At 33.2% G+C, this 54,157-nt stretch overlaps 4 protein-coding genes across 10 annotated transcripts; 3 read left to right on the top strand and 1 right to left on the bottom strand.

Moving 5' to 3' along the window:
* Positions 1–12,494: 12,494 nt before the first annotated feature.
* Positions 12,495–14,263, bottom strand: LOC132610021 (cell wall / vacuolar inhibitor of fructosidase 2-like). Its single transcript, XM_060324275.1, has 2 exons — positions 13,896–14,263; positions 12,495–12,816 (listed from the first exon to the last, which is right to left on the bottom strand). Exons 1-2 carry the CDS (start codon positions 14,225–14,227, stop codon positions 12,570–12,572), a joined length of 579 nt encoding a protein of 192 aa, XP_060180258.1. The 5' UTR covers positions 14,228–14,263; the 3' UTR covers positions 12,495–12,569.
* An 11,638-nt stretch (positions 14,264–25,901) lies between these two features.
* Positions 25,902–34,028, top strand: LOC132610182 (subtilisin-like protease SBT3.9). 2 transcript variants are annotated; one of them, XM_060324467.1, is made up of 11 exons: positions 25,902–26,074; positions 26,634–26,725; positions 27,272–27,369; positions 27,705–27,860; positions 28,659–29,002; positions 29,200–29,532; positions 29,623–29,693; positions 29,806–30,060; positions 31,582–31,702; positions 32,317–32,503; positions 33,155–34,028. In XM_060324467.1, exons 1-11 carry the CDS (start codon positions 25,919–25,921, stop codon positions 33,724–33,726), a joined length of 2,385 nt encoding a protein of 794 aa, XP_060180450.1. In that variant the 5' UTR covers positions 25,902–25,918; the 3' UTR covers positions 33,727–34,028. The 2 variants fall into 2 exon arrangements, with proteins under 2 accessions (XP_060180450.1, XP_060180451.1); XM_060324468.1 differs by lacking the exon at positions 26,634–26,725.
* A 3,752-nt stretch (positions 34,029–37,780) lies between these two features.
* On the top strand, positions 37,781–49,100 carry LOC132610228 (subtilisin-like protease SBT3.14). Of its 6 annotated transcripts, none has more exons than XM_060324529.1 (11): positions 37,781–37,951; positions 38,487–38,577; positions 38,869–38,933; positions 39,267–39,422; positions 40,627–40,972; positions 41,276–41,608; positions 45,770–45,841; positions 45,961–46,218; positions 46,686–46,806; positions 47,367–47,553; positions 48,467–49,100. In XM_060324529.1, the coding sequence occupies exons 8-11, from the start codon at positions 46,010–46,012 to the stop codon at positions 48,781–48,783; spliced, it is 834 nt and encodes a 277-aa protein (XP_060180512.1). In that variant the 5' UTR covers positions 37,781–37,951; positions 38,487–38,577; positions 38,869–38,933; positions 39,267–39,422; positions 40,627–40,972; positions 41,276–41,608; positions 45,770–45,841; positions 45,961–46,009; the 3' UTR covers positions 48,784–49,100. The 6 variants fall into 6 exon arrangements, with proteins under 6 accessions (XP_060180512.1, XP_060180508.1, XP_060180507.1 ...); XM_060324525.1 differs by having other exon boundaries at positions 38,836–38,933; positions 40,627–40,693; XM_060324524.1 differs by having other exon boundaries at positions 38,836–38,933.
* On the top strand, positions 38,858–41,650 carry LOC132611537 (subtilisin-like protease SBT3.6). Its single transcript, XM_060325960.1, has 5 exons — positions 38,858–38,933; positions 39,267–39,422; positions 40,627–40,693; positions 40,744–40,956; positions 41,311–41,650. Exons 1-5 carry the CDS (start codon positions 38,858–38,860, stop codon positions 41,648–41,650), a joined length of 852 nt encoding a protein of 283 aa, XP_060181943.1.
* Positions 49,101–54,157: the final 5,057 nt, after the last annotated feature.

Genomic DNA, 54,157 nt, shown 5'->3' with positions numbered 1-54,157 from the left:
TCCGCTCATATGCATGCGCGCACATGTACGACACACATTCTTTTCTAATATGAAGAAGCCGCTTTTAAAAATATTGTACCTAATTGCTCTGTGAACATACGTTTTTACTATTGAGCAAGAAACCTAGTACACTTTGGTAAATGAGGACCCGTTTGGCTATGAGAATTTCTTCATTTTATTTGAAAATCAGCGTTTTGGCCATAAAAATTTCAAATACAACATCTAAAATCTTATTTTCACTTTTTTTCACTTTCAATATATTCAAACAACCAAATATTCTTTACAAAAACAATAACCAAACACAACTCCATCTTCAACTTGAAGTTCAAAATTCCAAATAAAGTGAAAATTATTTGGTTTTCATGGCCAAACGCCTACTTATATTTCCGCAAAATTCTATTGATTGCGTTCAGCTAAAGGGAAGTTGTTCTTCTATCACGAGTTTTATACCTCCTTAGGGATCATCTAGGTCAATCTGCATGAGTTTTGTTGTTCATACATGAGTCATAAAAGCCAAAAAAACTTGATTTCAGTTTTTCTATATATGTGGGCCCGCTTTTGTCTTTCTGTTTTCAAACCTCTTTGATTTTCTGCATTGTCTTGTTTTTCTTTTAAAACTTGTGGATCTCATTTTCAACTTTTTGAAATACATTTTCATGTTGAGTCACGATATATATATCTACTGCATTCTTGTGTATGTTTCTCCAAAAAAGTATTTAATCAATGTCCTTATTAAGTCCCAAAGATTGAATTATGAAGTCAAAATGCGTGCTCTATTATTCTGAATTATGAAGTCAAAATGCGTGCTCTATTATTCTTAATGTTACATCTTAAACACTAAATTATATGGTACATTTTTAATCTTAAACCATAAACACCTAAACCACAAACCATAATATATGGCAACGCAACAACAACATAACAATGGTTAATTCCACAAGTGGAGTTCGGAGAACCTTATTCCTGCCTAGTAGAGGTAGAGAGGTGATACGCTCAAATTACACATTTAATATTAGGAGTAAGCGGTCGTTGTCAAATATAGAACTCAACAAGATTGGGGTCGAATCCCATAAAGAATACAATGAATAAATATACTTGCTAAGTGTAACGCTCGACTATTACATATTTCAAGTGAATGAAGAATATAATAGTAATTGGTTAGAAGTTTTTTCATTAATAGCTAGGTGTTGTTATAAAATGTGAACTATTGGTAAAGGGACTAAGGATGCGGTTCCAATGGAAAGTAATGCAAATAGGTATCAATTCAACCTCTTTAAATGTCTAGATGCGATTAACCATGGGTTACGTAATTTTATCAAAAGTCTCTAAATCAAATTGATAAATATCATTACTAAGCTTTCTCAAGCCTTAGAATGTGGAAAATGTAAACACCTATTAGGCTGCAAATAGCTTTCCTATCTCTACCTCAAGATATTAAATAAATTTAATGACCCAAATCTTTGTTATCTAACTCTTTTTTTAACTTTCACTTTCTTTCTCAAGCAAAGTAAAAGTATTTGGGCACAAATGATGTTTTGATAGTTTTTGTCTCTAATGAGAATAGATAAGCAAAGCAATTTTTTTTTTTCTATTTATATATACTTGTAGGATCAGTGGAGTGATTGCCAAAGTTACACATTTGGCCGCTGCTCCCTCCTTTTAACATGAAAGTTTGACTTTAGGCCATTAATTTTATTGGAGTGACAACTTAAATGACCCACATTTGGGTCTTTGTAACATAAGTAACCGGCAAAAAAGAAAAAGAAACATTAGTACCTTTTGTTAGCAAATTTTGTGCGCAATAGGACTTAACTGTAACGGCCACCATAAAGTCCTATTGCACACTAATTTTGTGCACAATAGGGGTTTGTTTTATTTTCCCATACTTTATATAATTTTAAAGTTTTGAAATTCACGTTTTTTTCATACTTTGAGTCAAGATTAATCATGTCTCAAAACTCCAAAATATCAATATTTTTTATATAGAACCTGATATCTTTTTAGAAAAAGGCTCAAATATGTCATCGAACTATTGAAAATGGCTCATTTATGCCACTCGTCAATAGCGTGGCTCATTAATGCCATCGAACTATCGAAAATGGCTCATTTATGCCACTTGTCAATAGTTTGGCTCATTAATACCATCGACTTATCGGAAATAGCTCATTTATGCCATCATCTGTTACCAAAATGACTCTTTCACGCCATTTTTTATTAATGTCGATTTTATAATATCATATATGACACGTGGCCTCCAATTAGAGGTCTACGTCGTTTAATTAAACCAACCTAATTTTAAATCCTAAATTAATTAAAAAATTCGACTCATACACCCGCCTCACCCAAAACCATAATCTAGTTGGATGTCACGTATCATATCTGATATTGTAAAACTGACGTTAATGAAAAATGGCATGAATGAGTCATTTTAGTAACGGGCGATGGCGCAAATGAGCCAAACTATTGATGACAGGGGCGGAACCACATAGTGCTGAGGGGGGTTCGAATCCCCTTCGGCGGAAAAAAAACACTGTTTATACATGGTTAAAATTATTTTTATGTATATATAGTAGATGATGAAACCCCTTTGGCTTCTTCATATATTTACTTTTTCATATTTTTCCTTAGCGAAAATCCTGGCTCCGCCACTGATTGATGAGTGGCATAAATGAGTCATTTTCGATAGTTCAATGACATAAATGAGTCAAACTATTGAGTAGTGGTATAAATGAGTCATTTCCGATAGTTCGATGGCATATTTGAGCCTTTTCTGTATCTTTTTCTGCGAACAATGATATGGGTTCACTACATCAAGTGTACCTAAACGTTTGGATCATCGTTTTAAGGGTTGTAAAGTTCCCCGAAGTAAGTTTTCTTTGGAAACTTGTTATCGTTAGGTTTAAGTATTTTATTTTATAAGGTTTTGATTTAAGCGTTTTATTATTTAATCAAGGCATTACTTTATTTCGAATATGTCAAAAAAAAATCATAATTAATTTAGGATGTCGCACAAGTTATTAGTAAACGATAATCAAGACTAACATAACTAATTATCATTAAGAAAATAATACCCAAAAAATATAATAGTCATAAAATGTACCCCGCACTGCCCTACTAGCATAATATTCGTCACATAATAATTCTGTCACTGTTCATTCATTAACTTATTTTATATAAAAAATTTAAAATCTTTAAACATTTTCTGAAGTCGAACCTTCATGTCATATAATACAGAAGTTGCGCAAAATGCTTGGCGAAAATTTAGTAATATAATCCATCATCCACAAGTGAGAGGTAAAAGGTGAAAAACGATTGGAATTAAAATAATAATTTAAAACTATATAGATAATAATCTACCATGGAATTTAGAAAATTCCTATATTATAGGGAGCTCTTTGATTTACTAAATGTATACATCCCATTTAGTGTTTATGCAATAATGCTTCCTAAAATCTGTTAACTTCCCTACACTCATTCTCAAGTCCACGCAACAAGTACCACTAAGGCCGTCGAAGGATAGATGGATCTCTCCATTTTTAATTAGAGATTTCGGATTTGGGTTGATTTTTTTTTTTTTTTTTGGAGAGAGTGATTTCTGCATTAATGCCTTATACAGGCGAATTCGAATTAGTTGAAGTCCTAACGCAGACACCAAACGCCGTATGAGTACATTCGATGTTAATATTATATTTTTTTGTTATTATTTTTTTAATGATAATTAGTTATGTTAGTCTTTATTATCGTTTATTAATAACTAGCTCAACATCCTAAATTAATTATGAAAAAAATCTCGATATATTGGAAATAAAGTACTGCCTTGACTAAATAATAAAACGCTTGAATCAAAACCTTATAAAATATAATACTTAAACCTAACGATAACAAGTTTCCAAACAAAACTTATTTCGGGGCACTTTACAACCCCTAAAACGATAGTCCAAACGTTTAGGCATACTTGATGTATTGAGCCTACATTATTAATCGTAGAAAAAGATATCAGATTCTATTTAAAATATTGATATTATGAAGTTTTGGGACATGACTAATCTTTGATCAAAGTATGAAAAAAAGGTGAATTTCAAAACTTTAAAATTATACAAAGTGTGAGGAAAATAAAACTAATCCCTATTGCGCACAAAATTAGTGCGCAATGGAACTTAACGGTGGCCGTCATATTAAAATTCTATTGCTCACAAAATTTATGCGCAAAAGTTATCAATTTTATTGAGCTATCGTGCTAGGTATAACTTATGCGGCAAAAATATTTTATTTTCTTGTCGTATCCAATCAAATAGAAGTAAATTAAAAGGCAAAAAAACTTCAAAAAAAATCAGTCATTAAGAAATGAAAACAACATAATTTTACGAACATGATTTGCAATTAGTAAAAGTGAAAGCGGGGGCGGACCCACCCTATTAGGAGGGGGTCACATGTCCGCCCTAACCTCGGGAATACCTATACATATATAGTGTATATACATATATGCATTCAAAAGGACCCCTAAGCGATATTCATTACTTTGCTGCATTTAGTTGTTATGTCTCTTTGATCCTTATATGATACCTAGGTTCGAGTCTCGCTTGCATCATCTTTATTTTTTTGTTTAGTTTGTTTTGTTTCCGTTCTAAACCTATTTTCTTTCTTCCAAATTTGACGTTTGTACTTTATATTACTACTTTACCAATAACTTAACATAATTATTAAGTTTTCAAAGAGTTGCACACCAAACTTTGACACAATAGGTGACATATTTATATTAATGCAGTGGTCAATGGTGCCCCCTCTGCGTCAAAATTCTGGGTCCGCCTCTAAGTGAAAGGTCCATTATAACCTTGGGAGTAGCGAGTGGATAGTGAATGCCGGCAGACAGGGGCCGAGCCACATATGCCCCTTCGGCCGAAAAAAATATTATTTATATATAATTAAAAGTATTTTTTATGTGAATATAATAGATGTTGAACCTCTTTTGGCTTCTTCGTATGTTTAATTTTTTATATTTTGAAATCTCCTTAATGAATATCCCGGCTCCCACAGCCCGCAAAGATACATATATTCGGTGTTTACCTCCGATTATGTGAGCACGGTGATCGTAGGTGACATTGAACGGCTTGAAATATGCACTGGCGACGATAACGAAGTGTATAGTTAACGCCGTAAGTATTGATGTGTATACTTGAGAAAGGGGCTAAACATATCTTCCATTACAAATTTGGATAAAAAATACCCCTCTTATCATTAAAGTTTTCAAATATACCCATATCTTAACAGAAATTCCCAAATCCCTCACAATAACCCGATTTCATTTTTAAACCTGCTCCATTTAAACCCGAGTCAATTACATAAAAAACCCATATGCGACTAAGTTGTTCCCAAGTCCTACATCTGAAGCAAATAGGTACAAGAGCGAGTAACCCATATAAGTTGTTAACTTAGTTGGGTCGGATTTAAATGGAGTGGGTTTAAAAATAAAATCGGATTATTTTGGGGATTTCCATTAAGACAAGGATATATTTGAAAACTTTAATGACGGGCGGGATATTTTTGACCCAAATTTGTAATGGAGGATATTTTTAGCCCTTTTACCAAAGTAGAGGGATATTTTTTACCCTTTTCCCTACTTTAATTGGACCAAATTATTATGTTAGTATCTTCAAAGGATACAAAAACATGTAGTATAAACATATCAAACTTGCATGTAGCACAACTTAATCATCTAAACTGCTTCATCAGATATTTTTATTCATTTTGGGATCTTAATTATCAGCCACGTAAATAAGCTTTGGATACAAGCAAATTTACGATTTCTTATCCAAAAACAAATAATTAAGACTTATCCATATTTCAAGAGTGTTGGGAATAAAATAGACCCGCAAAAATAATATTCACGGTATTAGTGATAAATGCGGAACACTAACTTATGGTTAAATCAGCAAGAATAAAATGCAGCAATAATGACACCAAGATTTTACGTGGAAATCCTTCTGAATAAGGGAAAAATCACGGCCAAGAGGAGCAGCTGATATCACTATAGAGGAATTTTACACTGTGTAGTAACGAGTACAAATACTCCTAAGATCACTACACCCTCAAAAGAAATAACACTCTTTTGATTTTCCCACCTCACTACAATATCACTCACACTCTATTTTTCTTCACAGACTATTTTCTTACAGTCTATGGAATACCTCACTTTGCTCTCACTCAGATGTATTGTCTGAGATTTTGGTGTGTATAGCAAATGATTTTGGTGTGTCTTCCAAATGAAGCTTAGAACTCTATTTATAAGCTTCAGAAAAACGCGTGAACAGTAACACCGCGTGAACAGTAAACCGCGTGAACAGTAGCAAACAGTAAACCGTGTTTTATACGCGTGAACAGTACCACGCGTATTTACTATTTAACTCTGGTGGGCCTCACATGTCGGAGGGACCTACTCAACAATTCTCCCCCCCCCCCCCCCCCCCCCCGACGACATGGGGAAGAATGTTCTTGTGAATCACCAAGAGCTCATACCAGCTAGCTTGGAACAAACTTCAAGCTTTTGCCTTGAGACCGCCTTTGTCATCATATCAGCTGCATTTCCATCTGTGTGGATCTTCTTCAACTGGAATCTTTTTGTCTCCGTAGCATCACGAATTCAGTGATATCCGACATCAATATGCTTGGTTCTTGCATGGTACATGGAGTTCTTGCTTAAGTCTATTGCACTCTGACTGTCACAATAGATAACATACTCTATTTGCTGCAATCCAAGTTCTTGAAGGAATCTCTTGATCCATATCATCTCTTTGCCAGCTTCAGTAGCCGCAATATACTCCGCTTCAGTTGTAAACAATGCAACACACTTCTGCAACTTCGACTGCCATGATATAGTTCCCCCTGAAAAAGCAAACAAATATCCAGTAGTGGATTTTGTGTTATCAAGGTCACCTGCCATATCAGAATCTGTATAGCCCTTCAAAATTGGATTTGATCCTCCAAAACACAAACATTCATCTGAGCTTCCTCTTACATACCTGAGTATCCACTTCACAGCTTCCCAATGCTCTTTCCCTGGATTTTCGAGAAATCTGCTAACAACACCGACTGCATGAGCAATATCTGGTCGAGTGCATACCATTGCATACATCAAACTTCCGACGGTAGAGGAATAAGGAATCTTGGCCATTCTCTCTTTTTCCTCCTTTGTTGTAGGACACATTTTTTTGCTCAATTTCAGATGACCAGGAAGAGGTGTGCTAACCCACTTAGCACTCTTCATATTGAAGCGTTCTAGTACACGTTCTATGTACTTTTTCTGTGACAAATAAAGCTTCCTTTCATCTCTTGAACGAATAATTCTCATGCCCAAAATCTGCTTAGCATGACCCAAGTCTTTCATTGCAAAAGACTTACTCAACTGTTTCTTCAACTCGTCAATCCTGGAAGCATTCTTGCCTACAATCAACATATCATCCACATATAGCAGAAGGATGATAAAGTCATCATCAGAAAATATTTGTACAAACACACAATGATCTGAAGAAGTCTTCTTGTAGCCTTGCTCCTCCATAACAGACTCAAACTTCTTGTACCACTGTCTGGGAGCTTGCTTCAATCTATATAGACTCTTCTTGAGTTTGCATACAAGATTTTCTTTACCTTTTGACTTGAAGCCCTCAGGTTGTTCCATATAAATCTCCTCTTCTAAGTCACCGTGAAGAAAAGCAGTCTTCACATCCATCTGCTCAATCTCCAAATCAATACTAGCAGTCAAACCAAGAGCTGTCCGAATGGAGGACATTTTCACGACAGGAGAAAATATTTCGTCAAAGTCAATACCTTTCCTTTGACCAAATCCCTTAACAACCAATCTAGCTTTGTATCTGGGTTTTAAGCTGTGTTCTTCGGTTTTAACTTTGAACACCCACTTGTTTTTCAAAGCTTTCATGCCCTTAGGCAATTTCACCAACTCAAAAGTATAGTTCTCATGCAGAGATTTCATCTCATCTTGCATGGCTTCAATCCATTGATCCTTGTGCTCATCTTTCATGGCCTCCTCATAACATTCAGGTTCTCCCCCATCGGTGAGTAATACATACTCATTAGGTGAATAACGGGAAGAAGGAACATGCTGTCTAGTAGACCTTCTAAGTGGAATATCTGACTCATCCACGACTTCATGAGCAGGAGCATCTACCTCAACAATAGCAGCATCGTTATCATCATCAACATGCTGAGCTGGAACATGATTCTGGGCATCACCATCGACATCGAGCCTACCAACTTCATCAGCATTTGTATGAGGAACTTGATCAAGATTAACTAAACCTTCAGAACTTGAATATTTTATCTTCTCCGCTTTGTTAATATCTTCAATGGTTTGATCCTCCACGAAGATAACATCACGGCTTCTCACGACCTTCTTCTCAATTGGATCATATAGCCTGTAACCAAACTCATCAAGGCCATAACCAATGAAGATGCACTGCCTTGTCTTGGCAGTTAATTTTGACCTCTCATCTTTAGGCACATGTACAAAAGCTTTGCAACCAAACACTTTCAAGTGGTCATAGGAAACATCTTTGCCATACCACACTCTGTTTGGAACATCACTTTGCAAAGCAACCGCAGGGGATAGATTAATAACATGTGCGACGGTCAACAATGCCTCACCCTAAAAGGAATTCGGCAACTTTGCTTCAGAAAGCAAACATCTAACTCTTTCCATCAAAGTCCTGTTCATCCTCTCTGCTAAACCATTAAGCTGAGGAGTCTTAGGAGGAGTCTTCTGGTGTCTGATACCCTGTTGCTTGCAGTATTCGTCAAACGGTCCACAATATTCACCACCGTTATCAGTACGAATACACTTCAGCTTCTTTCCAGTTTCTCTCTCAACTGAAGCCTGAAACTGCTTAAAGACACCCAATACTTGGTCTTTAGTCTTCAAGACGTTAACCCAATGTTTCCTTGAGAAATCATCAATAAAGGTAGCAAAATAAAGTGCACCACCCAAGGTCCTTGTCTTCATTGGACCACATAAATCTGAATGCACCAACTCAAGCAATTCTGTCTTTCTTGAAGGAGGATGAGACTTGAAAGAAACTCTATTTTTTTTTCCAGCCAAGCAGTGCTCACACTTTTCTAATTTAGCATTTTCGAAATTTGACAATAATTTCTTTTTGGCCAGAACATTTAGTCATTTCTCGCTAATGTGGCTAAGCCTCTTATGCTATAACGTTGAAGAGCTATTGCTCTCAATTGCATTCACCATATCAACACAGGTAGAGGCCGTAGTCCAGTATAGACCACGACGCTTTTCGCCACGAGCCACAATCATGGAACCTTTAGTAAGCTTCCACTTTCCAGCACCATTGGTACTGACATATCCCTCATCATCCAAAACACCAACAGAGATCAAGTGCAAACGAACATCAGGTGCATGCTTCACATTGTTTAAAACTAGTTTAGTTCCAATACTAGTTTTCAAACAAATCGTTCCAACACCAGCCACCCTAGATACAGTCTCATTACCCATACTCAAAGTTTCAAAGTCACCTGGAGTATAGGATGAGAAAAATTCCTTCCTTGATGTCACATGAGATGCGGCACCACTGTCCACAACCCAGCTTGACTCATCACAAGCAATATTTATCAGATCCGCATCAAGGACAGTAACAAGATATTCTGTAGTGACAGCAGCAACACGATTGCCATCTTCTTTCTTTTCCTCCTTATCTCTATTCTCCTTTTTCAAAATCCAGCAAAATTTCTTTGTGTGCCCTTTTTTCCAGCAATGATAGCACTCAATATCTTTAAGTCTGCTTCTGGATTTGCTTCTACGATGTTCTCTATTTTGAGAACCACGATTCTTGCCTCTCCCCCTAGTGTCAATCACCAAGACATCTGATAAGGAGGAACCTTGAGATTTTCTTCTCATCTCTTCATTTAAAAGACTGCTCTTGGCAAGATCCATAGAGATCACACCATTCGGAGCAGAATTTGATAATGAAGTTCTAATAATTTCCCAAGAATCTGGTAGGGAACCAAGTAGAAACAGGCCTTGAATTTCTTCATCAAAATTAATGCCCAGAGCAGATAACTGGTTCATGATCCCCTGAAAAGTATTCAGATGATCTGTCATTGCGGAACCATCATGGTATTTTAAACCCAGCATTTGCTTTATCAGAAACATCTTGTTATTACCAGTTTTTCGAGCATTGTCTAATAGAGCCGCAAACCACTGTCTAATAGAGCCGCAATCCTGCCGATGCAATAAATTCCACTCTTCATCTGATTTATTATCAGGCTTTTTATTTGCAAAGTCAGGTTGATGAAAATTCTTGACATAGAGCAAATCTTCCATTTTGCCCTTCCAAATGGCATAATTTACGCCACTCGAAGTAACCATTCTACTAGTGTTGGCTTCCATCGTTTATCACAAATACAAATACTATTTTATTCGAAGACCAAAGTAATTCTTTTCTGATGTGGAAGTTCAGACTGTGTTGCAACCACAGAGCATACTCAGACAGAACCTTGGCTCTGATACCACTTGTTGGGAATAAAATAGACCCGCAAAAATAATATTCACGGTATTAGTGATAAACGCGGAACACTAACTTATGGTTAAATCAACAAGAATAAAATGCAGCAATAATGACACCAAGATTTACGTGGAAACCCTTCTGAATAAGGGAAAAACCACGGCCAAGAGGAGCAGCTGATATCACTATAGAGGAATTTTACACTGTGTAGTAACGAGTACAAATACTCCTAAGACCACTACACCCTCAAAAGAAATAACACTCTTTTGATTTTCCCACCTCACTACAATATCACTCACACTCTATTTTTCTTCACAGACTATTTTCTTACAGTCTATGGAATACCTCACTTTGCTCTCACTCAGATGTATTGTCTGAGATTTTGGTGTGTATAGCAAATGATTTTGGTGTGTCTTCCAAATGAAGCTTAGAACTCTATTTATAAGCTTCAGAAAAACGCGTGAACAGTAACACCACGTGAACAGTAAACCGCGTGCACAGTAGCAAACAGTAAACCGTGTTTTATACGCGTGAACAGTACCACTCGTATTTACTATTTAACTCTGGTGGGCCTCACATGTCGGAGGGACCTACTCAACAAAGAGTACTCATACTTTGACTTAAGGGATAATTAATATCATGCACAAACTCTTTCTAATCTACATCTAATTAGTACTAGAACCGAGCCGGCAAGTTGCAGCAAAATCAATCACCGCCATAACAATTAATTCTTTCCACTTTTAAAGACATCGTTTGAAGACCACTTCATCCCAGTGACACTTGCGGAAATAACAGACAAAATTTTCATACAAAAATCTTGATCTCTATTCACACTTCATCTTTACTTATTTTCTCCCATCACCATTTTACCTCTATCATAAGATCAGCTCAACCACTATATCCCAAGCTTGACCGCCACAATATCGCTGCAAATGCTTTAGAAGCTAAAATTGTGTCGATAGAGCTGTAGGAGAGGTGGAAATTTAACTTGGTGGTGCACTTGTTCATTGTTTGAGTTCATTTGGTATGATTTGAGGTGTGACGGTGATTAATTTGAGCTTTAGGGATTAGACATTACTGCTGAAGATTCTGAGTGTTAATTTCGTGTCGTAAATCTCCAATCTTGCAATTGATTTTGCAGAAGTTAAGTGATACTAATAGCTGGCGCTGAACATGTTAGAAATCTGAGGGTGATGCATCTGTATGATACTAGTCACTACATGTTTTCCCTCAAACCGAAATTTCAAAAAACAGTTTCTGCAAGGAACATTTTGATAATTAAATCGTTAGCCTTAAAATTTCGTGTCGTAAATCACCAAGCATATTTTTGATGGCCTCGTTTACTAACATTCAAGTCAAAAGGCACCCTTAAAGAATGCTGAATGCAGTAAGCTCCTCATCTCTCATCTCTGAGCGTCATTTGAATTTGATTATACTAGACAGACACAGATTCAGAATTTGAAGTTAATGAATTTCTACAACGACTTTAAGTTAATATACAATAACAACTGAGTTCATAGTCATATATATATATATATATTAGATTTCTTAATATATATAGGGTGTAAACAAAAGTTACTGATTCCCGTCCACATGCCATACTGTGTATCTACCCCTATAACCAGGCAATACATATATCCATTAAAACATCGCTTCTATCCGGTGATGACATCCATCATGGATCAGAAGCGGAAACTCATCCTTGGAGCAATCGTTATTAAGATTTCGAAGTTAACACGAACTCGAATTTGACCATTTACTTTTCCTTATTCAGACAATGCTTGAAATCCATGGGGGACTTATAACTATAAAAATGAAATCACGTTCAATGAGTTTGTTAACTTCTGTTTTAATGATGGAGACAATTATGAGCTTTGAGTGTTTTTGGGCCTGCTTAATAAATAAACAGCATGATCAATACGATATAAATTTAACAAATCAAATCAAACTAGTTTTGAAACCTATAGATTTTGATTGTTCACTCAAGTAAGCTTGGATATATTATTTATTGCCCCACAAGTACAAAGGAGAATAACCAAAAGATCAAAATGAGGTATGATAAGTTGTTTCTCCAAGAATATTGATAACAACTCCAGCAGATAAACTGAAATACATAACAAAATTATCACCCTTTGAAATTGCATCATCTTGAACATTTCTTGAAGCAAAAGCCTCTTCACAATTCATGGCATAATTATTAGCGGATTCAACATGATCACTAGCTGATTGAAACTTCTTCTCTTGAACATCATCTAAAGCAGTCACAAATGCTCCAAGAATACCACCATACCTGTTGTTGAGACATAATATAATTAGACATGCAAAGTATGTTTTCTCTAATAAATCAAATTTTTAGATGAGATGGTCAAACAATTCAACACTAATATATTAGAGCAAGCAAGAGATTTTTGAGTTCAAATCTCATAGCCATTATAAAAAGCAAAAAAAAAAAAAGTTCACATGATTGAAAATCTCATCTAAAAGTTTAAGCTTATATATTCAAGTTTCATCTAGAAGCTTACGCTATTAAAAAGGGATAATAGCACTTTTCGTTCTTAAATTATTGATAAATTCTTCTTTTTGGTCCTTCTGATATATGCCTCACCATGTTTCACTTTCTTTTAATTTAAAATGTGCTATTTGGTTCTTTCACGTAGAAAATATGTTATAGTTAATTGTTGACTATTTTTATAATTATATTTTCGTCAAATGTGGAGTAACAATACAAACTTAACATAACATGTTATAAGTTAAACAATTAATATTTATGGTAAATATATGAATATATTATCAACAAAAGGATCAAAAGTTGCATCAATCAAAGGTTTAATGTACCTAGCTCGATATCATGCATATAGACTAAAATCAGAATTTTTCAATAAGTGAGGTACCAAAAGTGATATTAGCTCTAGAGAAAAATGAGTGGTCATACAATTCAAGATGAGACTAGTGCAAGCAAGAGGTTCCCCGTTCAAAACTGCTACCAAAATAATAAGCACTAATATTTCCACGTGCTTGGTGTTTGGCTTATGAAAAACAAATGTGTGAGGGGATGTTTGAGATGGTCGAACGATTCAACATGTTTATGCAAGAAATCATGGGTTCAGATGTCCCTAGCGGCATGCCTAAGAGCTTTATCAACGGGTTCGGTAGAATTCAGTAGCGGTAGTTCAAACCACATACTTGTGTCTAAAAAATCACTTTATATGTATAAGTAAGTGATTAAAAATCCAGTAAATTGCGTTTTTTAGAATTCAAAATTCATGATTTCAAAATCCTAGCTCCGTCACTAAAATTCGCTGTCACCCAAAAAAAAAAAAAGGAAAATAGTTAAACGTGCTTGGCATATGAAAAAGAATCTAACAATACCATTTGCTACACACACTCAATGCTGAAGAAACAACAGGATTTGTGCCTCCTTCACTAAGCTTTTTATTTATGTAGTCTTGAGTTTCTGATGCATGTGAATTTCCAGCTTGAATAATGGCTATGGCTAAATCAAATGGTGTTGTTGCTGATGAGATTTTTGGATCAGAATTTAGGAGTGTTATGCAGAAACCAAAGTCCCAATTTGGTCTATTAATCGTGCATGCTTTTTCAATAAGATTTGAGTTGAAGTTTGCTTTGGTTTGGAGAGCCAATAGCAAGAAGAAAGGCAAGAAAATAGTCAAAAACACAGAAATGTTTCGTAGAGAAGACATATTTTGTTTAGTTTTTGGCTATGAGCAAGTGATTCTAAAGAATACATATATAGAGAGACTTGCTAGAATGTAAGAGGTTATTTCAATAAATGTTCAATCGTTGTAGTTGGTGAGCTTAACTTTGGATTTTATCTTAGAATTGGGTTATAATTCCCCCGTTTTTTTTAAACAATAAAAACATGTTATGCTTTTATTCACAGGAATTACATTATGATTTTAACTGATCATTTTAGCATATGTTAAACACGTAAATAAGTCAAAGTCAAACCAACGTAACTTAAATATAAATTTAACCAAACATCCTCTATATCTTGTACTTTAAAACAATGACTAAGAGAAACAGAAATATAGTAGTAAATTAGTCTAAGGGGATTCAGAATATAAAGAAGTAAATACATGAAGAAGCCAAAGTGAATTTCACTTCTATGATATATTCATAAATAATTCTAAAATCAGATATACAATGTAAGTAATTCACATTCCAATTCCCCTTTGTGCCCCTAGCTCCGCTCACACACGTCTTGTCTAATACATAGAAGCTGCTTTTAAAAGTATTGTACCTGATTACTTTGTGAACTTATGTTTTTACTATTGAATAAGAAAAGCAATACACTTTGGTTGAATGGCTTATACAACAACATATTCAGAATAATTTCAAGAGTGGAGTTTGAAGAGGGTTGAATGATTTATATGTCCGCAAAATTCTATTGATTCCGTTCAGCAAAAGGGAAGTTGTTCTTCTATCACGAGTTTTATACTTCCTCAGGGATCATCCAGGTCAATTTTCATGAGTTTTGTTGTTCATACAAGAACCATAAAAGCCGAAAAACTTGATTTCAGTTTTTCTATATGTGTGGGCCCTCTGTTGTCTTTCTGTTTTATGACCTCTTTGACTTTCCGCATTGTTTTACTTTTAGGGCGTGTTTGGTATGAAAGGAAAATATTTCTTGAAGAATGTCTTTTAGAAAAATAAGAGGTTTCTTACTTACTTTTTTGTGTTCGATAAGTAAAAATTTATAATCCTAAAAATATTTATATATAATCTAGACAAATATATGATGTGGAGGTGGATGGTGGTAGGGGATGGGATGGGGTTGGGGGTTGTGGGGTAGGGGTGGGAGGGTGGGGGTTGGGAGGAGACAATATGCGTGGAATGCCATTTGTGGAACTTGTTTTCCCTACTTTCATTAGAGATCTCATTTTTCTCATTTTCAAAAAACTTGTTTTCCTAAAAAAATATTTTTCCAAAAATTTTGACCAACCGAAATTGAGAAAATTTAAAAACATTTTTCAGAAAATTACCGAGCACACCCTTAACATATAAACTGGTGGATCTCATTTGCTGCCTTTCAGTACATTTAATGTTGAGTCGATATAAATATCTACTGCATTCTTATGTATGTTGCTCCAAAAAAAAATTGTTTAATCTATGTTTTTAACTTTATGACTAATCTTTACTGGCAATTGAGATAGAAAATTGACCAACTCAAATACTAAAGCATAAGAATACCCAAAAAAAAAAAAAAAAAAGACCTAAACCACAAATTGTATGGTACATTTTTCATCTTAAACTATAGATACCTAAACCACAAACTTTAATATATAAACATTATAAATTTGTATTTTATAAATAGATGTACAAGCAGCCAAAAGGTTTTTTTTTTTTTTAAAAAACATTAATTTCCTTATTTAAAATTTGAATCTCGTAATGTAATACGTGGAGTCTGATAGATGAAAGAAATCTTAATATAGATATGCAGATATTATGCCAAACGTGAAATCGTCCAAGGAAATAGTGCAAACGGCTTACATGTTTTGGTACGATGTACATCAGTTTCATATAATATTTAAAAAAAAAAAAAAAAAAATTTATAACGAGATTCTTGATAGTTTATACACAAAGATATTTGATATCGGTGGTTGTACTTTCTTCATTTCTTCAACGGAAAAGGGCCAAAATTACCCCTGAACTTTGAAAAATAGTTCATCCATACCCTTCGTTATACTTTAGGGCCAATTATACCCTTACAGTTATACTATGGGGTCAATTATACCCTTATGTCTAACGGCTGCCACGTGGCATCATCTCAGCCCTTCAAAATTATTTTATCCTCAAATAATTTTTTACCCACTAAAATAACTCAAAACGACCCGAATTTTTTTTTTCCAGGAAAAATAATACGGAATTATTTTTATATTTTTTCTGGAAAAATAATTCCGTATTATTTTTGCTGGAAAAAAAAAATTCGGGTCGTTTTGAGTTATTTTAGTGGGTAAAAAATTATTTGAGGATAAAATAATTTTGAAGGGCTGAGATGATGCCACGTGGCAGCCGTTAGACATAAGGGTATAATTGACCCCATAGTATAACTGTAAGGGTATAATTGGCCCTAAAGTATAACGAAGGGTATGGATAAACTATTTTTCAAAGTTCAGGGGTAATTTTGGCCCTTTTCCGTTTCTTCAATGCCATTCATGATATAATATTAAGTTTTTCAAAGTTAATAAACTATACGGTCACTAGATTTTTGAACAATCTAATTAACTTGTGGTAAGAATTTGTCTGACGGTGACCCTCGATCTATACGACAAGAAGAACAACAAACTCAGTATAATCTCACAAGTGAATCTGGAGAGGGTAAGCTGTACGCAACCTTAACCCTATTTTTATGGGTTAAAGAGGTTGTTTCAGATTAACCCTTAGCAGCCCTCCTCCTTTATCCGAGTTGAAACCGACAATGTTAACGAGCTCACATAGGCGGAGTTGACCCTCGATCTGTCAAAGGAAATATTTTCATATGTGTGGTGTACGTATTCTTGTTGAGTGTATATGTAATTTATGTTGAAAATGCTGGATTTAGTTGTAATCATACACCACTATAATTAAGATAAGATAATAATTTTACTAACATTAGTAAAAGATAACTAACTATGACTATATCACTACAAGAAAATATAGAAATCGCAACAAATTTTTTTATATTTGGCAACAACTTAGTTTTATTGTTGGCAAATCATTAAAGAATTTAATTTTGTTGTCATAGTATTGATTATTGTTGCAAAAAGTACTTTTGACAAAAAAAAAAGTTGTTACACGTTGTTGCAATAACAGTCATTGGGAAAAGTTCATGCAACAAATATTTTTTTTTTTTTTTTTTCCAAAAGTACTTTTTTCAATAATAATCAATATATGACAATAAAAAAATTTTTGTTGCCAAACATAATTTTTCTTGTAGTGCTACTTACATAAATGCTAAGGTCCCTTTGATTGTGAGGCCAAATTATATTAATTTGTTGCCAGTGCTATTACTTCAAAGGTCTGATCTTACACCTATACCACTAAATAATGAGGTCCCTCTGATGGTGAAATCAAATTGCATTTGTCTAGCGCACATAGTGTCGGTAAAAACGCTTTCGCATTTGGTATTTAAATTAATCAAATGAGTACATGATACATGATTTCATATACATCGTTAATTATGATTAAATAATACTCTAACTAATACACATTCTAATATTAATTTATTATTTAATTAAGATAAATTAATATAGCTTGGTGTAAACATCAAGTGGGAACAAAAATGTAACAATTCGGACGCTATAGCACTAAATACTAAGGTCCCTTTGATTGCGAGATAAAATTACATTTGTTTCATGTGCTCTATAACCTAGAAGTGTCGAAGGTCCAGGCCAGCCAGCGCATCATGAATCAATTTCAATTTCAAACTCCAAAAAAAAAATAAAAAAATCTCAACATGGTCTACATTCATTACTAACATAAGAAAGAATCAAATCTCAAATTTGATCCGCCTATTTATTAACTTAGCTCATATTGATCCATCCAAATTCACCTTATATCCTCAACCCATCCATTTGACACCCATAAACTAAGTGAAACTGGAATGAAGCAAAGGATTGATGATGGTGTCCTCTCGTTGCTAATACCCATATGTTATTTCCAATAATTTCCTAATATATACCTGCAATTATGCTAAAATGTGGACTCTAGCTCTATAATGGGAAAAGATTTATTAATATAATATAATAACCATAGTTTATTGGAGAGTCTGGAGCCTAAATGGCACAAAAATACACGGCATAAACCAAAAGGGGGCTGCCTTCCACTATATACCAAAAGGGGTATAACGTGGAGGGGCCAACGTTATACCCCAATTTTTTTTCAAATTGTCAGACCACAACCAAAAACAAAAAATTAATAGTATAACGTGGATCAGTCCACGTTATACAACACATATATATTGTAAATTATCACTGGAAAAAAAAATTTGGCCAACTTTTTTTTTTTTTTGCAACACTTATTGTGTTTTTGCATACTTTGACCAACGATTAGTCGTGTGTCAAGACTCCGAAACATCAATATTTTATATAAAACCTGATATTTTATTCTGCGTACAATAATGTAGGCTCAATACATCAAGGATACGATACGTTCGGATCGTCATTTTAGGGGTTGAAAAGGTGCCCGAAGTAAGTTTTGTTTGAAAAAACTTAATGTTTGACTGTAAGGTTATTTTTGTCAACTTTATATGTCGAGAAAATTAGTCAGCTTTATTTTCAAAAATTAAAACCGCAGAAGTGAAATTGACATTCACAGCTATATTACCCCAGGATTTTTACGTTGAAATCTATTGCGTATCATCATCTTATAAGTAAATAAAACAGAAAATTTCACGCCAATTTGGGGGAAAATTGAAATTGAATGGGATAAAAGGTGTTTTTTTTTTTTAAATCGGCTCGGCCAAACCACCTTGCGGCAGTTTGTCCGCATAGATATCGAAAAATACGCAAGTTTAAAAAAAAAACGCATAAAACGGATATCCGAGCGCAAAGTTATGACCATCTAAAGTTTGACCACTTTACAACTAGTTTTTCTCTCTATATTTTTCAGAATTATATTTATATTCAACATAAAGTTATGTCGTGATTAAAAAATAACATGCTTAAATCAAAACCTTAAAAAATAAAACACTTAAACCTTAAACAAAACTTACTTCGGGTACCTTTTCAACCCCTAAAACGACGATCCGAACGTTTACGTATCCTTGATGTATTGAGCCTACATTATAGTACGCAGAAAAAAATATCAGGTTCTATATAAAACATTGACGTTTCGAAGTCTTGACACACGACTAATCGTTGGTCAAAGTATGGAAAAAACACTAAGTGCTCCAAAGAAAAGATTTATGAAAATAAGATGTTGCGATCTTTTTATGAAAAAAAAACACTAAGTGTTCCTTAAGTGTGTTAAAAGATTCTTATAGTATTAGAAGATAAATTAATACTCCCTCCGTTCACTTTTACTTGTCCAGAACTTTACACATTCCTTAAGAACTAATAAATGAAATGCATAATTTATCACGATATTCATTTAATTGATGTAAATTTTTAATGGACTTGAAAATGATTTAAAATGAGTAATTACTACTATGGGTAAAATAGGGGAAAAAATATTTTTCTCTTAATATGCTAAAAGTGACAAATAAAAGTAAAAATGTAATTTTATAACACTGGACAAGTAAAAGTGAACGGAGGAGTATTATAAATATTTTAAAAGATGAAAACTTTTGCATAGTTTTTTAAATGGATACACAGTGGAATTCATAGCCTGCATAGCGCACTAAAATAGTGCGTTATGTAATCCAACACAGTTGGATGTTGGATGGATTAGTTATTTTTTCTTTTAAAAAAAAATTCGGGTAACGAATTTTAATAGGGGACGTTAACTTACTTTTATATAACGCATAAAAAAGTTGCGTTAAAGGTACTTTCGTACCACTTTTTTTTCTTGGGGTATTTTGATTCATCTCTTCTTTTTGTGGATCATTTAGGTTCTGGACTCCTCTGTCTCCGTGAACTGCTTTAGCGCAGTAAATTACTGCGCTAAAGGTACTTTTGTCACTTTTTTTTGTTGGGGTATTTTGGTTCCACATGATTTTTTTGGGGCATTTTGGTTCCGGACTCCTTCATTGTTGCATATGATTTGTGCGTCATGCTACATATTGTGATAATTTACCATATATATTGTATAACGTGGACTGATCCACGTTATACAAATAATTTTGTATAACGTGGATCAGTCCACGTTATACTATTATTTTTTTATTTTTTTTGTTGTGGTCTGACAATTGGAAAAAAAAAATTGGAGTATAACGTTGGCCCCTCCACGTTATACCCCTTTTGGTATATAGTGGAAGGCAGCTCTCCTTTTGCTTTATATCGTGTATTTTTGTGCCCTTTGGGCTCCGGACTCGTTTATTGGATACTTGATCGAGACAAAAAACATTTATTTTTTTACAAACTTAGAAGATCAAAATGCTCAACAATATATTTACGGAATCATTTTAAACTTACCCTCAAACGTATGACCTTTTTTCTTAACTTCAGTTATAGGATATTATTTGAGTTAATTGTTTCCTCATATAGTAAGATAAAATAATATTGAGGCTACTGGCATTTCATGTGAATGTTCCCAATGTTTTTGCAAAAATTGCATGGTTTTCCCTTCAAATGGGCTGGTCTTTAATTTTTGCCCTTCAAAATTGAATTTTTGTCTAAGGAAGTTTTTTAAGGACGAGGGCATAACTTGTGAGATATTATGATGCGAAAATATATTATGCCTCGCAAAAAAGTTATTTGTTTCGAGGGGAAATATCAAAAACCACCACAAAATAGAGGCAAAAGTGCAAAATGACCATAGCAAAATTAGCAAGATAAACAGAATAAATGAAGCAACAGGTAGTATTGGCATTTCATGTGAATGTTCCTAATGTTTTTGTATAAGTGGGCTAATATAAATGGGCCAACCTATATGGGCCTCACTTACTGATCCACCTCCAGTTTCTCTTCTTCCTTAATCAACACAACCACAAACTGGGAAAAATACAACAGTTTTTTGTGCGGAATGCCCTCAATGGCACTGGTCTTTAATTTTTAACCCTCAAATTTGTGGTCTTTAAATTTTTCCCTTCAGTAAAAACTTCTTGATTTCGGATTCAAATCCCCGCTTAATCAAAAAAGAAAAAAAATTGCAAGGTAGAGTGTCAGGTAGAGTTTGAGGCAAACTCTGCCTTAAGACACAGTTTGAAACTCTGCCTGATCAGGCAAAGTTTGATTGTAAACTCTATCTGGCATGGCGAAACTCTCCCTTAAGGCAGAGTTTGCTTATACTTGAAGGCAAAACTCTACCTTAAGATAGAGATTTGCATTAAGACAATTTTTTTTTATTCAGTTGAAATTTTGTAAAACTCTGCCTTAAGGCTTAAGTTTTGCTCGAATAAGCATAATTTTGCTACGAAACTCTGCCTTGCGAATTTTTTGTTTTATTAAGTCAAGGTTTGAACCCAAAACCTCGGATATTAGGCGAAGAGAAAAATTTAAATACCATCAATTGAGGGACAAAAATTAAGACCATAGCCTTTAGAGGGAAATCGTGCAAAGGACCCAAAATACAAAATTCGAGAAGAAAATGGACTATAGCTCTTTAATAAGAAAGGATTTATCAAATCTAATAACTATAGTTTATAAATAAGGAAAAGGGTAAAAAATATTCTTCTATTTTGAAAAAAAGGGCTAAAAATATCCTCAAAACTATTTTGGGTTAAAAATACCTCTTCTATCCTTAAAGTTTTCAAATATACCCCTGTCTTGATCGAAATTATTCTCCAAAATAACCTGAAATTATTTTTTAAACCCGCTCCATCATTAAAACCCGACCCAACTATCTTCTTATTCCCTCAATGTGTAGGTTTGAAGTTTGAGGAAATTGGCATCTTATAGGTTATTATTTAGTTGAGTCGGGTTTAAATGATGGAAAAAAATGATTTCGAGTTATTTTTTAGGATAATTTCCATCAAGACAAGGGTATATTTGAAAATTTTAAGTATGAGAGGGCTATTTTTGACCCAAAATAAGTTTGGAGGGCATTTTTAAACCCTTTTTCCAAAGTACAGGGATATTTTTTACCCTTTTCCCTTTTACAAATATTTGATGGAGATTAATTAAAAAAAAACTTCATTTTTTACATCCCTGGAGGTAGGGGTGGGCATGATATGATAGATACCGATAACCATATCGAAATTGAATTTTTATACCGCAGTTTCGGTATCGGTATTTGGTATGCACTTTTAAAAAGTTTGGTATTCGGTATTCATAAAGAAAATACTGAAATATCGAATAACATACCAAATTATATAATTACATATACAATTCATATATCTTAATATTATAATACTAACAAATATATAAACTATTATTATTAGAAAACTAGTTGTTTGAACGTTGGAACATTGATTACTCTATCTTGATTTAAATGTCTTTTTTGTGTAATTGATTTACCATACCCTAAAATATCGAAATCGAACTTTAAAATACCGAACCATACTGAATTAATTTGATACGATAATGATATAGTATTTTTAGAAATAAAAAATTTAAATTACGATATCGAGATTTCAAATACCATATCAGCCCATCCAGGTCAATTTTGCCATAAAAGCCGAAAAATCTGATTTCTAACTTTTCTAAATATGTGGCCCTCTTTTGCCTTTCTGTTTTAAGACCTCTTTGGTTGTCACTTCTCTGCACTGTCTTGTTTTTCTTTATAGCTAGTTATAAAACTCCTTGCTGCGCACGGGCCCAAACATAAATGAAAATTATGGTAAAAAACTGATTTCACGATCTTTCTTAACAAAATCAAATGTTTATGCTTATAGAATAAATTAAGTATGATTAAGAAGTTGCACATTTTAAAAAAATGATACGACATGCTTGAAATATAAGTTTCAAAGTATTCATTTAATTTATTTCTTAAACTTTGTGTCCAGTCAAACAAGCTTACATAAAATGAAGTGGAGGGGAATAACGTGTTTATCTTACCGCCAAAAGTTTATATATGTAATTTTGGTATTTATAGTTTAGGTCTAAAAAATTTATAATACAATTTAGTGTTTGAGATGTATCATTAAGTTAGAGTTTAGGATTTGAGATTTAAAATTTAAGGTCTTGACATGAGATATTAAAATTTAAACTTTAACTTTCTATTTGGGGTTTCGAATTGTTGGTTGTTTACACTCTTATTAGCTTGATTTTGTCTACCTCACGTTTCCTTTTTTGTTATTTTTAAAACTAAGTTCAACCATATTTTATGTGTGATTTAGCCTAAATTTGTACTCCTCCTACCCCAAACAAAAAATTGATGGAGTGAATAAGAAAAATAAATGCATTTTATTGTCATTGTTGATTCAGATATTAAATTTTTTAATATTTTCACAATGACATATTCAAAAGTTACACAATATGTAACAAAATTATAAGTTGCATCTGTTTTTACCTCACACGCTACAAAGATATTCTTGATCGCACAGAGCTTCCCAAGTCCAAACTACTACAAAGAAATGAGAAGGTCCAAACAAAGGACATTTGTGCGGCTGACACGAAAGAAGATAAACTAAACTGGACTGATATTATGGTCAAAATAAAGGAAAGGTACATGTGTAAAGCGAGGCAATACAAGGTTATTAAAGCACAGAAATTAAAGAATTAACTTAAATGACCAAACTACCCTTAAAATCCTAAGCAGGCATGTTGACCTGCTGCTTGCTAACTCCCTTTTATTAGATAGTAGAAAACTTGTGGATCAAGCTACATCTTCTCCATTTTTATGTATGTCTCTCCATTTTTTTTTTTTTTTGGTTAATTAAGCCATCACCTTAGGTTTGTGATTCCTTTGGTGTGGGGGTTAGGCGTGGGAGGTTAGGCTCGACCCCTATCATATCCAGTGGCGGAGCCAGGATTCATATTAAGGGGTGTCAAAAAATATAGAAATGTCGTGACCTACGTTTGAACCCGTGATCTTAGAGACTTTTTGCAACCCCTTAACCGCTACGCAAAGTCTTCAACTTATGTTAAGGGGTGTCAACACTAGTATACATACTATAAAACCAAAATTTCACTTATATATACTATGTAATTTTTTGGCGAAGGGGTGTCACCTGACACCCCTCAAGCCAAGGTGGCTGCGCCCCTAATCATATCTATTTATGTAAATGATTACATATGTTAGAGGGGACATGGACCAAACCTCTAAGCATAGGATATCTGCACATATTTCACAAAAAGAAAAGTGGAAGGACTAAGCCTATACATTATTCTTCCCTAGTCTGAGATTATATACTTTCAACTTACAAAGAAATTACACTTGTCATATGCTTCTCATAGATGGAAAACACCATTTATCTAGTTGAACTAAACTTTTAACATCTTGCTGCAGTTGTTGGTAAAAAATTTTTTTAATCAATGTCTATTTTAAGTCCCAAAGATCGAATTATGAATTCAGAACGTGTGCTCTATTATTCTTAACATTACGTCTTAAACTCTAAATTATATATGGTACATTTTTAATCTTAAACTGTAAACACCTAAACCACAAGCCGTAATATATAACAACATTACAACAACATACTCGGTGTAATCCCATAGTGGGATATGAAGAGGTTAGAGTATCGTGTACGGAAAACTTATCCCTACCTAGTGGAGGTATAAAAAGATTGTTTCCAAAAGACCCTCGGCTAATTCGAGTGTAGCAAGATAATAAATGCAAATTTATAGAAAATAACGATAATTAAACTGCATAATATAAATAAGGGTCCTGCAACCCTACCACATGAAGATAGCAGGTCACGTTAGCAACCTAGCATTACGCCCACTTTTTTTTTCCACTAAAATACTCCTGTCACCTTATTAAAAATATGAACTTTCCGAAGGCTTTTTTGGTCTTTTTAACAAAAACTAAATACTGAACTACTGATTTTGCATCATTTCTAATGCTTCCTCCTCTCCCTCTTTCGTCTGTAATTGTCTTTGTTTTTTATCTTTCTCCCTCACATGAATTAAGTCATACAGGTTTTGTGAATTCGTGTATTATTTGATAAGAAGGCAAAAAAAGAATCTCTCACTAACAAAGTTATTATATAAGCTATTTGGGGCAATTTAGAAAAATTAAAAATGGAAACATCCCGAACCTGCTACCTTCACGTAGTAGGTTATAATAGGTAAACAAAAGTAAATAAATCATTGGAATGTTAGTCGGAACGTAAAAGGTTTCATGTTAAGAGGAACCTTTTGTGATCAACATAAAGTTTGTAGATCTAGTATATGTATTCTTCATCCACTATGATAATTATATGATTATGGGAGTTTTAGCGTAACTGATAAAGTTGTTATTATGTGATCAGGAGATCACGGGTTCGAGTCATAAAAATAAGACTGCGTACAATAGATCCTAGTGTTCCGGCAATTCTGTGAACCCCGCGCATAATGGATGCTTAGTGCACCGAGTTACTTTTTTTATTAGAATTTTTAAATGTTTTTGCAACAAAAAGAAAATGAAGAATATAACTTAGGAATTGTCACAATTGCTAAGAGGAACACGTGCCTTATCACTTATATAAAAATATAAAGTATACGTTTAGAAAATTTATATGACGAGACCATTTTTAAAGGAGTAAAAGTAGCATCATTTTACTTGTAACCCCGAGTGAATGGCTAATACTTCTACTTAAAAATGAATCCCACATTAATTTTCGCTGCCCTGTGTGATGAGTGTAAGCTATATAAGGCTTAAGCTATTGCAAGCATTATCTAATTTAATTAACCAAAGTTGTTTTAGACTAGATGTTGGGTTATCTTCTCCCTTTCACAATTTCTCATAGAAAGGAGAGAACTAAAAAAATGAATAATCCAACTTCTTCTCTTGTTTTTTTATTTTTCTTGTTAATCTTTACTTGTCTATGTGAAATAACCGCAAAGGCGGATGAAGCTGATGCTAAGGTATATTTTAGGTATTATTGAATTTTATATAAAGTTTTCGGGAAACAAAAAAAGTCTTTGGAACTTGTACTCCTTTCTTTCCCTTTTACTCGTCATTTTTGCATCTTAAATACCATTCAGAAAACATAAATTAAAAGAGTAATTTGTATAAATTATTTTATTTATTATTTGATCTCAATTTATTATCACTTCTTGCTTTCACCAGATTGATCTCTCTCCACATTAATATTGTAAGGGTAAAATCGAAAAATACAACAACTAATTATTTCAAGTACGTAACGGTAAAATTGAATTTAAAAAAAAAAACTAATCCTTTCTAAAATAATAAGTATTTTAAACAAATATTTTTAGTAAAACTTACAAGCAAAATGTAATGGAGGGAGTATAGTTTTTTTTTTTTAAAAAGTACGTGAATATTGCATGAGTGGTCTTAAAGTTAGCTTTATATAATGTTCCTCCAACGGTTTAACGTTGAGGATGGCCATAAGAAATTGTTACATATATATGTAACCAGTTCTTGTATTTTGGTTCTTGATTGTACACTCTTTTGGAATTATAGATTTACATTGTCTACTTGGGACACAAGCCACACGATGATCATGAACTTATCACCGATTCACATCATGACATTTTAGGTCAAGTGGTTGGGAGGTATGTATATATTAATATTATATCATTATGGATGTCTATTAGTAATTACTCCTTCCGGATTAAAAAAAGTATCCACCTAACCATTTGCACACCCTTTAAGAAAGTACTGACTTCTAGGTAAAAATAGGTAATCTGACTAAGCTACCCCTGATTACATAAGTATTGGATTTGATCACTTAACAATTAATAAGGGCAATTTTGGAGGAATAAGGTTAATTGTTTCTTGGTTTGATAAGTGGACACTTTTTTTTTTTACAAAAAAAAAGGGCTAAGTGAACACTCTTTTTGATCTGGAGGGAATGCTACTTTAATATGATTATATCATTTTCCCTCAATAATGCATAAAAATATTTTACACAATCAATGTAATTTAACCAATAACAAATAGTAGGTTAGTTACTATTTTAGTCAACTTTAATTTCTTAATAAGATTTATCATAGAAATATTTACTTGTAATTACCTTATAAATGACCTGCAGATTGTAAAAATAAAAATATTTATACTTTTGCATAAAAATTAAACCCGCTTATTATCACGTCATGCAGTAAGGAAGAAGCCAAAAAACGGATGATATATAGCTACAGACATGGCTTTTCTGGGTTTGCTGCTAAGCTCACTAATTCTCAAGCCAAACAAATTGGAGGTATATTTTGGTTAATAAAATATCTTCACTATCATGCATTTCTAGCATATATTACTCAGAGGCGGATTTAACATATGAACTTTATAAGTTCAAATTTGTGATTCTACTATTTTTATCAAATTTACTTGATTCAGAATCTATTATTTAATCATATTTAGTAAAAAATTTAACACATATACATAGCCTAAGTCAAAACCTATGGGTAATGAACCCATAGCTAATACATTAGATACGCCCCTAATTTATACTAGCACATTTATAAAAGAAAATAATGTTCTTGAATTTTCTTTTCCAATCTTCCCTTACAAAGTTGATATGTGTGCTTTGATTTTCAGAATTACCTGAAGTGGTCCGAATTATACAAAACTCTCGTTACAAGACTCATACGTCAAGGAGTTGGGATTTTTTGGGTCTTTCTAAAAATGATCCCAACAATCTTCTCAACAAAACAAATCAGGGTGATGGAGTAATAATTGGCATTTTAGATTCAGGTTTAATTTTCTCCTTAACTAGTCCTCACACCCCCCCCCCCCCCCCAACAAAACCACCCCCACAAAAAAAATTGCTCCAAGGTCATGACTTTCTGATTAGAAAATGAATTGATTTGTTTGCATGGTGGTGTAAAGAAATTGTATATAATCAGGCATTTGGTTTTGAAAATTAAGATGTGTCTTAAGATTCCTATGATTAATGTTGAATACACTTCTAAATATTTAAGTCTGAATAATAATTGGGTGTCCGGCTAAACCTCCAAAATCTATTTATTTTTAGATGTGTTTATTTGCGGAAGTGCTTTAGAAAAAAGATTTTTGATAGTAGCAATTTGTTTGGATAATCAATTTGAAAATAACTCTTGTCAATAATAAAGTAATAATTTATACTTAGTCAAGGTTCCAAAAGTGTTTTAGGATTTTGTTTTTTACTTTTTTAACTTCTGAAAAACAACTTTTGTTACTACTTAGAAAAACTTATTTTTTCCTAAATAAAAGTTTCGACAGACACCTCAACTCGCTAAAATAAATATTTTCTTAAAAGAAAATAAGCATTTTTTACTTCCTAGTAGCTTGACCAAACAACCTATAAATAATTTCGATTGTTTGTTTTCTAAAGACTTGAATGTATAAACTTGTATTTTATATTAATAATTAATAAATATAAAATTTAAATAAAATACTAATAAATTTAATACTATATCACAGCAAAGTATTTTTAAAGAATTATATGATGGCTGGTAAATATTTTTTTTCCGCCGCATTGGAAGTTGAATTCTAAAATACAAATTTTTATAGGTATATGGGGAGACTCGGAAGCTTTTAATGATAAAGGGCTAGGTCCAATTCCATCTCGATGGAAAGGTAATTGCAAATCTGAAGGAAATTTCAATGCCACAAAACATTGTAACAAAAAAATTATTGGTGCACGTTGGTACATAAAAGGGATGATGGAAGAAAAGGAACTAAACCAGACAATGGTCGAAGAATTATATGATTTATCACCATTAGATGACGACGGGCATGGTACACATGTTGCCTATACAGCTGCTGGTTCTTATGTTAACGATGTTCAATATTATGGTCTTAACATGGGGACGGTACGAGGAGGAGCACCACTTGCGCGGTTAGCTATTTATAAGGTATCATTGAAGCATTGATCTATCTTATTTAAAAGTTCAAATTGTTAAAGAGAGCACGCTAATATGCTATTTTATTTTTTTATGGGCGAAGCACATAATTTATATTATTTAAAAAAAAAGCATGTTACCATCTTATTTAAAAGCTAAGATGCTAGAGAAAGTACGTATTTTGATTTATTTTATTTTATTTTCAATAGGTCTGTTGGAAAGATAACAAAAATACATATTGTGGTAGTGCTGATATTCTTGCTGGTATTGATGATGCTATAAAAGATGGAGTTGACATATTGTCAGCATCTATTGGTGATGATGGTGTCTTTTCTGAAGTCAATTTTTTTGAAAATCTTTTGGGGATAGGATCTTTTCATGCGGTATCCCATGGCATATCTTTTATTGCTGCTGGAGGAAATACTGGACCTGAATCAAGCACAATCAGCAATACTTCTCCATGGGTGATAAATGTTGCGGCTAGCAATGACGATAGAGAAATTGTTACTCCTATAACACTTGGCAACAACAAAACTATACTAGTAATCCTCTATAACTTTATGATTGCTTAGTTTTTCTCTATACATAATAAGTTTTAGTACAGAGTTTTGTAAGTATTTTACTATTTGTAGGCCGCTCAAGGAATTTTTAAAGGGAAGGAACAAGCATTTGCTCCTTTGGTCATTTTTGAAAATATAACAAAGTAAGTTAAACGTATATTGCATTGTCCAATATAAATTACAAGTTAATACGACCTCATTGTTAAACTTTTAATTAGATATTACTTTGTTGATATTTGTATTTTTCGTTCGCAGTTATAATGAAGTCAAATCTATTGCCAATGAAGTGAAAGGAAAAGTTCTAATGCTTTTCTTTCAAAACCAAATTGATATAATTTTTTCTTTGCTGACTCTAAAAACTACTGGGGTTTTGGCTCTGATTGTTTCTACTCCCCCTCTTAACCAAAACATTGACTACAATCAAACTCATGGTGTCCCTATACCCTTTTTTTCGGTTGATTTGGAGCAAGGAAACCAAATATTTGATTATTTTCAACAATGTAAATCGAAGTAAGTATATATTTCTCTTACTTTCTATTATATTTCATTTTTTTTATATTTTTTTTTAATCTTTTTACGACTTTCAGGGTGTATTTGATATGACAGATAGAAGCTACTTTCTAGTTTTTGATTGCCAGAAAATATTTAAGGGAAGATGGACTTCCCTCACTTTTGGAAAGAAGTCATTTTCCTTTACAATTGTCTCTGAGGGTGTGTTTGGTATGGAGGAAAACATTTTTCGAAAAATGTTTTTCAATTTTCTCATGATCGTTTGATCAAAAAATCTGGACAACATTTTCCTTAGGAAGACAAGTTCCTCTACAATGGGGAAAATGACTTCCCTAATCAAAGTAGGGAAAACAAGTCCACTAGTGACATTTCACCAACCACCCTACCACCTCCCACCACCGATTTTTTTATTTTAAGTTTTAATTTTTTTTTTGGGTTTTCTACACCCCCCCCCCCCAACCAACACTCCCAACCACCCCTTCCAAAAAAATATTTTTTTCTTAAAATAAAGTTTTAAAAAGTTTTTCTTTTTTGTTTTTTTACACGACCCACCCCCATGACCCCTCCTCCAAAAATTTATTTTTTTCTTAAAAAAAGTTTTTCTTTTTTAGTTTTTTGCACCCCACCACCCCCTCTACAAAATTAAATTTTCTAAAAAAAAGTTTCTGAAAATTTCATTTTTGATTTTCTATACCCCCCTCCCCCGCACCCCTACCCCCTATCGAATTTTCTACTTCATATTTAATTTTACCTTTATACAATCTTATAAAAATCGAAAGTTGGCGTTGTAAAATTTAGTGTGGGGTGGGTTGTAGTTGGAGGTGGGTGGTGGGTAAGGTTTTTTTTTTTTTCATTTTTTATAAAAGTTAAATAAAATATATGAAATAGAAAATTAGGGAGGGGGTGGGTGGGAGGGTTTGATGTAGTAGGGTGGTCTGGGGTAGGGTTGGATGAAGATGAAGTGCGTTCGAGGGTGGTGGTTGGGGGTGGGTGTGGTGGGTGTGGGGGTGGGTGGGGTGGGTGTGGGGCTTGGTGTGGTGGGTTAGTGGGGCTTGAGTGGGTATTTTCCAAAAAATATTTTGTACCAACCAACCGAACATGACAAAATAAATAAGAAATTCACTTATTTTCTACTATCCAAACGAACATGAGAAAATAAGTTGAAATTCACTTATTTTCCAAGAACACATTTTTCAGGAAACATGCCAAACACACCCTAAATCTTATCTTCATACCACTATTTAATTCAACACTTAAACATCGGTATTAATATGTTATAGTAATTAAAAAATTCATCAAGTCATCATATCCAATGCTAATATTATTTTGATAAATCTCTTTTCTTAAAAATATTTTTCACTATCCAACTGAATGCGAGACAATATTTTTGAGTAAATTATTCTTTGGCAAATGAGTCGTTTTCTTGAAAAAAATTGGAAACTCACCTCTGTCATATCAAATCACTTTTAACTTTTTTGCTTATTGTTATATTAGTGCTTATTGATTTTTTGTTTTCAACAGTAAGCAAGATCCTATGATTAAATTGGGTCAATCTGAAGTTTTTGAGGGGAAGAAGATATTTCTAAAAGTGCCCAAGTTCTCATCAAGAGGCCCGAATTCCTTTACTCCAGAAATTTTGAAGGTAAATATATAATTATACGTTGTTTTGACATGAAATTCTCTCAAAAAGTATACATCAACAAGGGTCTCTAAATCAATGGTGGATGTAGAATAAATTTTATGCGTCCAATCGAACCCATTGTATTTGACATATAATATGCATGTGTATGAAAAAGTCACCAAAGAAAAACATTCGATAAAAATTATATCATCTGTTTCAATTCAACTGTCTTACTTTTCTTCTAGTGCTTACAAAAAGAATAACACTTTATATTTTTGGTAAGTCACTAGTTCTAATAATTTATATGGCTTGTTAAGACCATAAGATTCAAATTACATTTTACTACATTACATTCAAATTACATTTTAAGATAACAAGATTTGAAAGTCTCCTTTCTTTCTCAAACATCGCGTCTTGTCAAACTAAGTTAATCAAATTGAAATGACGGAGTAGTAACTTCCAAATTCATAATTTCAGATGCACTATAAATTCAATACTAAAAACCTTAAAACTGACCTCAAAAATTTGAATATTCGACTCGCGTCGACTCTTAATTTAACAATTTCTCTTGTTGAATTGTTTTTCTCTATTTGTTTTTCCAATAATTTATAAGTTTTACCCAAATATTTCTTTAGCCGGATGTTGCAGCTCCTGGTGTAAGTGTACTTGCAGCAGTTCCTCCTTATAAAGGAGACAATGGATTCCAACTCCTGTCAGGAACATCCATGGCAGCTCCTCACGTCTCAGGAATTGTTGCACTCCTTAAAGCTGCACATCCTAATTGGTCTCCTGCAGCGATCAAATCCGCACTTGTAACTACAGGTAATATCTTATGAATTTAAGTTATATATACTAATAATATATTATTTTTTACACGATCCATGCATTCTAAGTCCCAATATCAAGTTTGATAAGAAGCATCCATTGTTACAAGTCAATTTTATCTAATAGTGCTATAATACTTGTATGATGTGAGTGTGTATAACTTACACTCCTACCTTATACCCTCTCAAATTTCATTGAGAAAATGATTTTAATTTATATACATTATTTTTACACTATCAATTTATTTTAACATATTATAACAGGTTATCTACTTTATTTTCTACATTATTAAATTAAGCTTCTTATAGATAATACCTATTCTCATAGCTCACTTTAATCTTATCATACAAAAAGGTTATTAATACACAAAATCTCAATCAGCATATTTTCGAATATACGTATTATTATGTAAAAACTATCCAAGAATCAACTTATCCATATAGTCTTTCCACATCTACAACATACTATTAAATATATGTATTTATTTTGACTTTTGATACAATAATTTTATAAACAAAGTAATTCTGGTTTTGAACTCTAGGTATAAACACATAATAAGAACAACAAAATAAAAAGTTCCAGTATCTTCTTTCTCTTTTGGTATCACTAAAATTTACAAAAAATGTAATATAAATTTTAATTGTGTAGCATGGAACGAGGACACATATAGATATGAAATCTATTCGGAAGGAACAGGAGATAAACTTGCTGATCCATTCGACTTTGGAGGAGGCATTTGTAATCCAAATGGAGCAACGGATCCTGGCTTAGTTTATGATATGGAGAAAAATGATTATTTGAATTATCTTTGCAGTTTGGGTTATACTAATGATAAGGTTCACAATGCAACTACATTACTTTCCGATACGAAAAATTCTACTGCAGCAGGCATTATATGTCCCAGTGAAGTACCTTCTAGGTTGGATTTGAATCTCCCTTCAATATCTATTCCAAATCTTAAGAATTCAGTTATTGTCAGAAGAACTGTTACTAATGTTGGAAATGTCAACTCTGTATACAAGCTAGTGGTTAAACCTCCTAGAAATACTGCAATTAAAGTAAGTCCACATGTCTTGAAGTTCAATTCCAAGACAAATAAAATTTCCTTTGAGGTCAAAATCACATCTAATCACGAAGGAAGGAGTAAATTTAACTTTGGAAGTTTGTCGTGGATTGACGGCAAGCATTTTGTTAGAATTCCTATTGCTGTGAGAAAATAATACTTGTTTGCTACGTATGAGCATATCTTTTCAGAGGAAAACGAGGAACAGAGTGAATATTTAATAACTCAAAAAATGCATCATGAGTTTGTTACTCAGACCCTCTCCCCAGTAATTCTTTTCTTCGTGTTATTTTCTTTTCTGATGTAATTAAATAGTGTGATGAAGAATTAAAGAAAATTTACATCAATATTGAAGATATTTTTGTTTATTTTTTGAGTTTTATGATTCTGTATTATTCGTGTCGCCTTCAAGTAGGTTGAACACTTTGAACAGCATTTCATGTGGGCACAGAACTTGAAAATATTTCACATATTTGTGCATTTCAAAGTTTATACTATAATCCAAAATCATGTTTAATATATAAAATTATTTAAGGACATTGAATATTTTCTCAATTTTTAATGGCGAACTATTAATGCAGTTGTTGGTTATAATAAAGAATAAGAGCCTAAATCACACTTTCACCAAAATTGATAGCCTGGAAAACTATCCCAATGCTATCTTTGAAGATATTTCATCACCAAAATTTCTACTTTTATAATAGTCATATATATAATGATAATAGTATTGAAATACGTGGATTTCAAAGAAGGGTGGGTCAAAACATAATATCTCGGATCATCAATGAACATTTACTTGGATTACAGCCCCGGAAACTTAAGATTTTTCCGAAGTGTGGCCACATGGTTTAACGGAGGCCAAATCATTTGGTGTTTCTCTAATAAAGCCAGTGAAGGGCTTTGAGAATGAATACAAAACACGAGACTCAAGAAATCTGGTTTTAGGAGTTTAAATGTTCATTTAATATTTTTTTTAAAAAAAATTTAAATAAAAGTAAAAAGGTAAAAAAAAAAAAAGAAGCCTTTTTTTAAAAGTATTGTATCTAATTACTTTTTGAACATATATTTGTACTAATTAACAAGAAAAACAATACACTTTGGTTGAATGACTTATATGTCCGCAAAATTCTATTGATTCCGTAAATTTCCGTTCGAGGGGGAAAGTTATTCTTTCATCACGAGTTTTATACCCCCTCAAGGATCACCTAGGTCAATTTTCATGAGTTTTGTTGTTCATATATGAGTTATAAAAGCCAAAAAACCTGAATTCAGTTTTTATATATATGTGTGTGTGTGTGTGGGCCCTCTTTTATCTTTCTATTTTGAGACCTTTGTTTCTTCTTCTTTTTTCCGACTTTTTACCACTAGGCATATTGTCTAGAGGCGTTTTATTAAAAATAAACATCCCTCAATTGGGATTAGTACAAGTAAAGGGGGGCTAGGTCTTACCTTACCAGTCCTAATGAGGTAACAAACCTCTACTAATTAGCAAGCATGGAGAAAATAAGAGCTAGAGAGAACTAAGGGCTCGTTTGGTTGGAAACAACTTATCTCGGGATAACTAATCCTGTGATAACTTATCCCGGGATTAGTTATTCCACTCTCAAGATGGAATAAAATAAGGCTACAATCCCGGAATTAGTTATTCCGGATTTTTATTCCAATCAAACATGGGATAAGAAGGCACTAGAATTTTATCCAGGGACTATTTTTGCTTATCCTTCACACCAAACGACCCCTGAGTACTCTATGATCATCACAAAGTTTGTAATGTACTCTGTGATGATATTATAAATGAGGACGCTTAAATAATGCAAAAAATATAAAAACCAAGAAGAAAGTTGAGTTATCAACCTCAATCTTTCTTTTACAAATGTATGAATTAAAAAGGATAGATTGCCCAGTATTTTTCTCTTTTCTTCTTCAAGTTTGTCCAACAACACTTGATAGTTCATCACTTCTTGTTGAATTTATTAGATCTAGTTGAAGCTATTGACACTATCATATAATTTTGCTTTGCTAATCGCATCGGTAAGTGCCTTGAAATAAACTCCTCAGTCACTTTACCATCCCAACTATGCTACCTTCCACATGTCTTATTGTTGGTTTTGTTACTTCCACTTCTTTGTTGCCTAGGTGAAATATCTCCATCTCTAGCCACTTCATCAAAGCATATGTCAAACGTATTATCTTCCTCATCCTCATCAAAAAAATCATCGCCCAAATCAATAACATAAGCATTAGTTGGACCAAGTCCTGGCGCTAAAGCTCCTGGCTCAATGATCACACTTTAGGCACAAATACTGGAGCTTGTGGACTTAATTTGCTATTCAAAGGAGAGAGGTGAAATTTGCTCTTCTTCATCAACCAAATTAGCCCATCTAGAAGTACTCATCTCCCCTTGTTTTTCTATCAAATCATTTGTGGAATTAGCTTGAGAGAGTGATGTCATCTTTAACCAAGTTCTCTCCATTGTCTTGTTTTTCTTTTATAAAACTTTGTGGATCAAGATACATCTTCTCCATTCTTATGTATGTTTCCCTAAAAAAATATTTAATCAATGTCTATATTAAGTCGCAAGGATAGCATTATGAAGACAAAACGTGTGCTCTATTATTCTTAATGTTACATCTTAACCACTAAATTACATGGTACATTTTTAATCTTAAACTATAAACACCTAAACCACAAACCGTAATATATAACAACACAACAAAATACCCAGTGTAATTCCATAAGTGGGGTTGAAGAGGTGAGAGTACACGCAAACCTTATTCCTACCTAGTAGAGGTAGAGAGGTTATTTCCGAAAGACCCTCGGCTAACTCGAGAGCAGCAGATCAATAAATTCAAATTTATAGAGAAAAATGATAATTAAATTGTATATAATTTAAATAAGGATCTTGCTATCTACCAAATGAAAATAGTAGGTTAGCAACTTATCCAAATTTTGATTCACTAAAATACCCTGCAACCTTATTAAAATATGAACTTTCTAAAGGTTTTTTGGTCTTTTTAACAAAAACTAAATACTGAACTACTGATTTTGCATCATTTCTAATGCCTCCCTCTTTCGTCTCTAATAGTCTTGGTTTGTATCATAAAACTTCTGTGAATTCGTATATTATTTGATAAGAAGACAAAAAAAGTACCTCTCAGTTACAAAGTTAAATCAGCTATTGGAGGCAATTTAGAAAAATAAAAAATGGAGATGTCACTAGCCAGTGGCGGATTCAGGATTTTCATTCGGGGGGCTCGAAAAAAACAACAAAAGCTAAATAAAAAATAATAATGTTGTTGATGAGAATCAAACCTAGGACACTAGAGGCAATTTTGAACACCCTGGACCGCTTGAGCTAACTTTTTGGATTTGTTCAGGGTATTCAAAAGTTAATATATGTATATGAACACAGAAAATCTACCCTATATATACATTGTAATTTTTTGTGTTTATGTACATATATTAACTTTTGAATACCCTGAACAAATGCAAAAAGTTAGCTCAAGCAGTGGGTGTTCGGGTGAACATCCTCGACACCCTCTAAATCTGCCCCTGTCGCTAAACTATTAACTTCGTGTAGTAGGTTATAATAGGTTAGCAAAATTCTATAAATTATAAATCATTGGAATGTTAGTCGGAATGAAAAAGGCTCATGTTAAGTGGAATCTTTTGTGATCAACATAAAATTTGTCGGTCCAGTATATGTATTCTCTATCCATTATCACAATTTTATGATAAGGAGAGCCTTGCAATAACCGGTAGTTGTTGCCATGTGATCAGGAGGTCAGGGGTTCGAGTCGTGAAAACAGCTTCTTGTAGGAATGCAGGATAAGAATGCATATAATAGATCCTTGTGTTCCGGTCTTTCTCCAAACCCCGCGTATAATGAAAGCTTAGTGCACCCAACAGTCTTTTCCTTATCCGACAAAAAGAAAAATGAAGAATGTCACTTAGGAATTGTTACATTCGCTAAGAGGAATACGTGCCTTATCATGCGTATAAAAATGTAAAAGTATATATTTAAAAATTCAAAAAGACAAGACCATTTTTAAAGGAGTAAAAATAGCATAGTTTACTTGTAAGCCGAGTGAATAGCCAAATACTTCTACTTAAAATTGAATCCCACATTAATTTTCGCTGCTCTGTGTGGTGAGTGTAAGCTATATAAGGCTTAAACTATTGCAAGTATTATCTAATTTAATTAACAAAGGTTGTTTTAGACTAGATGTTGGGTTATCTTCTCCCTTTCACAATATCTCATAGAAAGGAGAGAACTTCAAAAATGAATAATCCTACTTCTTCTCTTGTTTTTTTTATTTTTCTTGTTAATCTTTACTTGTCTATGTGAAATAACCGCAAAAGGGGATGAAGCTGATACTAAGGTATATTCTGGGTATTATTGAATCTTATATAAAGTTTCCGCATAAAAAAAGTCTTTCAAACTTGTACCCATTTCTTTCCTTAATTTTTACTTGTCATTAAAAAAATAATTTGATTAAATTATTTTTATTTATTATTTGATCTCAATTTATTATCAATTCTTGCTTTCACTACATTAATCTCTGTCCACATTAACAGTGTAAGGGTAAAATATATATATATATATATATATATATATAAACTAATTCTTCTAATAAAGGTAAATCTGAAAAGAAAAAGAAAAAACTAATTCTTTCTAATTTTTCAAAATAATAAGTACTACATATTTTGAAACGTTTATTTTCAGTAAACCTTACCAGCAAAATATAATGGAAGGAGCAGTATCCTTTTGAGTATGTGAATATTGCATGAGTAATCTTAAAATTAGTTTTCTTATGATTTCAAATAATATTTTTCCATCCGTTTAATGTGTGTATATATGTGTGTGTATCAATTCTTGTTTTTTGGTTCTTGATTGTATATACTTTGAATCTACAGATTAAAACTTCTACTTGGGACACAAGCCACACGATGACCATGAACTTATCACCTATTCACACCATGACATTTTAGGTCAAGTGGTTGGGAGGTATGTATATATTATTATTGTGAATGTCTATTAATTATATACTTTAATATGATTATTTCATTTACCCTCAATAATGCACAATGTAATTTAACCAATAACAAAGTAGTAGGTTAGTTATTATTTTAGTCAACTTTAATTTCTTAATAAAGTTTATCATAGAAATATTTACTTATAATTACCTTATGAATGACCTGATCGACCTGATTGTAAAAATAAAAATAGTTATACTTCTGCATAGAACTTATTTTCGTCATGCAGTCGGGAAGAAGCTAAAAAACGGATGGTGTATAGCTATAGATATGGCTTCTCTGGGTTTGCTGCTACGCTCACCGATTCTCAAGCCAAACAAATTGGAGGTATATTTTTTTGGTTAAAAAAATACCTTCACTATCATGCATTTGTACCTTATAATACTCATAGGCGGATTTGAAATTTAAACTTTTTATGAGTTTAAATTGGTAATCTACCTTGCTAGATTCAGAATTTATTATTTGTACATATTTAGTAAAGATATTAACACATATACATAGCCTAAGCGAAAACATATGTGTTCAAATGAACTTGTAGATAATACATTGGATACGCCCCTCATGATACTAGCACATTTATAAAAGAAAATAAATTTCTCAATTTTTTTTTTTTAAATCTTCTCTTATAAAGCTGATATATGTGCTTTGATTGCATTTCAGAATTGCCTGGTGTGGTTCGAGTTATACAAAACCATCGTTACAAGACTCATACGTCAAGGAGTTGGGATTTTTTGGGTCTCTCTAAAAATGATCCCAACAATCTTCTCAACAAAACAAATCAGGGTGATGGAGTCATAATTGGCATTTTAGATACAGGTCTAATTTTCTCCTTAATCAGTACTCACTCTTCCCCAACGCCGACACCCCCACGCCCCACCCCTCAATCTTTTTTGATGCGTATGATAAAAAATGATTTGATTTGTATGCATGGTGGTGTATAGATATTATATATAATAGCCATTAATTTTTTTATTAAGATTAAGATATTTGTATCTGATATTAAGATGTACGTACTAAGATTAAGATGAGTAAATTTGAATACACATCTAAATATTTAAATTTGAATACCAATTGTTTTTTGAAAAAAAAAACTTTTTGAACGTAGTGATCTGTACTTGACTAATCAATTTGAAAAGCACCCTTGTCCATAACAAAAAGTAATAATTTGTGCTTGGTCAAAGTTTAAAGATGCGTTAGGAAAAAAGGCTACTTTCTTAACTTTTGAAAAACAACTTTTTCTACTCAGAAGCACTTATTTTTTCCTAAATATATGTTTCATTTGCACGATTTCCCTTCAAAGGCACTGGTCTTTAATTTTTGCCCCTCAAATTGGTGGTTTTTAATTTTTGACCTTTGCCTAATATCATGAGGTTTGAGGTTCGAATCTCGGCTCGGTAAAAAAAAATCGCAAGACACAGTTTCGTAGCAAAGTTAGGCCTTAAGGCAGAGTTTTGCAAAATTTCAACCGAATAAAAAACAATTGACCTTAATGCAACTTCTACCTTTAAGGCAAAACTCTTCCTTAAGACAGAGTTTGCCTTAAACTCTGTCTGATCAAGTAGAGTTTGCAGTCACACTCTGCCTGATCAGGCAGAGTTTTGTTGAAGGTTGCAAAACTCTGCCTGATCAAGTAAAGTTTGAGGCAAAATTTTATTTTGCGAATCTAAATTCTACCTTACGAATTTTGTTATTTAATTTTTTACTAAGTGAGGTTTCGAACCCAAAACCAAGGAGTTTTAGCGAAAGGCAAAAATTAAATACCACCAATATAAGGGGAAAAAATTAAAGACCAGTGCCTTTGAAGGGAATTCCCCATAAAAAAATTGAAATAAAAGATTGGACAAACGCCTCAACTCGCTAAAATAAACGCCTTTTAAAAAGAAAATAACCATTTTTAGCTTCCTAGTAGCTTGGCCAAATTAAAGGGACAATAGATAATTAAGATTGTTTGTTTTCTCAAAATATTTTTTACACCGCATATGTGTGGAAGTTAAACTCTAAAATACTAACTTTTGTATAGGTATATATGGAGACTCAGAAGCTTTTAACGATAAAGGGCTAAGGTCCAATTCCATCTCGATGGAAAGGTAATTGCAAATCTGAAAAAAAACTTCGTTGCCACAAAACATTGTAACAGAAAAATCATTGGAGCTCGTTGGTACATAAAAGGGTTTATGAAAGACAGGAATCTAAATCCGACAGTGGTCGAAAAATCTATTAATTTATCACCATTAGATGAGGAAGGACATGGTACACATGTTGCCTCTACAGCCGCTGGTTCTTACGTTAACAATCTTCAATTCTATGGTCTTAATATGGGGACAGTACGAGGTGGAGCACCACTTGCACGGTTAGCTATGTATAAGGTATTGTTGAAGTATTGATCAACTTTATTGAGAAGTTTATGTTGTTAAAGAGAGCATATAAACAATATGTTGATTCCAGCATATTGAGAAAAACTTAAATAGTAGTGGTTTCATACGAAAAAAGTAGGAAGATTCTCCGCATCTCAATGGAAGTCTGTTTCCCATCGTTCGATCATGCATAAATTTCTCACTGAATGTCGGTGAGAAATACATCTATTTCTAGTAGTAAGCCATCTTATCTAAAAGCTAAGATGTTAAAGAAAACACATTACTTTTATTTATTTAGTTCTGTGTTTGCAACAGGTATGTTGGAAATATAATTGAACTGCGCATTGTAGTGATGCTGATCTTCTTGCCTGTATTGATGATGCTATAAACGATGGGGTTGACGTATTGTCAGCATCTATTTGTAGAGATGGTGTTAAATCTGCTGAAGTTAATCTCGAAAATCTTATGGGGATAGGATCTTTCCATGCTGTATCCCATGGTATACCTTTTGTTGCTGGTGGAGGAAATAACGGGCCTGAATCAAGCACTATCAGCAATACTTCTCCATGGTTGATAAATGTTGCTGCTAGCAATGACGATAGAGAAATTGTTACTCCTTTAACACTTGGTAACAACGAGACAATACTAGTAAGCCTCCATAACTTTTATGATTGTAAGTTACAACAATAACATACCCAATGTAGTCCCACAAGTGGGGTCTGGGGAGGGTAGAATGTAACAGACTATATATCTATCTTGGCAAGTAGAGAGGTTGTTTCCGATAGACCTTCAACTCAAGTAACACAGAAGCAGCATCAGAATAACAAAAAACCTAAAGCCGAAAGGACAACAAGTAGCAATAGAAAACTAAGAACAAGAGATATGCGAATGCTATAATAAAAATACAGCAAATTGACGGAAATAATAATGGTCTAGTGTCACGACCCAACCCCGTGGGCCGCGACCAGTGCCCGAGCTGGGCACCTATACGTACCCGATACCCAAATCAGCGTATTAACGAAATAATATAATAATAATATTAGTGGACGCTACAGAATTTAGCAGAAAAGCAGACTTGGCACACATAGGCCGATAAGGCCATCATAGAACAAAATATCCCAAACATATGTACAGAACTCACACAGATGTATCCACAGACCTCTACAGAACATATCATAATCATAAGACGGGACAGGGCCCCGTCATACCCAGAACAATGTACATATCCAGATAGCAGTGACAGACTGTACCAAAAGATGGGCTCTGAAGAAGAGAGCGCCCCAAAATAGCAGAAATGGGATCCTAAACGTGTGGATCAGCGAACCTGTCGTCTGTACCTGCGCGGCATGAAAACGCAGCCCCCGAAGAAAGGGGGTCAGTACGAAATATGTACTGAATATGTAAAGCGGAATCACAGAAGTCAAATCATAACGGTTACAGAAAATGAGTACAAAATTCAGAGTGTCAAATGCATATTTCCAAAACAAACAGAATGTGTACAGAAACATATGTCATATCATATCCGGCCCCTGCCATGGGACTCGGTAGACAGAACGTGGCCACCCTCCCGACGCTGGTGCCACAATACAGAAGAATCAGAAAAAGAGGCGTGGCCCCGTATCATAAAATGTCATATCAAAATGGCCATAACAGATCAGATCAGAATAGGCGGACATGGCACATCATACTCCACAGACCCATGTACGCGTATACCTGCCCCCTCACATCGGGGCGCGGCGAACAATGCAGAGGATCACGCTTGACAACATATCCTGGCCCGGGCTCAGTGTGGGAAACATTGGGACATCCACGAATGGAGTAGTGAGAGACTAATGCAATTTAAAAATATCATAAATGTTTTCAAAGACTCGATGAAGCGTATCGAAGACAAACAAATCCAATGGAGTCGGACGGGATCATAATAAATGCATTTCGGATATCATAATAAATTACAGAAGTATAGCATTCCCGAAGTCGTTCCGAGTGTCAAAATAATTTAATAGACTTAATAGAATATTTAAAACAATGTTTATTAGGCGATTAGTAGGGTAATCAAAACATTTCTTTCAAAAATCGCTTAAAAAGGAAGCTTTAGCACATTAAGGGCAAAACCGGGAATAGTGGGCCCGCCTCGGAACAAACAAGGCGGCGGGCTCAAATCATGCCCTCTAAGCTTATGGTATTACCTAAAAAGGTTATACAGACATTCTATGACTTTCCGAGTAATTTAGAGCAAAATTGCATAATTCCAAGAAATAGCGTATCAAAATGGTTCAATTCTACTGAAGGAAAAACTGAAATTTTCTCTTGCGGATTCCGTGGGCCAAGAAGTCTTTCGAGGCCCGGATCCGACCCTAACACACTAAGGGCATGCCAAGGGAAGAATTGGGGTTGCTTTACATACCTTTCAAGCTCCTTACGCCTTTCCAAACTCACTTCCCGTTTCGTCGAAAAACTGCAATTGGTCAAGTTTACCAATTGTAAGCCATGAATACCAAAGTTTCAACTTAATGCATATTTGTCTACCGAAATTTCGGCAGCACTTCCCCTATACATATAGCACCCCGAGAATTCAACTCGGCTAGAAATCATCAACAACAACCCAAACGACAACATTAACATCAACAAAGAACATTAAAAACACAAATATCCTTCAACTAGTCATTTTTCTCACAAGTTGACATAACCTTCATTCTAACCCAAACTTTCACTAATATCAATAATTTCACATTCATCAACAATCAAGATCATCACCATATAGTTCTAGAAACATTTCATATCGTTTTCCTCAAGTTATACACTCGATATACATAATATACAACTTTCCGTCAAAGTCATAACTTATGCAAAACATCAAATCTTTGGCATACAACTTCATAACATGTTTCCAACTTCCAAATTCATCAATGATCATCACAATTAACAACCAAACAACTTCATTTCCTTAATGTCGGAAAATCATACTAAAACGACATAAGTTTCTACATTCCAATTCAATACAAACTTATATCATTCTAACTTCATTTACATTACAACCATTACAACAACACTCTAACACACTAAACAACTTAATTCATTTCTTATCCCAAGCCAAACACACCTTACGGCCATATGCCTATTTTTTCCAATATCAACTAAATTCATCCAACTTTCAATTCCCATATGCATTTCACCACAATCACAACTAGAATATAACATAAATTCAACACATTATCACCACACAACACACACACACCCACGGCTACAAGCCATATTCCAAACCCACTTTGCAAACTTCCATTTTTCCATACAATCAACACATTTCTATATACTACAACACAATCAAGACTTAACAACACAATAAAAAGGTAGAAATTCTTACCTTTTCCTCAAGTCTTCTTCACTTGGAGATATGATCACTTTGGTGATTCTAATGCTTCTCCCTCCAAAATAACTATACCAAGTTACAAAGGAACCTTGACTTAGTAGGAAATCAACAAGAAATAAATTTTTAGAACAAGATTTTTGGGAGTCAATTTTCCTCCTCCAAACCCGAGAGCACCCTTGTTCGTGCTCTTGTTCTTGATTTTTTGTTCTATGCTTATCCTAAGTGTTCATCTCCTAGATATATAATTGAAGTGCTTGGTCACATGACCAACTAAAATGGGCTTGGATCAAGGCCTTATGTGGCCGGCCAAGCACCCCTTTTGGGCCTCAATTTCAATTCAATTTTTGAGCCCAATAGCTTGTGAATCATATTTTGTAATTCCCGAAACTAATTTCCAAAATTCCAAAATTTCCCTTAGCCTTGTCCCACACTTTCATGACTCTATTCTTTCATGCATAACTCCTATGTTCAACAAAATATCAAATTTGACCTTATATCTCAAAAATCCAATATTTTCAAGTTTTTCCAAACGTGTGAAAACACGGGATATAACATCTAGAAAGAAAGGAAAGTACTACTAATCCTACTACTAGCCCTCTACTTTAATCTTCGACCTCCACACCTTCCTATCTACGGTCATGTCCTCGGTAAGCTGAAGACTAATCATATGATCGTAAGTTAAAAGTGTTAAAATGAAACGAGATAAGTTTAAGATCAAATAAAAGGAAGTCGTCTCGAAATGTCTAGTGATATCAATAATAAGTTAGATTTAGTCTTAACTCATAGTAGTACATTTATTTTATGTCAAAACTTTGCTAGGAGTCTTGTTTAGTCTTCTTTGATATGTATATGCTGGTGAAACTGTTGGAAATAATAATTCAAAGTTGTAGGAAATTAAAATTAATTAGAATTTGGTATTTCAATTGATCATGTCTAACGAGGATTTATAGTCAAACTAGCATAGAAATATGTTTTCCTTTTTTGAGTTAAATAAATTTCATACTATTATAAATAGGGGTATTGCTAGCTATTTTCATAATAAGAGAGAATAAGATAAAACAAGAGCTATTGTAGAGATTCAAAGAGTCTCTACAAAGTGCTTCAACAATTGGAGGTCGGTGAGAAAGTCACTTTCAACCAACATTCAACTGTTGAAGCACTTACTCTTCAACCTTTAATCGTTGGAGCACTTTCTCTCCAACATTTCAATTTGTTGATGCACTAATATTTTTTTCCTTTAGAAACTAATCATTTTCATATAATACTATACTGAAAAGAGTTTAGTTAGAGCATCATAGATAGTGAGGATTCATTTAATCCTATTGTAAGGGCGTAGTAAATACTATTGATGCAGTCTGTTAAATTTTTGCTAAATTGATGATTGATGGTTTCTTATCTATACATATTAGTATAGACTTTTAAAAGTGGTTGATTGATTGTAGGCCTCTCTAAGGATTTTTTAAAGGAAAGGAGCAAGCCTTTGCTCCTTTGGTCATTTTTCCAGCTATAAAAAAGTAAGTAAAACGTATATTCCATCATCCAATATGGATTGCAAGTTAATTAGTATGGCTTCATTGTTCAAATTTTTTAATTAAATATTAACTTTGTTGATACTTGTATTTTTCATTTGCAGTAATGTAGAAGTTGAATCCATTGCCAATGAAGTGAAAGGGAAAGTTCTAATGCTTTTCTTTCAAAACAAAGAGGAAATGGTTCCTTCTTTGTCAGCTCTAAATAATACTGGGGTTTTGGCTCTTATTGTTTCTACTTCCCCCCATCTTGATGAAATCAATGACTATTATCAAACTTATGGTGTCCCAATACCATTTTATTTAGTTGATGTGGAGGCAGGAAATCAAATATTTAATTATTTTCAACAATGTAAATATAAGTAAGTATATATATATATATATATCTTACTCTTTTTTGTGTTTCATTTTTTTATAGGTTTTTGATATCTTTTCAAAACTTTCAGGATGTATTTGATATGATGGAATAAGCTACTTTCTAGTATTCGATTACCAGAAAATATTTAATGGAATACTGACTTCTCTCACTTTTGGACAGAAGTCATTGTCCTTTACAATCATCTCTAACCCTTATACTAATTTAAAAAGTTCACCAAAACATCATCCAATACAAATATTATGATTATTTTGTTTAAAGAGAAATTTTAAAATTTTTGTTCACTCACCAACTAAATATGAAACAATACTTTGAGTAAATTATTCCTTAGAAAATGAGGTGTTTTCCGGAAAAGAAAAAGTTGGAAACTCACTTCTACCATATCAAATCACCTTTAATTTTTTTTTTTAATTGTTGTTAAACTAGTGCATATCGATTTGTTGTTTGCAACAGTAATCAAGATCCTATGATTAAATTGGGTCAATCTCAAGTTCTTGAGGGCAATGTGGTATCTCGTAAGGTGCCTAAGTTCTCAGCAAGAGGCCTAAATTCCTTTGCCCCAAAAATTCTGAAGGTAAATGTACATGCTGTTTTGACATGAAATTTCTCTAAAAAAGTATATATCAACAAGGGTCTCTAAAGCAGTAACGAATGTAGAATAGATTTTGTATTGACACATAATACACACATATATATGAACAAAATCACCCAAAAACATTCAAAATATTACATCCTCCATTTCAATTCAAGTGTCTTACTTTTATTCTAGTCTTTTTTCACGATAAATGACACCTTTTATATTTGGTATGTTGATTCTAATGATTTACATGCCTTGTTTGAGACCACAAGATTCAAAGAACATTTTACTATTTTACCCATATGCCACATTTTTAGTTTAAGATAACAAGATTCAAAAGTCTCATTTTTTCTGTAAACTTCGTGTCTTCTCAAACTAAGTCATTTAAATTGAAATAAAGGAAGTAGTAACTTCCAAATTCATAACTTCGGATGTAAAGTGAATTCAACACTAAAAACCTTACAAGTTCTCTACGCTTAATGTAACAATTTCTCTTGTGAATTATTTTTCTTCTGTTTTTTCAATGATTTATAAGTTTTACCCAAATATTGTTGTAGCCGGATGTTGCTGCTCCTGGCGTAAGTATACTTGCAGCAGTTCCTCCTCATGAAGGAGACAATGGTTTCAACACGTATTCAGGAACATCCATGGCAACTCCTCATGTATCAGGAATTGTTGCACTCCTTAAAGCTGCACATCCTAATTGGTCTCCTGCAGCTATGAAATCCGCACTTGTAACTACAGGTAATATCTTATTATTCTAAGTTATATTTACTAAAAGTACTCCGATCCCTCCATCCCAATTTATGTGGCATCATTTGACTTGGCACGGATAAGAAAGAAATGAAGACTTTTCAAATGTGTCGTCCAAAACAAATCTTATATAAATGTGTGGTTGTAAATCATCTCGTTAAACGTGAAAAGTAAAGTTTAAAGTTAAATTGTTTTTAAATATAGAAATGCAACATTCTTTTTGGAACAGACCAAAAAGAAAATTGTGTCACATAAATTAGGATAGAAGGAGTATATCATTTTTTAAATGATCCATGCAATTTAACTTGTTATAGTTCAAAGTCACCATATCAATTTTGATAAGAAGTATCCACTGTTATAAGTCAATTTTACCTAATGATGCTAAAATACATGTATAATATTAGCGAGTATAACTTACACTCATTTCAGTGAGAAAATGATTTTAATTTATATGCGTTCTATTTACAACATCAATATATAGTTATCTATTTTATTTTCTAGGTTATTAAATTAAGCTTCTTATAGATAATACCTATTGTCATAGCTCACTTTAACCTCATCATACAAAAAGGTTTTACACTATTAACATACAAACTTCAATTATTTAAATATATGTTCTTTCCTCATTTTCTGCATATTTTCGAATATATATATTATTCTGTAAAAGTTATCCTGTAATCAACTAATTATCTACAGGCTTTCCTCGTATGCACAACATACTTTTAAATATACGTATTTATTTTGACTTTTTTATATAAAATTTTATGAACAAAGTAATTCTGCTTTTGAACTCTATGTATAAACACATAATAAGAACAATAAAATAAATAATTCCAGTAACTTCTTTCTCTTTTGGTGTAACTAAAATTTATAAAAAATTGTAATATAAATTTTAATTGTGTAGCATGGAACGAAGACACACATAGATCTGAAATCTATTCGGAAGGGGCAGGAGACAAACTTGCTGGTCCATTTGACTTTGGAGGCGGCATTTGTAATCCAAATGGAGCAACGGATCCTGGTTTAGTCTATGATATGGATAAAAATGATTATTTGAATTATCTTTGCAGTTTGGGTTATACTAATGATAAGGTTCACAATGCAACTACATTACTTTCCGATACGAAAAATTCTACTGCAGCAGGTATTACATGTCCTAATGAAGTACCTTCTAGGCTGGATTTGAATCTCCCTTCAATATCTGTTCCAAATCTTAATTAAGAATTCAGTTATTGTCAGAAGAACTGTTACTAATGTTGAAAATGTCAACTCTGTATATAAGCTATTGGTTAAACCTCCTAGAAATACTGCAATCAAAGTGAGTCCATATGTCTTGAAGTTCAATTCCAAGACAAAGAAGATCTCCTTTGAGGTCAAAATCACATCTACTCACCAAGGAGGGAGAAAATTTAACTTTGGTAGTTTGTCGTGGATTGACGGCAAGCATTTTGTTAGAATTCCTATTGCTGTGAGAAAATACTAGAGGTATTGAGAAAAAGGTACCAAATTTAGCTTCAGTAGTGTGGCAGGGAGTGATGACATTCATTTTTCGTTAGAAGAAAAACACTTGTTTGCGACGTATGAGCATATCTTTTCAGAAGAAAAAGAGAAAGCGAGTAAACATCTGAGAACTCAAAAAATGCATGGTGAGTTTGTTGCTCAAACCCCCTCCCCAGTAATTCCTTTTCTTAGTGTTATTTTTCTTTTGTTGATGTAATCAAATAGTGTGATGAAGAATTAAATAAAATTTACATGAATATTGTAGATCTTTTTGTTTCTTTTTCTGAGTTTATAATTCTTTATTGTTCATGTCTCCTTCAAGTCGGTTGAATACTTTGGACAACATTTCGTGTGGGCATAAAATTTGAAAATTTCACACATTTGTGCAGTTCTAAATTTATTTAAGGCCAAATAAATAGACAACCCCTTAAAGTTGTCAAGATTTTCCATTTTGGCACTTTAACTAACACTTATTCCAATTAGGCACTTCATACTTTAGTAAAAGTGTACCGATTAAACACAAAATACACCATCTATAAGAAAACTCACTTCAAAAAACTTATTGCTGGATTTAAACTCATCTCTGTTTGCTTTTTTCTTTGTAAAGAAAATTTCCTTCTAAGTAGATTTTGAATTTTGGTCTCTGTTTGCTATTGAAATTGCTTAATTTTGAGGGTGATGAGTTGATTTTGATCTTTGAAGAGGTGAAATTATGTGTTGGGATTGTCCCAATTTTTGAATCCTTAGCCCAATTGGGCTGAAGTTTATTTGGTTTTGAAATTTTAGGATTGTATCTTTGAAGTTAAATTGATGAATTAATTATTGTTCGAAAATGAGATGAATCTGTAACAAAATCAGACAAAGAAAAGTCGACAGGGGTGATGGTAGAGAACATGAACAAGAAAGAAAAGAAGCAATAAATTGTTTGAAGAAGGGGATAACAGTGTTTGGAGCAGTTCACACGCTTAAGGGCAGTTTGGTACACTTCTTTGACATGTCAGTATTTTGTATTTAATTGGTACACTTTGCTAAGTTGAAGCGTCTAATTGAAACACGTCTTAGTTAAAGTATCAAAATGAAAAATCTTGACAAATTTAAGAGTCTACCTATGTATTTGACCTTTATTTAATCTAAAATCATGTTTTATACATAAAATTATTTAAAGACATTAAATATTTCCTCACTTTTTTAACAGCGAATCATTAATGCAATGGTTGGTTGTAATAAAGGATACGAGCCTGAATCACACTTTCATCGAAGTTGATAGCCTGAAAAACTACCCAAACACTATCTTTAAAGATACTTCATCACCCGATATTTTCTATTTTTATGATAATAGTATTGAAATACGTGGATTTCAAAGAAAGGTAGGTCAAAACAAACTATCTCAAATCATTATTGAACATTTACATGGACCATAGCTTCGGAGGCTTAAGATTTCTCTAAAGTGAGGTCAAAATCATTGGTTTAACAGAGACCAAATCATATGGTGTTTCAACAATAAAGCTAGTGAAGGACTTTAAGAAAGAAACAAAACACGAGGCTCAAGAAATCTGATTTTAGGAGTTTAAATATTCATTTATTGTTGTTTTAAACAAAATTTCGATGCATAAATAAAAGGAACAAGGGTAAAAATATTCCCTCTCACGATTCAAATCTAAAATCCAAGTCGTGTCAGGGCACCAAACGAACCATCACAGATTAGACGAACTCACTGAGTTAGAACATATGGATAATGTTGAAAAGATAAGAGGGAAACACTACTAAAGCTTTCTTAGTAGAAATAAGTGCGGAAACGGAATACAAAACTATGAACATCAATTCATACACCCCAACAAAATATTAAGTCATGGAGCACTAGAATCTGAGTACAGCTGATTTTTGATGCAGCTAGATAAAAATGATATAAACTTAAAGTAAATGATAAGAGTTGAAGCCACCTCCGCAGTCTAGTGGTGGCTCACCTCAATTGGATAGGACTGACTATTAGTTGTAGTCAATGATTAAAAATCAGATCTTGGCCTACAACACCCTTGCACACACAGTAACTATGAGCCTAAAAGAACAAGATCATCGTCTCTCTCTCGGTATTTTTCAATTTACCAAAACTAGCGACATTTTGCTAACTAAAAATATATACAAAATCGAGATACTGGCTAAATTACCACCATGATTAGCTCATATCTTTAGGGATGTCAGTTTTTAAAAGCTTTTATGTGATCCTCCTAGATTTATATTGATCTTTGCTAAAAATTTCCATGTTTCACTCCCAAATGCCAACTATCATTGAAGTTCAAGTTAGGGCTTCAAAATTTGGCAAACTTTTTATAAAATGTGCTGCAGTAAAAAAACAACAATTATTCGAAATCAGCATTCAAAATTTGTAATTTGATCAGCCTATCCTTAAATATAATTTTGATACAACTCATTATATAATAATTATAATACAACTTTCATACAAAAATCAAATCAAGCAAGAAAAACTAATGTATGATACAATATAATTTATTTACGATTTTCATACAATATTTAATACAATTACAAATAACATACCACTTAAATACAACTGTACAACTTTCATACATTTTGCCTATTATTTGCATACAATATGTCTTTGCATGTATTTTGTATGTATTTTATATGTGGTTTGTATTTACTTTGTATGTCGGGTATTCTTTTTCTTCTTATCTAGAGTTTGTGACAACAACCATCCAAGGGCTTTTTCTGTCACGACTCAACCCGTTGTGATGGCACCCACACTAACCCTCGAATGGGCGAATGATCCCCTTAGCCAACTATTCAATAATTTATCCAAATGAAGTTAATAACAACGAAACAATATCAAACTCTCTAGTCATGCCATATAAAATAATAGTGCGGAATACTATCTATTACAACCCCAAAATCCAAAAGTCATCATACAAGGACTCTAATCATAAAGGTCTAAGAAGTAAACAATTGTCTGCAAATAATTAAGGTGTCTAGAAATGAAATAGACATCAAATGAGATATATCTTCAAGTGACATGGCATGGATAGGAGCTCACCCAGGCGGCGTGGCCTCAGGCTAGATATGAGGTCCAGAAGATGACTCCGATACTCAATTTGTACTCAAAAAGAGTGCACCAAGGTAGTATCAGTACAAACACTATGTACCGGTAGATATCATATGCCGACTTAGATTAGTATCATGTATACATTCATAAAACCAACAAAATAGGCAGATAGGCACAACAACCACAACAATGAATCAATAACGAATCATAAGAATAAGATAAAGTTCAATGCAATGCAACCAATGATAGTATCTCAACTGTACACACATGCTAAGGGTATTGTTCGCACAATAGTCATGACCTACACGGGACTCATGATGTCCATGTACCACTCGCTCCGGAACTGACCTCGGATCACGAGCCCATAACTAGGGCACATCCTCACCCCCTTTCAAATGTGCCTTATATATATATATATATATATATATATATATATGTATGTATATATGTATGTATGTATCCGATCATTAGATGAGTCTCAAACATTGTTCAAGTCCAGAACCCAATATGAAGCATGATCAATCAATAATATCAGTGTCAATGAAATACAAAACACCATGCCACAAGTCATAACAAGAATCAGATGAATCGGCTAAACAACAGCATAAACATACAGCTAATTCAATCAACAGTGAAAGAGTATACATTAACTCTTTCCTTCCAATAAAAAAAACAAATACGCCTCATGTTCAATGCATAAAGTAACGGCGACAGGCCCACATAATCAGAAATCATACCAACCTAAGTAATATCTAACCAGACGTCATGTCCGAAGACCTAATCATGCTTTCTTCCGTCAATTCTACTACATATACAATCTATTAATCAAAGTCTAACTCAAGTAAACCGTAACCTACATCGAATGCAGAACTGGAACGAACGCAAGCTACTCTGCTTGAGCTTTCCCCTTTTGTAGCGCCTTAGAATGCTCAAAGTCTAGCAATATAATGCTAAGCAAGCAACAGACCATATAATCAAAATAAGAACCAACATTTGGGAAAGAATACCCAAAATACCCCTAACTATCCAAATGGGCGAAACTAGAATTTAAGGGTGAATCTATCCTACCCTCAGTCCCAACAACTATAATCCTCCAAGTCATATGTTTCTAATCCTTAGACCCTTCAATTAAAGATTTAGGCAAAAAATCCCAAATTGGGTGAAACCTTAAGTCTCAACATATAATCTCAAATTAATAAGTCATTCCATCCTAGAAGGTGCCAACACTTCTAGATGATATGAACAGTAGTATAATCAATATTCAACAACTTAAACAAGGGTTTCATGATTTTAGGGTTCTAGAACTTCCATACAACATTAAAGAAACTAGAACTAACATGAGCACTTAAAGAAGAAATGGGAATGAACGAAGTGATGGTTAGACTTACCCTCAAAGAGGATTCCACCAAAGTATTGAATAAATTGCCTCTTTTGCTCTTAGAAACTGCTTTTGGAAGTTTGTGACTAATGACTCGTACTTAGCAATATAAAAATGGTTTTCTGTTTCCCGACGATCGCTGCAGCAGTTAACAAGTGCGTCCCAACGATCCCGCTGTAGCGGTCAGGCCTTCCGCTATGGCGAAACTCATTAAACGACACCACTAGCCATAGCGGTCAAGACCGCGCCGTAGCAGTCCCGCTATGGTGGCCCACTATCTATTTAAAATTAGTTAAAATTATCTATTTAAAATTAGTTGCTTTCTCTATTTAAAATTATCTATGTAATTGATGAACGTTGAAGTAAATCAATTGTTTTTACTTGCTATATTACTCTCTCGGTTTCAGCTGCTATCCATATTTATCAGTCAAGCACATGCTTTTGTGTAAATATCATAAGTAATTTGTCTTCGATCATTTTCTTGTTTGATGTTAACTACTTGTTACATTTATTGAAAAGTAAAAGAAAACATTTATAGTGGGAGGAATCACGGTAATTCTAATTGCAGTAATATTGATTATTTCATTTAGCGTTAAGGATATGCATAATTACGTCTCTAGTGACATTTTTCTTAGTAGGCGTTTGGTCATGAAAGTTAAATA

Source organism: Lycium barbarum, chromosome 9 (genome assembly GCF_019175385.1).
Source record: "Lycium barbarum isolate Lr01 chromosome 9, ASM1917538v2, whole genome shotgun sequence".
In the NCBI taxonomy this organism is placed as follows: Eukaryota; Viridiplantae; Streptophyta; class Magnoliopsida; order Solanales; family Solanaceae; genus Lycium; species Lycium barbarum.
The sequence above is the reverse complement of the archived record's forward strand: the minus strand, read 5'-3'. Positions and strand labels throughout refer to the sequence as shown.

Excerpts from the sequence above, each read along its gene's own strand:
- LOC132610021 (XM_060324275.1), bottom strand. The coding sequence starts at position 14,227 with ATGTCTTCTCTACGAAACATTTCTGTGTTTTTGACTATTTTCTTGCCT. Across the intron at positions 12,817-13,895 it reads TTGAGTGTGTGTAGCAAATG|GTATGGTGGTATTCTTGGAG; the intron begins GTATTGTTAGAT and ends TCTCAACAACAG.
- LOC132610182 (XM_060324467.1), top strand. The coding sequence starts at position 25,919 with ATGTTGGGTTATCTTCTCCCTTTCACAATTTCTCATAGAAAGGAGAGA. Across the intron at positions 27,861-28,658 it reads AATTGGCATTTTAGATTCAG|GTATATGGGGAGACTCGGAA; the intron begins GTTTAATTTTCT and ends AAATTTTTATAG. Across the intron at positions 29,003-29,199 it reads CGCGGTTAGCTATTTATAAG|GTCTGTTGGAAAGATAACAA; the intron begins GTATCATTGAAG and ends TATTTTCAATAG.
- LOC132611537 (XM_060325960.1), top strand. The coding sequence starts at position 38,858 with ATGGTGTATAGCTATAGATATGGCTTCTCTGGGTTTGCTGCTACGCTC. Across the intron at positions 39,423-40,626 it reads AATTGGCATTTTAGATACAG|GTATATATGGAGACTCAGAA; the intron begins GTCTAATTTTCT and ends ACTTTTGTATAG. Across the intron at positions 40,957-41,310 it reads GGTGGAGCACCACTTGCACG|TGATGCTGATCTTCTTGCCT; the intron begins GTTAGCTATGTA and ends TGCGCATTGTAG.
- LOC132610228 (XM_060324530.1), top strand. The coding sequence starts at position 46,010 with ATGCTTTTCTTTCAAAACAAAGAGGAAATGGTTCCTTCTTTGTCAGCT. Across the intron at positions 46,219-46,685 it reads TTTCAACAATGTAAATATAA|TAATCAAGATCCTATGATTA; the intron begins GTAAGTATATAT and ends TGTTTGCAACAG. Across the intron at positions 46,807-47,366 it reads TTGCCCCAAAAATTCTGAAG|CCGGATGTTGCTGCTCCTGG; the intron begins GTAAATGTACAT and ends ATATTGTTGTAG.